The sequence below is a fragment of the Motacilla alba genome, chromosome 20, assembly GCF_015832195.1.
Source record: "Motacilla alba alba isolate MOTALB_02 chromosome 20, Motacilla_alba_V1.0_pri, whole genome shotgun sequence".
Taxonomy (NCBI): Eukaryota; Metazoa; Chordata; class Aves; order Passeriformes; family Motacillidae; genus Motacilla; species Motacilla alba.
In genome coordinates, this window is record NC_052035.1 from 3,513,362 (window position 1) to 3,581,777 (window position 68,416).

The following is a 68,416-nucleotide window of genomic DNA, read 5'->3' on the forward strand; positions in this document are numbered from 1 at the left end:
AGCGCTGCCGGGCCGAGCCCCCGGGGCTGCCCCGGAGCCTCCAGCGCTGCCGGGCCGAGCCCCCGGGGCTGCCCCGGAGCCTCCAGCGCTGCCGGGCCGAGCCCCCGGGGCTGCCCCGGTGCTGCCGCCCCGCTGCTCCGGGCAGGGGCTGCCGGGGAGCTCCTGCCTGCCCCGGGGGGCGCCTGGGGGACGCTGCCTGGGAAGGGGCCGAGCTGGGGCTCCCGCTGCGCCACGGGCTCGTTGCGGAGCGGCCTCGGCTGCTGCGGGAGCCCGCAGCCCTGCCCTGCCCCATCGCCGGGGCTCGGTGCCAGCACCCAGCGCTCCCAGAGCGGCCCCGCAGCCGCTGCGGGCACCGGCACCCGCGGGGCGCAGAGCCCCGGCCCCGCCAGCACTGCCGGCGCTGGCCCCTCCGGGCCTCACCCGAATGGGGCACAGGGGCCAGTGGCCGCTGCAGGCAGGGCAAGGATCCCCTTGCTTGGCTTTTGTCTCTTGAACAATCCGGGCACAAAGCTGGTGGGGAAGCAGAGGCCGGAGCCTTTGGGGGCTCCAGGCCTTTGACATCGGCCTCTGCAGCTGCAAAAGCTGCTCCCCAGATCCTGGCTCCAGCAGCTCCCAAGGCTGTCACGGCCTTCAGAGCATGAACGTGGATTTTGTATCTTTGTGGCCCTGATCCTGGCTTGGCCTAGGAGTCTCTGAGGCTCCATCAGGAAGGGTGGCCAAATGTTTCTTGCCTGCTTTAGTGGCATCGCTGCAGGGGCTGCTGCTGTCAGAGCCCCCTCTCTGCTGGTGACAGCTTTGCTCTTGGGGACCCTGCTCTGCAGCAGCCCAGGAACACGAACAGTGCCCAGTTCTGGGAGCAGCATCAATGGGACCCCCTGTGCACAGGGACCCCCAGCCCCGGGGTGGCCGTGCCAGCACCCCCAGGGCCTCCAGCCCCAGGAACCCAGAGCAAGTAGAAACCACAACTCTGCAAATGCTGCTCGTGCCCAAAGCAAATGCAAAGAGAGCTGTGACAAACAAGGACAATGTATTTACAGAAGAGCAGTAAAAACAATGAACTTATTTACATGATCAGAATCATTATAACAACAACAATCTATAGAACATATTTACAGAAGGGCCTAGAAATAACAATCTCCAAAATGTATTTACATAAGGCCCAATGAAATAACAACCTTCAAAACATATTTACAGAGGCCTCTATGAAATAACAATATTCATAACACATTAACAGGAAACTACCAAAGAACCTATAAAACATATGTACAAAATGAAGATTTCCACAGCCAGCATTTCTGTCAGTTCTGGAAGAGAGGGAAGCAGCACGGGGCCATTCCAGCCCAGCCCTGAGGGCTGTTCCCTGTGCCCCCAGGCTGGCACTCACTGGCACAGTGGGGCTCTGCTGCCAGCACTGAGCCCAGCTGGGCTGGGAGCCGGGCGCCAGGCGCTGGGACGGGGCCGGTGTGGCCCAAAGCAAGCACAGGGCAGGCCGGGGTGGTGTTTGTGCCACCACAATCCAGAGCCCCCTGGGCACCGTGTCCCTGAGCGGGGCCACCCAGCCCAGCCCCAGCCCGGCAGCAGGGGACCCACCCTGCCTGTGGGCAGGGCATGGCCAGCACCTGCCTGTGCTGCTGCTGGGGCTCCATCCTCATCCCAGGGTCATGGGCTCCTCCTCATCTTCCTCATCAACCTCCATGTCCTCCATTTCTTCTTCCATATCAACCTCCATCTCCTCAACAAACTCGTCAACATCCACCTCCATCATTTCTTCATTATGTACCACCATATCTACTTCCATCTCCTCTCCTTCATCTGTCAGGCTGCAGCAGGAAGCCAGACCTCGCAGTGGGGTCTCTGTTCCACACCGTCACCACTCTGCTCCAGCCTGCCCGGGCAGTCAGGGGGTGCCCCCCTCCCTGGAATGGCACTGTGTCTGCACTGGGACAGCAGTGCACATCCTGCTGGGATTGGTGCTTCAGTCCAGACAGCAGGGAAAATCCAGACAGAAGGAACAGCTCAGAACTGATGGGCATATCGGGGAGCAGGTGACAAGTGACCACTGGTAGCAGGTGAAGGGTGTGCTGTGCTCGTTTCCAGCTCCTGCCTGGCAGTGCCATCTGGAACACTCTGGGACCTGTGATATCACCAGAATTCCAGGGCTGCTCCGCACTGGTGGATAGGGATTGTAAAATGATCAAATCCTCGAATGATTACACTTAGAAGGACCCTAAAGATCATCTCATTCCAACCTGAGCAACTTCCCACCAGCCCACGCTGCTCAGGGCCCATGGAACCTGGCCTTGAATGTTCCCAGGGACGGGGCATCCACAGCCTCTCTGCACAGCCTGTGCCAGGGCCCAACACCCTCGCAGTAAACAATTTCCTCCCATCATCAAATCTAAACCTACTCTCTTTCAGTTTGATCCCATTCCCCTTGTCCTGTCACCACAGTTCCTGAGGAAGAGTCCCCTCCTGCTTCCCTGTAGCCCCTTCATGCACTGGAAGGGTGCTGGGAGGTCTCCACACAACCTTCTCTTCTCCAGCCTCAACAGCCCCAACTTTCTCAGCCTTCCCCATAGGGAAAGGTCCCCTCAGGAACTTTGTGGCCTCCTGGAGCTCCAACAGTTCCATGTCCTTCTCCCATGGGAGCCCCCAGAGCTGCAGCAGCCCCGCAGGCGGGCTGTGCTGAGGGGAGCAGAGAGGCAGGGGCCCCTCGCTGCCCTGCTGCCCACGGCTGGGGTGAGCCTGGCACACGGGGGGCTCTGGCTGCCAGGGCACAGGGCTGGCTCCTGTTGGCATGCAGATGTGAGGCTGGTGTCCGGCTCTTGCTCTCTTGGCTGCACGTGAGCATCACACCCCGTGGCCCCCACCAGCCATCCACGGCTTCAAATGTCCCTCGCACAGCTCACAAACCAATTCCAGCCCTGCTGCTTTTGTTGGAGCCTCGCAGTTCTGTCCTAAATGAGCTGTGAAAATGCTCAAGTCATTGTTATTTCAGTGGATACACAAATGTTTGCCTTGTGATGACAACAAATCCTGTTTCTTTTTACACTGTTGTGCTGGAGGTACCAACACAAGGTTGTCCCATTTCATTACACTTTATTCAGAGGGCAGACAAAGTTAGGACTGACAGTTCCTTTGCACATTAAAATAAAAAAGTAGAAAAGACCTGCTCGGGTTTGATTTATTTACATCTAACTTTTGCTTGTTCCTAGTAAAAAAATTAACCCTCTCAATTTCCCACACTGTCATTTCAAGCCCTGTTGCTGGGAAATGAACGTCCTGCAAGTACATGAAAGGGTTCTGAGACCTGCTCTCTCCCAGGCGTCCCCAGGTGAAGAGGCACAGGAGAGCCCCAGGCTTGGCTCTGTGCGACACGAGGGCAGAGAGCACAAACCCGCGGTCACAGAACAGAGAAACCTCAGCTTGCGCTGTGCCCCAGGGCACCCGGAACACCGCTGAGCACCTGGGAGCACCTCCCTGCCGCGGCACACGGCCGGGACATCCCCTGGGACACCGGGACAGCTGCATGGGAGCCACAGGGGCCGTCCGGGGCTGCGAACCCTCGGCCAGCCCTCGCCAGGGCAGCGCAGCAGAGGCACCTGGCTGAGGAACGGGGCAAGAAGCGGAGAACATCCCGCTATTCCAAATTCCTTTCACTTCCTCAGGCAGGTCTGCAGTTCCTGTCCTCCCCTGCCTGCCCAGGGTGAATTCAGCTGCCATGAGGGCAGCAGTGGCGGTGAAGGTGTTCGCACGGAATTACAGATCGCTGATGTTGGAAAGCGCCTCTACGAACACTGCGCCCGACATTTCCGTGGCTCTGGGCGCCCAGCAGCTCTGGCCCCGAGCAGCCCCCGCACGCAGCGGTCGGATTCCAGGAGCTGCAGCCCCAGACGCGGGCGAGCAGCCCCAGCGGCCTCGTCGCCCTCATGATGTCGCGACATGACGTCATACCCCCGTGACACATCCCGGCGCGTGCGCGCTGCGCGCTCCCGACACGGCTCCTCCTCCTCCCGCCCCCGGTGCGCGGCATCGCATACGAGAGGCGCTTCCCCCACGCTGATTGGTTCACTAAGCTGCCAATCTGCATGGGGGCGGAGCGAGGGACGCGGCCCGTCCAATCACGGCGCGGTCCGCAGCGCCCGCACCGAGCGGCCGGAGCGGGTCCGGGTCCGGGCGGCGGAACCGCGGGTCAGTGAGGGGCTGGGAGGGACAGCGGGCTCGCGGGTCCGGGGACCGCCATGTGCCGAGGGCTGCGGCTCAGGAAGGGGGGACCGGGAACCAGGAAGGAGCAGACCAGGGTCGGGGCGCACTGACGGTCTGGGGACCGGGGGCCGGCGAGGGGACGGGGAGCGGGGGTGAGAGCACAGGGACTGGGCACAGCCAGGGGTCAAGACACAGGGGCTGGGGACAGCCAGGGTCCGGGCCTCAGGGGCTGGGGACAGCAGGGGCTCCGGGCGCAGGGGCTGGGGACAGCCAGGGTCCGGGCCTCAGGGGCTGGGGACAGCAGGGGCTCAGGGCACAGGGGCTGGGACAGGGAGCGGGGCTCCGGGCACAGGGGCTGGGGACAGCAGGGGCTCCGGGCACAGGGGCTGGCTCCGGGCACAGGGGCTGGGGACAGCAGGGGCTCCGGGCACAGGGGCTGGCTCCGGGCACAGGGGCTGGGGACAGCAGGGGCTCCGGGCACAGGGGCTGGCTCAGGCCGCGGGGCTCCGGGCACAGGGGCTGGCTCCGGGCACAGGGGTGGCTCCGGGCACAGGGGTGGCTCCGGGCACAGGGGCTGGCTCGGGCCGCGGGGCTCCGGGCACCGGGGCTGGCTCGGGCCGCGGGGCTCGGGGCGCTGACGCTGTGCCGTGCCCGCAGCGCTGCCATGGCCGCGGCCTGGCGGGACGTGCTGCGGGACGCGGCGGCCGTGCGGGAGGCGGCGGCGGTGGCGGTGGACGCGGCGCTGCTGGCGGGGGTGCTGATGCGCACCGGGGAGCAGCCCAACGCCTCGGATGTGAGTGAGCAGCGCGGGGAGGAGCCGCTGCCGTGCCGGGGGTCCCTGAGCCCTTGGCAAGGAGCGGCTCCCCGAGGGACGGCCTTCGCTGGGGTGCGGCTCACAGCCCATCCCGATGATGAGCGCAGCTCCCCAAGGGACGGCCCTGCCGTACAGATTCCCTTTTCCGAGGAGAGGGATAGATCTGGGAAGGCTTGGGAAGCTGCCTGTTGTGGTGCTGGGAGTTAATCCTTTTCCCAGCCTCACACTGCCCATATGAACCTTTGAACCAGAGGAGAGTCTCACAGAGGGGCCTCTGCTTTTGGCATGTTCCCAGCTACAGTCAGCCTTTGTCCCATAACTGGGGAGAGGTGACAGGGGTGGAGGTGGCTGATGTGTGGGATTTGCCTCTGAGCAATCCCCGGTGGATGGCTGGGGTAGGAGGGCTCAGCCTGTTGGAGCAGAATGCCGTGAGGGTCTCAGAGGAAGAAGTGCCCCTGTGCAGGAGGGCTGGGGCACCATTGGGGAAGGGTCCCTGAGGAGCCTGGGGGCAAGCAGGCAGCTGGCAGGGGTACAAGGAGGGAGGTCTTCAGCACAGCACTGCTCCTTCATGTCAGGTCAGGGCTTTGAGTGATCTCAAAGGGTGAGAGGAAGAAGGAGCCTGGGAGGAGAGGCCAAACACACTGCCAGTGTCCCTTGTTTCATGTAAAAATCCAGATGAATTGGAAACTTCTCTGTGGTGTAATATGTGGACTTTGAGTGTGACCCCGTGCCTGAGATGTGGGATGAGCCAGGGCTCTGGAGCAGGGATCAAAGGAAGTAACTAACAGCCAGAACCCAGGACTGGCAAATTAACTTCTTCCCTGCCCCCGAGAAGTTCTGGAGACAGTGCTGTCCAGTTCAGGTGCAGACAGGGGCAGGCAGGCAGCCCGGCCCAGGCGCTGGAGCAGCAGTGCCCTGTGGCTGGTTCATAAAGCAGAACCCTCAGAAGTGAGGAATCAGCAGGGTTGAGGCCATGTGTCTGCCCTGCAGGGCTGGGGGTGCCTTCAGCCTTCAGACAAGCAGAGGAAGCACCTTCAGGTGCCCAGACCTGACTGCTGTGCTGCATCCCTGCCTGCAGGTGGTGAATTATGCCCCCTTCACGCTGCTCCCGTCCGCAGTGCCACGGGCCTTGTTTGAACAAGCCTACACTGTCCAGCAGGATTTTAACCTGCTGGTGGATGCTGTCAGTCAAAACAAAGAATTCCTGGAGCAAACTCTGGCCAGGTAACGTTTTTGTGTGTTGCATTTTAATGAAGTATTTGAAATGTAAAGCCTTTATCACCCTTGTGGCATCCCTACCTTTCTGAGGTCTTCTTGGGCCCCAGAAAATGGGACATCTGGCCAAGACCTAATTCCCTGCTATCATCTTCAACTTTGCCACTTTTTCAGACTTGTGAATTCATACTTGAGAGCTTTTTGGCCCCTTGGCCTTAAATGCAAATCACTGGAGTCTTGAGTCCTGGATTTAGGAGTCTCTTTTAGTCTTATTCTGCTTCTGCCTGTGTCTGTTCAGTAACCACCAGCTCTGCTGCAGCAGTGATGAAAAGGAGGTGTCTGTTCTGTTTCCACACCCTCCATCAGTCACCCCCATGCCCTCTTTCCCAGCCACAAGCTCTGGCTGCAGGACTGTCCAGCTCTGGCTCCTGGCTTCTGCTGAGTTTATCTGTGGCTGCTGCCCTGGGCTGGAGTGACTATCCCTGGCTTTGTCACTTGTAATTGTGGGGCTGATGCTTTCACAAATCCCTCTTCCCTTCTGGCTGCCTGTTTTGTGCTGCCTGTGCATGTGCTGCTGCCTCTGGCACTGGGACAGAGCAGAGGAGGCTGTTTTCCAGCATCCTTTTGTTCTGTTAAATCCTCACCCTTTGGAGCTGTTCCAGAGCTGGCTGCAGCCAGAGCTTGTGGGGACATGTTTGTACCTGTGGTTAAAGAGTGCAGCACCTGGGGCTTGTGTGTGCTCAGGTGCCTTCCTTGTGCCAGGGCAGCTCCCTGGATGTGCTGTTCAGGATTTGGAGCCCTGAGGAAAAGCCAGATCTGCTCTAGCAGGGCCACAGTGTGTGGGATTTGGAGCCTGACAGGACAGGGGGATTGGGTGAAGCTTCTCTGAACTGTGTGTGCAGGCCCAGAGAGACCTGTGGTTTCTGCCTGAACCTGCAGAATTTTGCTGCATTTCTTTGTGTTTGCTTGTCCCATCTCTGCCCTGCCAGTGAGTCACCTCTGCACAGGAGGGCCCTTTGTGGAGAGGCTGTGCTTGGCCAGCTGGGTTTGTGTTGTGGTTTGCACTCAGCATTCATGGGGAGGTGTTTCACGGTGCTACAGCACTTGGTTGAGCCCCAGTTCAAACCCAAGAGATCCCCAGGGGACACGGTAGTGCTCTTTGTGCTGGAGAATGCCCCTGCTAAGGGCTTTTTCTGCAGAAGAATTAGTTTTCTCGTTCCTCTGTGACAGCAGCAGGAGGCTGACGTGGTCTGTGTTTCTCTCTAGCACCATCAAGGTAGACGACTTCACAGCTCGGCTCTTCAGAATCTACACGCAGGTTTTGGAGGAAGGCCTGGCTCAGGTACCTGGGCAGGGGATGCCAGTGGTCTGTGCCCCTTGGCATTGTGGTGGGGATGCCTGGGCTCTGGCTGCAAGCTTTGGCACTGTGGACTCTGAGCTGTGCCAGGCTGGTCACTCCCTGCCCTGCAATGTCTTGTCACAGCTGGTGAGCTCAGGACCTTGCCCTGTTGAACAGCTGAGCTCTTTGGTTGGTGCTGCTGGAAACAGCCTGGCCTGGAGAGGGAGGATTTCATGGGGTTTGTCTTTGTCCTCTGGGAGCCTCGGAGTGTGCAGGGACATGTGTCCTGTTGGGACCTGCACTAGCCAGGCCACCCCTGCCAAAGCTCTTCACTCTCAGGAGTGCTGGGAGCTCCTCTGGAGCTCTGAGAGGGCTGTGGGCCCTGGGCAGGGGACAGAGCACCCAGGTGTGTGACCTGCAGTGGTTTGTATCAAACCGAGGGTGACAGGACAAGAGGGAATAGCTTCAAACTGAACTGACAATGTATAGGTTTAGATGAGGTATTAGGAAATTTACTGTGCAGGTGGTGAGGTGATGGCACAGGTTGCCCAGAGAAGCTGTGGCTGTCCCATTCCTGAAAATATTCAAGGCCAGGTTGGACAGGGCTTGGAGCAACTTGGTCTAGTGGAAGGTGTCCCTGCCAGCTGCAGGGGCTGGGATGAGGTGGTCTTTAAAGTCCCTTCCAGCCCAAATCGTTCTGGAATTCTCTGATCGGATCTGTCCTGGGAGGATTTTGAAGCAAGGCCATCAAAGGATTTGCAGTTAAATTAACAGGAGACCCCAGCTCCCCTCCCTGTGTTCCAGACTGTGTTTTTGGGCATCAACCGCTCGGATTACATGTTTGACTGCGGGCTGGATGGCACAGCAGCTCTGAGGCAGATAGAAATAAACACCATTGCTGCCAGCTTCGGGGGGCTCACCTCCCGCACGGCCGACGTCCACAGGTAAGGAGCACCTCCCGCTGCAGCAGCTGCCCTGCATGGCCCCTGTGCTCTCCAGGCTGCTCCCTCGGTCCTGCTGGGCATGGACGTGGCATTTACAGCATTTCTCTTCCACAGGTTGGTGTTGCAAGTGCTGGGAAAGAGTGAGGAGGCATCACAGCTGCTGCCCAACAACCCAGCGAGGGGGCTGGCCTTGGGAATTGCCAAAGCCTGGGAGCTCTACGGGTCCCAAAGGTGAGGAGCAGTGCAGGGAGCCCGAGTCACAGAGACGGGAAGCTGTCCAGTTCAGGTGGAGTGATCTCAAAGTGTCAGAAGAATAGGGAGCCTGGGAGGAGATGCCAAACACACTTCCAGTGTCCCTCGTTTCATGTAAAAATCCAGGAAAGCTGGTGATCCAGCTGGGAGCATGGGGAGTGTTTATGGGTTTAATGATGTCCTTGGTATCTCTTCCAGGGCTGTGGTGATGTTTCTGGTGGAGGAAGTCCAGAGGAATATTTTTGATCAGCGTTGTGTAGAAAATGAGCTTTGGAACAGGTAAAGTTTGAATTTTCCTGGGATGGGAAAGGAAGGAGGAGATAGTTCAGTTTCTGGATGGAAAGCTAAGCAAACAGCTAGCAGATCATAGAGAACATAGGATGGGCTCCTAATCAGGGAGTTTTTTGGGCTGTGGGGTTTCTGTGGCTCCATAGCACAAAGCCTGAGGCTATCTGTGAAGGAACCTACAGATCCTCCTTGCTGCAGCCATGAATTCCAGCCATGATCTGCAGCTCCGGTACCTGTGCCCACCTGGTGACTCTGGCACTCCTCTTGGCAGGAATATCCGAGTGGTGCGGAAGCGGTTCCGGGATGTGTTTGAGCAGGGCTCCCTGGATGCCAGCAGGAGGCTGTATATGTGAGTATGAGCCAAGGTGCGCGCTCCTGCCGGCTCTCGGGCACACGGGGCTGCCGGGGGGAGCTGCAGCCAAGGCTGGCTGGAAGAAGTGACTGAGGAAGCAGTTCTCTTCCATGCTCCAGGCTGCTGCTTCCTTTTGGAGCCGAGATGGCTTTGTGTTCACGGTGGTGAGATTTTGCAGACACACATCAGTGCCTTACAGCTGCGGTCATAATCTCCCTCCTTCAGGCTTCATTGCTCTGGGGGATCTTTACCTCCTCCACAAAGGTCTGCTCTGAGCAGCCCTGGCTGTTTGAGAGCCTTCCACAGAGCCATTTCCTGTTTACTGTTCACGTGCTGCTCCGCCAGTGGGAGCTGGGCTGGGTTGTTAGTGCAGGAGGAGGAAGCATTCCGTGTCCTTTGGGGATCTCTTGGGTTTGAACTCTCTGTGTCTTGCCCGCTCCCTGTGGAGACCAGGACGGGAGGATCACAGACTCCCAGCGGGTCCCAAGCGTGACGTTTGTCCTATTTCCAGGTAATGTGCTGGGAGCTGTATGAACCTAAGGGAAGGGACTCCTATGAGCTGGAATATGAACCTAAGAAAAGACGTGGTTTCATGACAGTGATTTTTCTGTAGTGAGGCTGATTTTTTGACATTTGAGGTCTGTGCTGTGTTTAATTAATGAATGTATAATCATGGCTGGATAGTTGAGGGGAAAATGTATCCCTTCTTCTTCCTCCTGAGCATCCTCCCCTGTCACTGCTGGATGCCTCCTGTCTGCCTGCCAGCAGCTCCCAGACCAAGTGCCTGGTTTTGAGGCCAAAGCTTGGGTGTGTGGTGCTGCAGCTGTGCTGCCAGCCCAGCCCTGGCAGGCTGGCTTGGTGCCTCTCAGGTTGTTGAGTTGGTGTCCTACCTTGAATTGCCACGGGACCTTGTTCCTTGCAGCTTCAAGAATCACAGAATCACAGAGCTCTTAAGGCTGGAAAAGACCTCTGAGATTGAGTCCAGCCTGTAACCCAGCACCACTGAACATGTCCCCAACTGCCACAACCTCACATCTTCAGGTCCCTCCACTGCCCTGAGCCACCTGTCCTAGTGCTTCCTTTTCAGTGAAGAGATTTTCCCTAATCTCCAGTCTGAACCTCCTGTGGTGCACCTTGAGGGCATTTCCTCTTGTCTTGTCCCTGTTTCCTGGGAGCAGAGCCCGACCCCCCGCCGCTGTCCCCTCCTGGCAGGAGTTGTGCAGAGCCACAAGGTCTCCCCTGAGCCTCCTTTTCTCCAGCTTGAGTCCCCCAGGCCAGCATGGGTTAAAAGCTGTTAAAAACGAGGTGCTTACCTCTCTGCAGAGCTGGGTGTCAGAATTATTGAGCCTTTGGGTGGAGCAGAGGCTGGGTGTCAGCTCCGTGTCTTGGGTCAGGGCAGAGGCTGGGTGTCAGCTCCCTGTGTCTTGGGTCAGAGCAGAGGCTGGGTGTCAGCTCCCTGTGTCTTGGGTCAGGGCAGAGGCTGGGTGTCAGCTCCCTGTGTCTTAGGTCAGGCCGAGCTGTGGTTCAGTGGAGAGGAGCTTGCAGTGTTCAGCTTGCTCTGGCAGAGCCAGGCAGGAGCAGGAAGGCCAGAGGCCAAGGAGAAGGGGCAGGGGGCTGTGATCCCCCCTGGGTGCTGGGATGGGGCAGGGCCTGGCCTGGCTCTGTGAGCACTTCTGGTTTCCATTCCAGGGACGGCCAGGAGGTCGCAGTGGTGTATTACAGAGAGGGCTACGTGCCCCAGATCTACGACGAGCAGGTCAGTACCCACCTCCCTGCCCCAGAAACCACCAGCTGAGCTCTGCCCAGGGAGCTCCAAATAATCCCAGGGACAGCTGCCCTGTCTGGGGTGGGGTCAGTCCTGCCTGGTGTGGCTGAGAGCATTGGGAAGCTGTCACTCCAGAGAGCAGGTGGGTGGCCCTGCAGTAAGAAAAATGGGTGGCTTTCTTCTCCAGGGGCTCATCCCTTAGTGCAGCACTGAGTTGTTTCTGTACATTAGGGGTTAACACAGGTATGAGCATCTGCTTAAAGGTTTCAGACTTGGTCTACAGATCACTCTGTGCTCTCCTAGCATGATCAGGCTGCGGGTAATAATAGCACAGAGCAGATCTTGCTGGTGTCTCGAGGTGGCAGCACTGGACAAGCTGGGGAAGGTGCACACAGTGGATTGATTGGACTGTGCCACCCAGAGGTGACGGGAAATTCATGTCTGCTTTTCTCTGGAGTGCTACTCCCACCCCCTGTCCCTGCCAGCAGGCAGGGAGGAGACAAACCATATGTCGATAACTGCGCAGAAAAGAGCAGAGCAAACCTTTTGTGTGTTGTTTTCCCTCACGGCGTGGTTGCTCCTCCGCTGCCTCAGAACTGGGAGGCGCGGCTGCTGCTGGAGAGGTCCCGGGCAGTGAAGTGCCCCGACATTGCCACGCAGCTGGCGGGCACGAAGAAGGTGCAGCAGGAGCTCAGCCGGCCGGGGACGCTGGAGAAGCTGCTGCCCGGCCACCCCGAGGCCATCGCTCGGATAAGAGCCACCTTTGCAGGACTCTACTCCCTGGATGAGGTGAGTGGGAGCAGGGCTGGAGCAGGGATGGACATGCACACCTGTGCTCTTAGCAAAGCTCTCTCTTCTTCCCAAGCCGTGGCCCTTGGGGAATTTGTTGGTGCCTCTGCTCAGAGGGATCTGCTGAGGAGCCCCGGCTGCTCCGGGATGTTTTGTTGTTCACAGAATCGTTTAGGTTGGAAAAGCCCTCCAAGATCAGAGTCCAACCTTTGACTAAACACCACATTATCAACTAGACCGTGGCACTGAGTGCCACGTGCCATCATTCCTTGAACACCTCCAGGGGTGGTGACTCCATCCAGCTCATTCCCGTGTGAAACCACCCTGTCCATGAAGAAATGATTCCTGGTGTCCACCTGTTTCCATCCTTTCCTGCCAGGGTGAAGAGGGTGACAGGATAGCTGCCACAGCCATCGCTAACCCCGACCGCTTCGTGCTGAAGCCTCAGCGTGAAGGTGGAGGTATGGGCTGGGCTCTGGAGGTGTGAGCTGGGCTGGGCCCCTGGGGGTTTCCATTGTGATTTGTGCTGTATTTGGGACACGCGGGAGCTCTCTGCCAGCTCCTGGTCTGAGGGATAAAGGGTGGCTTGTGGCTACTCATAGGCATGGGGACTAGTCCTGCCACTAAGGCAGTTCTGCTCCTGGAGGAGCTCCCAAGGCCATGGTGCTAGGTGTGGAGAGCCCAGGCAGCGCCTGGGGAGACAAAGGCTGGGTTATTTGTACTGCTGGGGCCACAGAGCTGGGGCCAGGGGCTTCTGCTGTCCTGGAAGGGCTTGATGTGCTGGTTTTGTTTGCCAGGGAACAACCTCTATGGTGAAGAGCTCAGGGAGGTTCTGGAGAAGATCAAAGACAGCCCTGAGAGAACCTCCTACATCTTGATGGATAAGATCAAACCTCAGCCAGCACTGAATTACCTGCTGAGGGCTCACAGTCCCCTCCGAGTGTCCGAGTGCATCTCCGAGCTCGGGATCTTTGGTGTCTATGTCAGGTGAGCAGTGTGCTTGTCCAGGGCAGTTCCCTGCTCCTGACGTGGAGCAGGAGCATTTTGCCCTCTGTGCTGCTCAAGCACAGTCACAGGACAGACGTCTGGGGACATGCAGGGGACAGATATGGCCACTCAGTCTGTGCCCCTGGGAGCAGCTCTGAGCACATGTGCACACACTGAGCTGCTGCTCTGAACCTGCTGCCAAACGAGCTGTTGGAAAACCACAGGGCTGCTGTGGCAGTTACTGGTGCAATGGGACCTCGGGCTCGATGTGTCTCATCCCTGATTTCTGGGAGCGCCTCTTGGGTTCTGGATGCAGCCCCATGTGTGGCTTTGGTGAAGCCCTGGTGATCTCTGAAACACCTGAAGGCCTAATGCCTGTTCAACTCTAAAAAGAGCTGCTTTTGTTTAAAACCCTGGCACTGCCCGTTGCAGAATGGCCAGTGCAGCCACCACTGCAGGGCGCCCACGTTAGCCCTGGGGCTGACAGGGAAGGTGGATCCTGCTGCCCCCAGGGAGCTCTGTGCTCTGCAGGGGCTCAGCGTCCCTCTCTTTGCAGGCAGGGCCGGGAGCTGGTGCTGAACCAGGCTGCCGGGCACCTGCTGCGCACCAAGGCCATCGAGCACGCGGACGGCGGCGTGGCAGCGGGGGTGGCCGTGCTGGACACGCCCTACCTGGTGTGAGGAGCCACAGCCCCACCCTCCTCTCTCTGCTGCCTCAAGAGCTGATCTGCCCCGGGGATTTCTCCTTAGGGTGCTTGCCAAGTTCGACTGCCTCCCTCCCAGGCTGTGAGGAGGGACTGTGCCATGCAGCTGCTCAGAGGTCCTGGGTGCCAGCCCCAGCTTCTTCTGGTGATTCCCCCTCCAGGAAGGATTCCCTTGCTCTGCCTGCTCAGGGGGCCCTGCCCTGGGCCCAGCCCAGCTGTGACTCCCAGAAATGCAGGGTTCTGAATGTTCCCTTGGGGCCTGGCCTGGGGGCAGGGGGATGCAGAGCAAGGGTCAAGGTGCCACTACAGGCCTTTGTGCTGCTCCCACTTCTGAGCTCCTTATGCTGCGTGATTTCTGGAGACATACACAGCCTAAGGAATGAGAGGAGAAAGGTGGATGGGCAAATATCAGCCTTTATCTTCCTCCAGTGCCTCAGTGCTCTCCAACTTAAAGAGGAGAGCCCAGCTTCATTCACCATGGCCCCTCCAGCCCTCCTTCCCATGCTGCTGCTGTCCTGATTTCTGTTTTCCTCTGTACCTGAGGATCCTCAGGGTTCCTGCACCAGGCACAGCTGCCCTGGGTAATTTGTCCGAGGGCCTCTTGCTTTTGCTTTGCCCAACTCCTGTTTCATGGGACTGGGTGCCTCTGTGCCACACAGGGCAGGCAGCAGTGCAGGCTCCAGGGCAGGCTCCCGCTGCCTCCTGCAGCCCTGTCCAACAGATCTCCACAGGCTGGTGGAAGAATCCCTCAGAGATGGAGGCAGCTCCCAAGGCAGCAGAGAATTGGAGCCTTGTGTGTGTTGATAAATCCCAAAGCACACTGGGTTTGGGCCAGTGCATCCCACTGCAAATCAAACCCTGAGCATCTTCCCAGCAGGGAGCCCCAGGCTTGGGAATGCTCCTGCCGAGCCTGGGAGCTCTGTAGTGAGGAAGCCAAGGAAGTGCTGGGCAGCACAGCCCCAGCTCCCAGCACCTTACTGTGGGACCAGCACCAGCAGAGGGGGAGATACGGCTCCCTCCAGGTTTTATGGATCAGTGGGAACAGCACAGCAGTGGAGGAGTGTGGGCTCTCCTGCTCAAGGTCTTCTGCCTCTTCCTCCAGCCCCTTTTCCTCCTCAGCCCTAAAAGCTGCACCTTTCTGGCAGCGAAGAGCCCAGGCAGCCTCAGCCCAGCCCTGTCAGTCACACAGAACCAGCTCAGAGGCAGAATTGCTGCAGAATGGATGTGCTGAGTGGCAGAACCAGCACAAAGGCAGAATTCCTGCAGAGAGGATGTGCTGAGTGACAGAAGCAGCACAAAGGCAGAATTCCTGCAGACTGGGTGTGCTGAGTGACAGCCCTGCTGGCTCTGCTGCTGCGGCATCAATCACCAATCGGTCACCTGGGAAACTGCTCCATTCTCCAGGTGTGACTGAAACTGGGCTTCCTGGGTGTTTTGTTGGGGGACTGATTACCCCAAGCCAGAGATTAAAAGGAATGTGCAATCTGACCGCTGTTTGTGCCAGGTTTGTCCGAGCCCAGGGGCACACCTGGCCAGGTGTGCCATGGCTGTGCCTGGAAGGGGAGCAGGCCTGGGGTGGAGGGGAGGCAGCCCTGAGCTGTGCTGACTGCCCTGAGCCTCCTCACCCACCTCCCTGGGACCAGTGCTGCATGAGGGGGTCGGTGACATGTGGGTGTCACACTGTCTTATGCTTTCCACGAGCCTTGAAGCAGCACTGGCTGGAGACCAGGGAGAAACTGAGGCACAGGCTGCAGCCCTGGAGCCAGCACAGTCAGCCACAGTAAATCCCAGTCCATGGAAAAACACCACACTGGCAGGAACCTGCCCCTCTTCATCCCAAAAGCCAATCCTGGTTTCTGGCAAGGCCACTCCAACTGCACTGAGCACCCTGGCCTGCACGCACAAGCACCTACCACCCACACACACTCCAAGCCTGCTTCCATTTTGTTTTCTTGAATTTTATTCCATTTTGCATTAAATTCTCGCTGTTTTCCAGCCAAAATTACATAGCTGACAAAGAGTAACAGGAGGAACGATGATGCAGGAGTCCTTGTCACCAAGGTGGCACAATCCAGTGGTACAGAGCTGTGGGGGCACGTGGGACACAGGCAGGCACCGAGGTTACAGGTGACACAGGTGCTGTGCCAGTGAGAGCAGCAGGTAACAAGTGAGATTTGGGACTTGGCCAACAGCCCAGCGGAGCACCCCAACACCTGCCCTGAGCAGCCTGACCCAGAGGCAGCTGCTCCTCCTTTCCAGCCCCAAGTCAGCTCAGATTGCCGGGAATCCCTGGCCACTGGCACTTCCCAAAACAGCTGTTGCAGCAAGTTTTAAAGCCCAGTTCTCCTTTGGTTTAAGTGCAAAATCAAACAGTTCACATGCAGGTTTCATAGAGACATTGCAAAGGAGGTATGAGCCCCAGCTGAGCCCTGGCTGGAGCTAAAGGTCCTTCACTGGAGGAAGGATGGCTTTGGCAGGACCCTGGTGGTGGTCAAGGCTCTTGGGGAAAAGGTTTGTGGGCCTCTAGCTCTCATCATCCTTAAGCCATGTCAGATTTAAGCAAACACTGACTTTAAACATCTCCCACCATTTTTTTTCTGATGAGGAAATGAGTAGGACTCCCACAGCCCTGCCTGCCTTGGTCTCTGCTGTAGCAGCGCTCATGGAGCCATGGGAAAGGTGCCCCTGCCTTTGGAAATGGCTCCATTTCCTCTCCATCCTTTGGTGTAACAATTCCCAATCCTCCCTCAGGACACAAAAGGAGCATCCAGCTGCTCCAGCTCTGCTTCAGCTCTGAGCTGGTGGCAGCAGGGCTGGAGGAACCGGGGCTCCATGGAACATGTCACACCAAGGCTTTTCCCTTCCTGGCTCCTTGCGGTGTCCATGGCCAGTGAAGGACCCTGGCCTGGGGACAGTGCACCAGCTGGCACAACACAGTGAGGAAGCAGCAGATCTCGGTATCAGATTGCCCAAAAAAACCTGTTTAAAGCCCAGGGCTCCCTGGAGCCTGCCCCACTCCCCTGGAGGCTCCAGGAAGCTGTGCTAGCAGCAGGCCAGTGGGTGCAGGACGAGCAGAGCTGTGCAGTGATGCTGTGGCTGCTGCAGTGCTCCTGCAGCCTGCAGCACTCCAAGCACACAAGGAAGCTCAGCTGCTCTGTGGGCAGTGGTGGATGCCCCTCCCAGGCCTGCCTGCATTGAGTAACTCCAGCATCGCTTCCCCTCCAACCCCCACAGCTCCTTCCCACTGTGCACAAGTTGCCAGGGCCCCTCCAGACATAAAGTAAATTAACACCCTCTCCCCCACCCCCCAAATTAAATTAAAATCAAGAACGAGGTGCTGAAAAGGGAGGAGGATGAGTCCCTCTGTGCACCAGGCTGACCCTCAGATGTGTGGCATCCATCTGGAACACGACAGACGCCTCATCCAGGGCACGGACACGGCCTCTCCAGAGCCAGACTCTCCTCGTTCCTACCATTGGTACATTCAATTCAACAGGTGAAGGTTTCCTTCCCGGGCAGGCAGCGGCTGTTGGAGGGCCCTGCTCATCAGGTGCCATTGCCACTGTTCTGCTCAGCAGGGACAGGTCCTGCCGCTACATAGTAGTGTCACATCTGCTGTTGAAAAGCTGTGTGATGATGCCCGGGTCTGCCAAGGTGGAGATGTCCCCCAGATCTTGGTCATTTTTGGCAATCTTCCTCAATATCCGTCTGGTGATCTTTCCTGTAATGACAGCCAAGAAATGGAAGTAGGAGTCAGAATCCCAGAATGGTCTGGTTTGGAAGGGACCTTAAAGATCATCTCTTTCCAACCGCCTGCTATGGGCAGGAACAGCTTCCACTATTCCAGGTTCCACTATCCACAAGCCCCATCCAACCTGGCCTTGGGACACTTGCAGGGATCCAGGGACAGCTCCAGCTTCTCTGGGCACCCTGTGCCAGGGCCCCAGCACCCTCACAGGGAACAATTCCCTCCTTATGTCTATTTAATCTACACCTGCCTTCCACCAGTTTAAAACCATCACCCCTTGTCCTTCATTATCTGTCCATATAAAAAGTCCCTCTTCCCAGGAGTCAGGATCTCTTCAGCATCAGGAGTGGGAAGGACCCTGAGCTTGCACCTCCCCTCATCTGAGCAGCCCTGGACAAGCAGAGCAGGGCTGATCAACTTCCACAGGCAGGAACTGTCCAGTCCTCCCCAGCACCACCCTGGAACTCACCTGAGCGGGTTTTGGGCAGGCTGGGGGCATACTGGATGTAATCAGGTGTTGCTATGGGCCCAATTTTTTCTCTGACTGGAAAAAAAAAAAAAAAAAAAAAAAAAGGTTTTTATTGCAGGGATGAGAAGAAGCCACACATCCTTTCCATGACAGAAGAACAGAAGGTTAAGACACAGAACTCTGCTCTTGGGACACCTGGCAGGGCAGTGCCTGGGGCTGCTGCACCTCAGCCTCCACATGGTGGAAGGGGACAAGAAGACCTGCAAAGCCAACAGGGCCAGAAGCACAGCTTCCCAGCAGTGAGATACTAATTTTTTCACTCCCTCCATCTTCTAGAGACCTCCCTAACAGCTACAACCAACACCATGACCATTTTGACAGAGCAAGGATTGATTCAAATTCACTCTTGGGTTCCTCCAGAGAAGAAGCTGCCATGGGTCTGTTTGTTGTATTCAATACTGCAGTTTGCAGTGAAACAGCTCCTTGAGAGCAGAGCACAAACACCCGGAGCACCACCCTAAAGAAACCCCATGATCCGCTCAGGATGTCCCAGTCTGCCAGGGAGAGCCCTGCTGCAAACAAAAGCCTGCTGAGCACCCCAGTCCCTCACAGGGCTGCCAGCAAGGCAGAGATGGCATCACATGAGCAGCCAAAGGCTGGGAGAACTAATTTTAGTCTTTGTCAGCCTGCTCTGTAATCAAGAGGCACCTTGTGGCACTTGTCCATGCTGCATTCCCCAGACCACAGGCAAGCACCCAAGCCCTTAACCCCTCCAGCACCTGTCCTCCCCCTGCCTGCTCCCCAATATTTGGCTGTAGCTGTTTTTTTGGCTGTACCTTGTTTTTTGAGCTCATCTGTGAGGTTCTTGGTGAACTCGTGGCCCTCCCTCAGGGTCACAAAGCAGTAGAGGCACTCGCCCTTCAGGGGGTGGGGGTGGCTGACCACGGCAGCCTCGGCCACCGCCGGGTGCTCCACCAGAGCTGACTCCACCTCTGCCGTGCTCAGCAAGTGGCCTGCAAACCAGGGGGAGACAAAGGTTTACAGACCTGCAGGAAGAGGCCTGAGGCTGTAAAAGGCCCTAAACTACACATTTGAGAGCATCAGTTTGATGTGCTTGGGAAGGGACAACAGTTGGAGAGTGAAACTCCTTCCTGCAGTGCTCTGGAAGCTGCCAGGTGTCACCCACCTCCAGGAGCCACCTCCCTTGGCTGTTCCCCCTCCCACCTTTAGGCTTCTTTCTGGAACAGATCATGAACAGCTCACAGAGATGCCTTTCCAAGGCACAGGCTGAGGAGGAGCTGGATTTGGCAAAAGGAGACCTGCCCACACACTCAGCTGGAAGGTGCAGAGGAAGAGGATGGATCCGCAGAGTCCAGGCTCCAGCCCCATGCTGGGGGGAGGGGCAGTGACACTGCACGTCTTGGGGCAGGGGCACTACCCAGTCCTACACACCTCTGCTCCTGTACCTGTGCTCTGACCTTCCACCCCAGCACTGCTGTCACAGAAAGCCACAGGAAAGTGGTCAACTCCCAAAATGATCAGTTGGTGGAGAATCAGGCACTGCTGGTCAGCTGAAAGGATCTAATTTGATCCAGGGACAAGTAAAGCAGCACCTCAGAGCCAGCAGGACATACCTGGAGGATACAGGCTCCAGGAAAGGAGGGAACTATTAAATAGAGTACATGGAAAATGATGGGCTGAGAAGCAGCTGAATCTCAAAGATTTGGTTGAGAGAGGTGGAAGAATCTTCAGAGCTCTGAGCAGCCTGATCCAGCTTTGAGGTGAGCCCTCCATGGAGCAGCAGGTTGGATTAGCAACCCCATGGTACTGCCCAAACTCTGTGAATTCCCTATGGCCCAAATCCTTCATCAGAGGTGCCCTGGCTGGTTACAGAAGGTTCCTTCCCTCCAAGGCTTGGTCTCCAGGGAAAATGGTGCAGGAAGTCACCAAGTCACGGGCCTGTGTGTCCCTGAAATAACCCTGACCCAGAAACTGGATCCACCTTGAGGACAAGTTGCTGAGCAGAATCACAGGTGCAGAACCATCCCCATAAAGCAGGTGGCTTTTGAAATGGATGTACAAAGCAAGGTGTCACAAAGCACATTGGTCCCCACTGAAGACAAAACTCTTTCTTACCAGAAACATTCAACATGTCATCAATTCGCCCTGTGATCCAGTAATAACCATCTTTATCTCTTCTGCAACCTAAAAATAGCCAGAAATGAGTGTGAGACAGCAGTGCCAGCCCTCAGAGCCACTGATAAGGGATTCTGAGGGCAGGACAGGGCAAGATTTCCACTGCTGTCCCCAGGCCCCTGTGACCACAGCAGCCTGGCCCCCTTACCATCGCCTGTCACGTAGTACCCAGGGAACTTCTTGAAGTAAACGGTTTCAAACTGCTGGTGCTTTCCGTAGAGCGTGCGCATGATCCCTGGCCAGGGCTGCTTAAACACCTGGGGGTGAGACACACAGAGCTGGGGCACTGAGAGCCGAAGCAACAACCCAGGTTTGCACCACAGGGAGACAGATGTCAGAGAAGGCCACGAGCAGCACTCAGACACTTGCTGCCAGTGCTGATCCCCTGGGAAGTCTCAGCAGCTTTGGGCAGGGGGAAGGAGCTTGGCTGAGCAGTTGTTCCCATCCTCCTGCCTTGCCCCCATGTGCAAGTGTGTTTAGTGATCAGCTGTAAAAGCTCCCATAAAGTTATGGCCTTGGAGGCAGTTCTCACCACCCAAGGGTGTGTGGACCAGAGTCAGTGGAGGTAGAATCACAGATTTTTTAAGGTTGGGAAAGTCCAACCATCACCCACATTCACCACTAAACCATGTCCTCAAGTGCCACCTCCACACATTTTTTGAACACTTCCAGGGATGGTGACTCTACCCCTTCCCTAGGCCAAAAGATGTGGGTATTCTACCAGGAATGTCCCAGAGCTCACAGGGAATGGACAAAGGGAGGCTGGGGAAGATCAGCCCTTCCTTACCAGGTAACCTTCTGCCTCTCCTTCCAGCTCTTCCCCCGACTCGCTCAGGATGGCAGGGACCACACCAAAAAAGGGGAATGTCTGCCATGAGGACCAGGGAGAAAGGAGAGATGGAGGTGAATCCCTGCATTAGACCCCCATAAACCAGAGGGAGTGGGAGGCAGGGCAAGGGCAGCTTTGGAGAGCTGTGGTACGTGGAGCCCATGAGCGTGGCTGCATGGGGCCTGGGATTTTGGGTGGTGGTCACCTCCCCAAGTGCACCACGGTCCCCCCAGCCCCTGGCAGGCTGCAACCACCCAGCCATGGCACAGACAGGGCCCTGCTGAGGCTCCTGGGGAGGAGAACACAAGTACTCACAGCAGAGCCTGGCTTCATGGGGGTGGCAGCAGGAAGGGGTGTCAGCATGTGGCCTCCCTGCAAAGAGAGGCAAAAACCAGTGAGTTTGGGCCATGCCAGCCCATCCCACAGCTGTACCATCAGCTCTGGGAACAGCACATCCCAGTCAGGGCTACTCAGGGCAGGTCTGGGGATGGGCCCTGGGAAGGATATGGCAGTGGATGGGGAATTTGGGCACAGATTTGGAGCTGGGGCAGGAGAGCAGTGTCCAGAGCAGAGTTAGGAAGAGACCCTTTGGAGAGGAAGGTTTCTCCTTTCGGAGCCTGCTTGAGTTGCAGGATAGGAAGAGAAGGAGCACATTAGAGTTTCCTGGGCAGGCCAAACCAGTAGACCCCACAGACCCCAAACCCCACTATGGGAGACCTGCAAAGATGCCCTGCAGGGAGCACAAGGGACAGACAGGTGCCGGGACGCCCAGCCAGGACTCACCGTCTCTGTCTGCCAGAAGGTGTCCACAATGGGGCACCTCTCCTCTCCCACCACACGGTAGTACCACAGCCAGGCCTCGGGGTTGATGGGCTCCCCCACGGTCCCCAGGACCTTCAGGGACTTCCTGCTGTGCCTGCAGAGAGGAGGGGGCTGGCAGGGCTCAGCAGGCTATGGAGCTGTGACCCTGCTGCACAGCAGAGCCTGTAGGAACCCCTGGGCTACCCAAAATGGGCCTTCTAGGTACAGGTCAGAGATTTCTCAGCACTCTTCCACAGGGGAAGAGAGGAGATCTGGGTCATTCTGGCATCTCCCAGTCAACCCTGCTGTGCAAAGCCAACGTGCCCCTTCCACTGGGACTGGCACTCACTTTTTGACGGGCTCCTCGCCGTACTTCATCAGCAGCCGGATGGCCGTGGGTGCTGTGTAGAACTTGGTCACCTTGTACTTGTCAATGATGCTCCACATTCTGCCAACATCTGGGTAGGTGGGGACGCCTTCAAACTGAGCAGGAGACAGAGCAGTGACACAGCTGTTCCTCGCTGCTCCCCACCTGCAGCACCTGCCCGAGCAGGAGGAGCCAAACAGCAGCTGGACCCCAGCATGTCCTTATAGGGGTACCACACAGTGAAACCTGCCCGGGCCAAGGACCCACTCACTGGGCAGATGCCATCCCCCTTCATCCTAGCAGATGTCCCCTGACACCCCCTTGTGGCACAGGCACTTGGGTGGCCACCACAGTGACACAGTCCCACCAGCCCAACTGACCCTGCCCACGTGGCAAAGGGCAGGAGGTCAAACACCGAGACAGAATCACAACCCAAAGTACCAAGAACTCCCAAAAAGCCTCCCCCAACATAACAGTGATTTTCCTGCTTGCATTTCCCTGGGGATTCTTGGGCACGGGTCTCTGGCTCCCTGTTCTGTTACACTGCCAAGAGAGATACAGGCACAGGAGTTAAACAAGTTGTCAAATCAGCATCAGCAGGGAAAACATCACTCCCTGACTGAGTTTTTCCATTAAGTCAGAGCACCCCCGGCTCCACTGGTACACAAGGCTTGAACTTTTATGGCAAAGAGACGGGAGCATTTGAAAAAATTTTGTAGTTTGAAAAAGCCACACACAAACTACTCCCCTGAGAAGTCATCATGCCCTCCCTGGAGAGCACCACCCTTCCTCACAGAGCCCTGCACGCCATCACAGAGCTGCAGGGATGCAGCTCAGCACCACCATCTCCCTTTTCCTGGAGCGAAAGCACCCACTGGCACACAGCACTCACCAACACGCTGGTGGCCCCGTTGGCCAGGGGGCCGTAGGTGAGGTAGGAATGGCCCGTTATCCATCCGATGTCCGCCGTGCACCAGTACACGTCCTCAGGTTGGTAATCAAACACGTATTTAAAGGAGGTGGCAGCAAAAATCATGTACCCACCAATGGTGTGCAGCACACCCTGCGAGGAGAAGGCACGGGAACGTCAGGGTGAGCTCCCACCATCACCCTCACCCTGCCAGCCCCAGCTGAGCATCGCTGAGCTCCAACAGCAGCTGAGCAGGAATGACCAGCACGGCCCCTTTCTAGGACTCTGTGGCTCCTCTTCCTGCTGGGGCCTCCCAGCTCCCCCCTCACCAGTTCCCTCAGCTGAGGGGTCCCCAGGCCCAGCCTGTCCTGTGCAGGGAGCTGGGAGCACACCTTGGGTTTTCCAGTGGAGCCGCTTGTGTAGAGGATGAAGAGCTCGTCCTCGGCGTCGCACCACTCGGGCTCACACTCTGTGCTGGCACCACACATCAGCTCATGCCACCACGTGTCCATGGCTGGGTTCCAAGGGGTCTGAGGAAAGCACGAGATTGGGAACAGGCTTGTCCAAAAACAACAGAGGGGGGATGAGGAGCACAGCCCAAACCTCGCCCCCCTCACGGGCCATTGAGGGGGATGTTCACAGCACAGCCTGCTGCAAACCATGCACCAGAGCTGCAGCTCCCACTCCCAAAGCTCCTTTTCACAGCCCACAGCCACAAGGAAAACCTTCAAACACGGTCTGGCTGCAAGACCATGCCTGAAGCAGTGTCCAGACCACAGGTAAAGGTGACGAATCCGCGTGGGTGGCAGCAGCAGCCAGGAGAGGCTGGCAGCAGCTGCTCTGGGCTGTTCCCACAGCCAGGCTCCTCCTGCCCTGTGGGGCTGCCCCGAGCTGCAGTCCTACAGCCAAGCAGCAAGCACAGCCACCTGTCCCACAGCCACCTGTCCCACACAGCTTGTGGGGACCCTGATGGCAGCATGGCCTGAGTCGAACAGCAGCACTGTGGGCTCAAACTGCTTGGCCCTGCAGGCCCCCAAAAATATCTGTTCTCTGGGTTTTTAGGTAATAACTACCCAGCTAAGAAGTGACTGCACCAATGCAGAGCCATCCAGCTCTGGCTGACTGAAGATACCAGAATTGTGACAGAGCCACCAAGCCTGTGGCTGATGGCCAGAGGTCACCCTGAGGGTTGTTCTGCCTGCCCACCTCTCCAGGGTGGGCAGGACAAGACTTAACTTCCCCTGAACTTCCCCTGAACTTCTCATCTTTCCTCAGAGATGCCTGGGGCATGCTGGGCAGGGAACATGCCCAGCCCCAGCTCAGACCTTCGCTTCTCACATCTCTGTGAGGGCAGGACCTGACCCAGAGCACTGCACATTTCCTCCTAACAAAGCCAGGCTCGCCTCAGCTCCCTCAGCTGGGGTGCACTGAGAGCAGCCACATGATGACTCTCTGCAGCCCTAAAGACATTCATGAGACATCTGGAGGCACTGGGATCCCACAGCTCCCACACACGTGGGGGGGGGTCACCAGCTGCTTGACACTTTGGCACAACTGAGCCCACTTGGAAAGCTTTCACAGACCCTCAGGGCTCCAAGCAGTTTCCACAATTCTCTTCCACCAGCAAGGCACCAGGTAAACAAGCCCAAGACTATCCAGCAGTTTTCTCTTGCATCCCTCCTCGAAGGATCCCTGATTTAGCACCCAGCCTCCAGTGCCCCAGGGAGGAGGTCAGACCATGGCACTGTGTGCCTGCCTGCCTGCTCTGGGGGTCCAGAGGCAGAGTCCACATGCTGGGTCTGGAGATCCAGGCTTGCTGCCTGTGGCCAGGAAGCTGCAGGTGCCCCCCGCCAGCCTCCCCACAAAGGGAAGAGCATTGTGAGAGCTGCTTCTGAAAGGCAGAAAGCCAACGCCTGGCGTGGATGCTGATACTGCATCCCATGGCTCTGCACTTCCAGGGGTCACCCTTGTGGGTCTGTTTCTGGAAGCACTGGTGGCACTGCACTCACCCCCAGGCCGTGGGCAGCTCTGCCAAGCTGGGGGGGTCTGTCACTGACATGCAGCTGCTGGCACCACTGTTAGGAGGGCACGTGTGGCTGGGCAGCCAGAGCAGTTAAGGGAGGTGGGGAGCTGCACGGGAAGCAGAAGGGAGGTGCCAAAAAGAGGAAGGCGGTGCTGTGTGTAAATACCTTGGGATGGAGTCTCTGTGAGCTTTCAGTCTTTTTTTCCTGTTAAAAATCCACAAAGAGGGTGTGAAATCTGGGAAGGGGAGGATCCACATCGGGCTTTGCAGGCAGGGAGCTGGAAGCCCACAGGCCTGGACGCTGGAAATCACCCTGGAAGGCTGGAAAATGCTCAGATCCAGGGCCAGGCCAGGAAATGTCCTCTGAGCAAAAGCCTGCCCATTTCCATCACCTTCCTAGGGTACCAGGTGCCCCCAGGGCAGGTCCCCAAGGCCACTCCCTACACGTGGCTGGCTGGGAACAGAGACACAGAGCCAGCACACAGCCCATAGACCATCCAATAGCCTCACACAAGCCAATGGCACAGTAAAAATGCAACCACGAGGGAAAGAATCCTTAATAAAGGAGTATAAGAGAGCCAAAGGGTAAGAGACACCCTCCAGCCTCCCCGCACGACATTCTGCACAAAAACCTCACCTCACCTACTGGAACCAGCACAGGGACAGGTTGCTCTGCAATCACCCTGCCAGGGAAACTCATACAGGAAGGCTGGTCTGCTCCAGTTTTCCCATTCATTGCATCTACCCTGCTCTCACAAGGACAGAGCAGGCCAAGGAACATGGCCAGGCTGTCAAACAAAGAGCAACACCCCAATAAAATGAACACAGCTGAACGAGGGACAATAACTCAAAGGTAGAGAATCTGCTGGACTTCTTGTTTCAGGGATGTGCACAGACTACTCCTCCTGAAAGCAGAGTCTAAAGCTCAAATACTCCCCAAACACAACCTATTTCTGAGCCAGCGGCAGCCTGGGGACAACTCAGTGCAAATAATCACCCAACACAGAGAGACAGAAGACAACGCGGCAAGATCTGGAGTTGTGGGGTAGCTGAAAGTAACCTTTGGAGCAGGTAAGGGCTGGGCACAGCAGGGCTGCTCAGCAGCCTCAGGAGCTCAGCAGGCAGCCACAGCTCCACGACACCTTCTCCTCCTTCCACCCCCATTTCATCACATGCCTCTGGCCCACATCCTTTCATCTCTAGTTGCAAATGAGAGCCCCAGCCTGAGAGCTGAGAGAGTCCCTGTGGCAGTTGCACAGACTCTGCACTGCTCTCAGCAGAGGACTGCTGCCCTGAGCTCATGCCACGAGCACACATGTCCTGGGTTTCCCCTCCTGCTGCCACTGTCACAGCTACAGTGCAGCACAGCATCAGTCTCTGCACACAAGGGGAAAGAGACAAAGGGTTAGGAAGGAAAAACCTTGTGCTAGGCAGAGGAAAATGGCCATCTTGTCCCTACTGGCTTTGGAAGATGTACCCAGGGGTCCTGTGGGCTGGCAGCTTGTGAGGGTGTTACAGGAAGCAGCAGGGAAAGGATCTTGGTAAGGAAAAGGAACCGTTTTTCAGACCACTCACACAGCAACGTAAGCAAGGAGGGGTGAAAACAGGAACAGGAGTGTTCAGGGAATCACTGAGATGGTTTTGCACCGATCAATTTGCTGGTCTCTGGCCCGTGGTAATAAAACCCCCCTCTCATGCCACCAGGAACACACCTGCACTTCCTGGCACAGCCTTTTCAGAGGAGGAGACTTGCTGCAGGTCCCGTCCACTGCTATCTCTTCCCTGCCCAGGTGCTTCACCACGATGCACTTTTTCAAAGAGGATCCCCTGTAAAAGGCAGGAGCTGTCACACTGGGCTGCTCAGGGGCTGAGCCAGTCCCTCCAGGGATTCACAGGCAGCACTGGAGGCAGGGCAGGGGCCTGGAGCTCCTTTTGTTGAGCTGGAGCATTTGCTGCCACGCAAACTCCAGGTACGCCGTGAATTCCCAATGACACCAGCCACAGGAACAGCTCAGAGAGCAGGAACAGTCTGTGCACAGCTTACTGGGGATTTATCAGATGTGATTCCTGGGACAAAGTGGGGGTCCCACAAGTTTCTCTCCCAGGACACTGCTGCGGAGATTCCTTACAAATCCCAAATTTGCCTGCCTGTGACCAGGAACAAGCCCTCCTACCAGGAGATGTTAGCGGCTGCTCCAACCCCTAGGCATGACTGAGTTTCTCAGAGGAGGAAAAGCTTCCAAAGTTTGATTATACATCAAGGAAAGGTGTAGGTGTTTGCCCCCTTATGAGGGAAAAGACAGCCTACAGAACACTGACAGAATGATCTTATTTCCCTTCAACCCTGTTCAGGGGTATCAACACAGTCTCCACCAGTTAATTCCCAGCTTCAGGATCACTTCTGTCCTCCCAGGTACCTATTTTTACAGACATAAAGACTTATGTTTTCTTAAAGAGTTTGAATTTCTAACGTGCAGACTATCTGCCCTGAATTTCCATGTTTGATCTAACACACAAACCCACGTTCAGTCTCACACAAGCTACACAGATGCTGTGCCTGTAAGCTTGGCAAAGTCATTTCAGCAGGATTATTTCCCTTTCTGTAACATCTGATGACTGTTTGTGTCAGGCCTGCTGCAGAGTCTGCCCACCTATGACAGCTCCCACTTGTGCAGGAGCAGATTCTGGCAGCAGTGCCCTTTTCCAGAAGGGAATCCAAACTTACTTGTCTATACATTTCCGGATGGCTTCGTCTGCAATTTGCTTCAAGTTGACCAGTTTGTCCCCTCGATAAAAGGCATCTGCAAAACAGTGAGGGAAACATCACAAGGGTTTCCCAGCCAAGGCAGCCTGGGACAGCTGGAGCAACAAGCAGTTTCAGGAAGGCAGAGCAGACTCATGCACTGGAGTGAGAGGAAGCAGACAAACAGCTGATGGGAAAGCTCTCCTAATGCACCCTTTTAGCCCAGAGAAACACATGCCAAAAGACATGGTGGAATTCCTTCCCTGGGAGAGGTCCCAGTTTGACCTGGCAAATCTCTAGGGAATGTTCTGTGGAAAATAATACAATGCATCCAGAACACAGACTGCAGTTTAGTGGGTCCTTTTCATGCCATGGGAATTAATAAAAACACTGTTTCTTGCACTTCTGGAAAAAACAGCTGGGAAAATGCAGTGGGCTTACATGCAACTACTGCCACACTCTTGATCCTTTGCTTTACAAGGCTGGGAGCTGCAGCAGAAATGTCCTTAAAACCGGGAAGGGTGGGAATTCTTACATTAGGCCTCCCTCATGATACGTCTTGCAAACATCTGGCTGATTTTCAGAAGAAAGATGGATGAGAAGTGTTTGGAAACATTCTATTAGCAGCTGGTGACATCAAGCTTTACAGGACAAACTGAGGGGCTGCTCGGAGGCTTCACCACGTGTTTGGAGTGGGAAGCAGCATTTGGGCACAGCTACAGCACTGCACCCCCTTTGGGAGTCTCAGCTGAGGCACTGGCTGCCACTTCCAGGCTTTCAAAATAAAGACCTTTCAGCCAGACAACAGGAAGAGAGCTGCTCAGATGTGTGTTTTACCTGCTGTGATGAGGAGAGAGCAACCGCAGTCGAGGATCCGCTCGCAAAGGGAGTCTGCAGAGAAACCTGCAAACTGCCAGAGAGCACACAGCAGTCAGCAAGGACACACAGAAACCCAGCCCACACCCCACAGCTGCTGTGCTGCTCACCCAAGGCAAATGATTCACCACCAGGCACTGATGGAGAGAGCTAAAGGAGCTCATTGCCCAGTTAATGCAGGCTAACAGCAGCATCTTAATGGAGCTTCCATCCATCTCACGGTCAGCACTCATCTTTCCAGCTCCTCTCCCAAAACCAAGAGCTGCTCCCCTCAGAGCTCAGCACCAAGAGCAGCACAAAGAGCTTGTTCCTACCACAACAGAGTGCAGAGCTCCAATCCTGGCACAGGCGAGCATGGCTACGACCAGCTCCATGATCATTGGCAGGTAGATGGAAACCCGGTCTCCTTTCTTCACCCCTACAGAGGGAAAGTGAACATGGCCTTTGTCAAAATGAACACATTACATGGCAAAAGAACAGGATACAGAAATAAATCAATTATTTTAATTCCGCATTTATATGCACACAATAAAGCTTGAGCTGCAATTAGAGCTGAAACAGCCATGGGGTTTGCCTTTCATGCAGTATGGCTCTTGAGAGATGATGACTAACAATCTCTGTTCTCATCTGCCTCCCTGAAGGAAGCAGGAAAGTAACCGGAGCCCACTGCTTGTTGGAAAACCCCAGAGCATCACTAAGCACTGATTTCTTCCTTGTGCAGCTGATATGACCAGCACTGATCAGTTTTCACAGACAGAGCCAGGAATGAATCTGTGCATTGCAGAACAAATTGATGAGAATTACTCAACAGACTGGCAACCACACAAGCAGTGACCCCAATCTCCAAACCCTTGGCCAAATGCCTCCCCAATATCCAGTGCCCTTGCTGCCCCAGCTGTGTACCTTGGCTGCGGAGGACGTTGGCAAACTGGCAGACTTTGTGCAGCAGCTCACGGTAGGTGATCTTCGTGGAATCCCCCGGTTCGTTCCCTTCCCTGGAAAAGCAAGATAATCTTTGTTACTGTGCAGCAGTACAAGGTAAGAGTGACACTGAAAACTGCTCTGGCCAACAAATATGTCCTCACTTGCCCTTCCAAGCATAGAGTAACCAAACTCCAGAAATCCAGTTCTGGACTAAAAATCTCTAATAGTAGGAAAATTAAGTCCGAAGTGCCCAGCCCTGAGTAGATCACTACTGAAAGCAATTGAATGTGTGAAATGGAAATACCAGCACTTTCAGAGAGGCAAGAAGAATCCAAAGCTCAACAAAGAAGCAAAGCTAAGAGTGCACAGGCTCAGGAGCACTCTGGGATTTATGGCATGGCTCCCTCTCTCCTGGGTGCTCATGCCTGCAGATACCTCGGACTGAAACACGGCCCAGCGTGCAGCAACAGCCAGCCCCCAAATACCTGACATCTGATGGGCTGCGATGGGATGCCAAGGCCTGTCTTGTTTTCCAAGGTCATATATAAATACACCCATGTATGTTTGTTCAGTGTCATGCCTGCTCTGCCTTATTCTCCCTGTGCCCCTCTGTGAACCAACTCCAAGCTCCTGCAGCCCAGGCTCTGATGGGATGGAGAGCCAAGAGACAGGAATGTCACAACCCTAGGGAAATGACTTGCTACTGAAGTAAAAACCAGCTAATTTTAATGTGACTCAACACTTCAGCCATGCAAATCAGGTGGCACTCCCAAAGTATCAGGAGATTCATGAAGAATTTGACATGACTTCACAGGGAAGAAACAGCAGTCTCCTACACTCTGGAAGGACACAGACACTTTTGCAGGTCTCTCCAAGGCAGTCAGCACAGAAACTCCAGTGATCCATAGATGAATAGGGGTATCACATCACTCTCAGCTGCCAGTGCTTCTGGAAAAGTGTCCCCTTAGTGTGTGCAGCCAAATGAAAAGCACCACTGGTGCTGGGGAGAGGCCAGGAAGCACCTCCATGCCATGTGCTCCCTCAGGATTGCAGCCAGGCTCTGCCCAGCTCTGAAACAGAAACTTGACCTCTTCAACACATCAAACAGAGCACTCCAAAACTAAGTATGGAATTCTAGCAAAAACCAACCATTTCTCCCAGCAACACAAACAGCAGGAAGGCTTCTGGGATGTAGAAAGGTATAAAGCAACACCCTGATTTCCCAAGTAATGCTGTAAATCATGCTATTCTGTGCCAGCACAACAGTGACCACATGCTCTAATGGCAGACATGGCCCTGGTGGAGAAACCACAAGAGCTGGGAGAGCCTCACTGGTACAAGCTCTGCTCCTGCCCCATGCAGAGCAGGGGTTCCAAAACTGGTGGCTCCACCTGGACCATCATTTGTGCATCTGCTGCTTACGCAACTGCCTTATCCCTCTTGATATCCAGTAACGTTCCTGGCTTCCACAGTGCTCTGCAGCAACTGGGACCATGGATACCTGCACTGACACAGGACAGGGAATCTTCCCACCACTGGCTGCTGGAAGGGTGATTCCCTGCTTGATGTTTTATGCAAGTTTGGCCCCTTCTAAGAGACACAAGAATACAAAGCTAAAGCAAAGTGTGGGCATGTGAATCAGTGTCCAAAGCAGGCAGCTCAGCCTTGACATCCCAGCATTTTCCTCTCCTTTTCCCATCACAGCCAGAAGCACCACTTTGAACTAAATGACATGTGAAACTATTAGTCAAGGTCCTTTACAGCAGGACTCTCAGCTAGGAAAGGGAAACCAGGAAATCAGTTTCCCTTTTCACTCTGTTACTTCAGGTCAAAGATGCAAGAGCTGATTCCAGAGCTGGGCTGAGCAGCTGTAACTCATCTGGCTCACAGGAACAGCATCTGCTTCTGCTGTGTCTGGCTGCACACTGAGAGCCTTCCCTCACCGTCCAGGTTTTCCTTTGTGCACCTACATCAAGGCTGGTGCTGTGCAAACCTGCTTGTGTCCAGACATACAGGGTCACTGTGTGTGCAGCTCTCCCCTCAGCCATGAGCCTTGCTATGGAACACCTCTTAAAGGCAATTATAATGCTTCCAAATGCAAGCTGGAGCATCCCAGCCCACTAATGCCTCACCTGGAGGTCACTGGGGTCTGCTGGGCACCACAGGCCAGCCCCCAGCTCAACAAACAGGCCAGGGAGGAAGGATGTCCCTTTGTCCATGCTCTGGCCCAGCAAAGGATCTAATTACAACCTTTACTAAGAGAGGAACACATTAAGAGGAAAGACTAGCACAGGCTGCCCAGGGCCCTGTGTGCTATTTGGGGGCTGAGCAGCCAAGGGGAGAGGCAGCCAGGGCAGCCAAGCTGTGGCTTCTCAGGGGAGCAGCCCTGCACACGGTGCCCATGAGGGACACAGAGCTGCCCTGAGCCACCCGGCACGAGGCACCGCTCAGCATTCCTGCTCTCCCTGCACAAGAGAGGCTCATCTCAAACACGCCAGGTCCTCCTCCTTGGCAGGATTTTGGAGGGACATTCAGGCCAAGGAATGTACCCAGGCTCGTCCTGAAGGCCGGAACTAAGGCCTCTTGCATAAGGCACTGCAGGAAAAGCACAGAGCAGAGTCAAAGAGAAGTTAAAACCTTTGCAAGGATTTTCAGGGGGTTTTCAAAGTCCTTTCCATCCATTTGCGTGACTGCAAAACAGCTCTCCTACCACCAGCAGGGCAAACCTCAGGCTTCAGATTTTAAGAAGACCTTTTGTTCAATGGGAAACAAATCACGTCCTTGTTTCTACAGGATGAGATGCCTCCTTTCAATGCATCTGCAGCCAAGGCCTCGAGCAGTCTCCCAAGAGCAGGCAATTGCTTTACATATCCATGCCTCTGAAAATAGTCTGGAGTGCCCACAGCTGTACTCAGTGGTCTACAGCAGCACTCAGACTGCTCAGGACTCTGTTCTGGCACAAAAGCCCAGTGAATGATGGATTTTAGACAGGGCATTTAAAGGAATGCCCACTTGCATGCTATTGAGTACTCTCTGAGTCAAAACCGAGCCTGTAGACTCATGGCATCCAAGTTCTGCCAGCAGCACCTTCCCAACAATGCCCTTCTGACACAAGCAAGAGCTGTCAGCCCCGAGTGTCTCACATGGGCTCCCTCGTCCAAATTCAACTGAAAAATAAATAAAATTGCAAAAATAAACCTCACTCTTCTGAAAACAGTGCGGCAGAACTCACCTCTGCAGTTCCAACCCCACCAAATCCAACACTCCCCAAATACATATTTTTTAAAGATCTATTGGTGAAAGTAGGTGGCAGCAGCGCTGCTGTGATTGTTCATGTGCAATGTGTGCTCTAACAGCAAGGCTTCTTCTGAAAGGAAAATCCAGTTCTCAGCTCCCCAAACATCCCAGCTACATCATTAGATTAAATACATGGTGAAGCACAGTGAGTCTGACTTTCTTTTCATCTTCAAACCAAGTCCTACATTTAGCAACTGTAATCCAAAATTTTACAGTGTCATCTGGCTCATGGCAAGAATGCGTTTGAGATTTTTAGCACTTGAGAAGCCTGTGTTTTACATATTGCATGTTGTGTGAATGCTCAGCTGGAGAAAGGCAAGTTTGGCCATATGGAATACATAAGGAAGAAATTCTTCCCTGTGAGGGTGGGCAGGCCCTGGCACAGGGTGCCCAGAGAAGCTGGGGCTGTCCCTGGATCCCTGGCAGTGCCCAAGGCCAGGCTGGACGGGGCTTGGAGCAGCCTGGGATGGTGGAAGGTGTCCCTGCCCCTGCCAGGGAGTAGAACTAGATGACCTCTAAGGTCATCCCATCCCTTCCAACCCAACCCATTCTGATTCTAAGACCTCCACTGAACCAGCCACTCACCCAGTAAATGCAAATTCTTCAACTAAACATACAGATGCACAACTGGAGGCCCTCTGAGGTAGATCTTCTCCTAGAAACTGTGATTTGTTAAAGAAGTTAGGTTTCCTGCAAAGAGGAGAGTTTTGTATCTGCCTGCAGCCAATCCTTGCCAGGGCCAGACACCCCAAGGGCATTGGGGACCACCACTGCAGTGTGCAGGATGGCAGTACCCAGCCCTGCTCAAAACAGATCCCTGTCAACATATGAAAGGCAGCCCAGGCTCTGCAGAGCTCTTACCCTCCTGCTCCCTTCTGCCAGCAGTTAAAACAAGGAGCTCCCCACTCCAGAGCAGACACTGTGATGCACACAAAGCCCCATGGCACAGACCCTGCCAGCATCTGAGCAAGGAACAACTGCATGGAGAAGTCACACGGGCAGGGGAGGAAGAAAACACCAGGTGGGAAAGCTGAACACTTGTCACCTCTGTGGCACTGCCACCCTTACAGGGGGCTCACAGCCTGCCTGCTCAGCTGGGAGTTTGACCTTAGAGGTGCAGACCCACAGAGCTGTTTTACCTGATGCCCAGGTAGTAAATCAAAGTTAAACTTCCCTGTTAGAGCCACCATGCAGGTGAGCAAGTGATGTACTGCTGCACACACACAGTGTAGTAGGGAAGGTGCTCTGAGAGGAGCAGGCAATGGGGTTTGTAGGAGCAGGCAAGCATTCCTGCAGAGCCCCACTAGCTCAAGCACTGACCCTGTGGAGCAGTCAGGATGCAGAGCAGCAGTGTGGGAGAGGGACACTATGCCCAGATACTCTCCTGGATATTTGCACCAAAGCAGGCTAAGAAGTTACTGTGCTCTGCCAAGCACCACAGCTGACTACTGGACTTTGCAAAGCATGGTCTCCTTCACCCACCCATCACCTAACCAAGTGAGCTGAGCCTGTCTCAGCTGCAGGGTGACAAACACACAGGAGGCACAAGAACTCAATGGCCATGGGGACACACTTCCCAGAGCAAACAGACCCAAACAGACCAAGCAAAGCTGACCTGGAAATGAATCACCAACACTTTGGTTCTTCTCTTTCACCACATTTCTAAAGAAAAGTTATTTGCATTACTTGTTTGAGTAACAGATGACTACCAACTCCCTGGGCAAAGCTGCCCCAGCACTGGCACACAGCAGCAGGAAGCACAGGTTGCATCAGTGGCAATTACAATTTTCAAAGAATTGAGGATGATAATTGTGGTTTGCAAGGGCTACAACACCACAGAGAAGGTGAGGTACAGGAGAAAAGGAGGAAATTAAGCCAAGCAAGGGAAGTGTTATAAGTTTTCAAGATCTGCCAGACCATCTGCAGATCCACACAGTCAGAAACAGAAAATCACCAACCAAACCAACCTAAGGACAAAGCCAAAGCCTTTCTGAGCCCTGGAAACACTCCCACTGAGGACCAAAGGGGCTGCAGATCATTTAAGTTTCTCCTTTAAGCTCCTGTGAACACATCACTCACCCCCTTTTTGCAAACGACAATGGCTTTAAACTGAAAGAGAATAGGTTCAGATTGGATATTAGGAAGAAATTCTTCCCTGTGAGGGTGGGCAGGCCCTGGCACAGGGTGCCCAGAGCAGCTGGGGCTGCCCCTAGATCCCTGGCAGTGTCCAAGCCCAGGATGGACTGGGCTTGGAGCAGCCTGGGACAGTGGAAGGTGTCCCTGCCCATGGCAGGGGGGTGGAACAAGATGAGCTTTAAGGTCCCTTCCAACCCAAACCATTCTGTGATTGAGTAAAAGCAGCAATCCAAAGTTACCAAGCACAGGTGGGGGGCACCTGAAAGGTGAATTTTCAGAGCACAATAAACCATCTCAAAGCTACCAGGTCTCATTTTCTGACTGGCAGAGAAGTGATGGCAGCCCACAGAGCAATTTTTCTTAATATAGGTTCTGCATTTTACCAACTGGAAAGCACCCTTAAGGAAACATTGATTCCCAGTTTGAAAAAGGTGTTGTAAGAGGGAAAGAAGCCTTTATCAGATGATGCCATGTCTCAGAACCAATTTGCACAGTGGGGAACCACAGAGAGACTCAATGATCTCAAAGGTCTTTTTCAATGTAGTTAATTGCGTGATTCTGTGACTCCAGCAGAGCAGAGATGGGGACTGTGGGAATGTCTGCCCTAGAACATCTCTGTTGCCATCTAAACTAAGACATGCCCAGAGCCCAAAATCCCTTCTAAACATGGAACCAAATGCAGCATGAGAGATCTCCAGCTCCTGCTTCACCAGCAGCCTATCCCCAGAGTAGGGTACAAGGCCAAGGAAGGAATTTTCCTGCTGTGGTGACAGCTCTTCACGTGCAAGGTCACCAGGGGCGGCCAGGAGGGCTCTTGGGCTCCCTGATCTGTTCCACATCCAGAATTAGAGCAGCAAAAATGCCAGGCAGAGCTGGGCCAGCCAGGCTCCTGCCATGTGGGGAATGTGCTCACGTGTGAGCCGCATGGGCAGCGAGAGTCCCCGGCGTGCTCGGCCACCGTGGTGGCAGCTGCTCACACACCTCCTGCCTCGGCTGTTCTTAGGACAGCCCCAAAAACTGCAGCCTGAAAAGGGTCTGCCTGGACATATCTTGGTTTCTCAGGAACAACAGCAGCCAAAACTGAAAAAAATAGGCTTTCTCCCTACACTGCAGCCTTGCTTATGCCATTTGAGAGAGGAATGGCACTTGAGTAAAGACAGACTTTTAAATTTGATTTTGAGAAAATAGATTACATTGAAACATGAAGTTTGGGGAGAGCAGCTGTGCAAGATAATCAGAAAAAGATACCCTTTCATCACAAAAAAATTCTGGTATTTGCATGGATTGTTCAATATGGAAATGCTCTTAACTGCACAAACAGATGGGTCTGCAGCAGGTCTGCAAAAAACCTCCATGAGAACATTTCATAATAACGGGGCAGACTGCCCAGCCCTGCCCATGCTTAACGTCACCATCTCCCATCAACGCAGAATTCCCAAAGGAGTTCTGGGAAGCCTGAGGTTTCTTGAGCAGCAGGTTTACCAGAAAGCTCAACCCCACCATCACCACGCTTAAATCCTCTTGCATCACAACAGGGATCAAGAAAGAAGAAGTTGCGTAATGACAGAGCTCAGCTTGGGAGGGGCTGGTGAAAAGGTTTTCCCAGTGTGTTCAGAAATATTTGGCAGCACTGAGAGAACATCGTTGAGAAAACCTGGGAACAGAAGGCCCGGAGAAAAGAAGAATCTTATCAGTTTAATAGCATCACTTCCTAAATCCACACAGTTGACTCTGACAACTGCGTTAAAATCATCCATCAGTTTATCCCTTCGGTGTCCCCCATACACTTAGGTAGGGCCTAACAAAGCTCTGCTCTCAAATCCATTTCTGATCCAAACCATCCCAACTTAAAGTTGATCATGTATCTAGCATGAATGGGCTCCTATTGCTGTTAAGAAACCCAAACCAGCTGTGTCAAAGCAGGAGCCCTGTGCTCTGCAGGGAACAATGCTCTGTGCTCAGCCCCAAGCCCATCCCTTCAGCCCAACTGACTCCAAAACAGGCATTATGTATTTCACAGAACAGCTAAAATGGAGCTTATTTCCACAGGGATACTGGGTCAGCATTTGCTCTTTGATCAAGGAATCAATCCTTCACTCACCTTTAAAAACAGCTATATGGACACGCAGCCTACAAAGCAAACACCTAACACCCTGCATAGTTGTTACTGTCCCATAGGAAAACCACATCCATCTTTCTGTCCTTCCTTCTCATTAAATACACTCCCAGCTGCTCTTTGTATCTACAGCCTTTCAGAAGCTGAACAAATACCAGATGCATCTAAAGAAATAATATTTATCTTGTGCAGCCCAACCACTGTTCACTCTGCCATACCCTGAGTGATCTTACACCACAGAGCCCAGCTGGAGGTGGACACTGCTCCAAAACCACTCTTTGTTTATCAACCTGCCAAAATTCCCTCCAGTTAGCCCACTCACCCCAGGCTATGCCCTAAAATCTACTTCAAGTCCCTTTCTTTAGGCAGTGGGATGCTCAGACATCTCTAAATTAACACCTCCCAGTGCTGCTGGTTCACCAGCTGACATGGGCAAGTGAACTCGGTGCCATGGGATTTGTACACTCTGTGCCCACACCTGAGAGCCAGAACATCCCAGGGGAACAGTTTTGGGGAAGACAGGATCAACAGCAGCCAGGAAATCCCTCTTGAAGGGAAATGTACTCTCACTCTGACTCATTTGACAAGATAAGTAATTTTACAAATCATACAGACCACATGTAAATACCCTGGTGACGGTGTCAGCAGCCACTCTGCGCTGATGGGCTCAGTGAGGAGAATTTGCTCTCTGTGGCTTCATGATTTTCCTACTTTCTTGATACTGAGTAACCACCAAGTCAAGAGGAAAAGCCTTAACTCTTACTTTCTGAAATACTTTAAAACACAAGAAAACAACCACTGAAGAAAAAGAGAAAAACAACAGCTTTTTGCCTATTTTATTTAGGGGAGAGGCTTTTTCAAGCAAATTTTAATTACTTTCTTAAAAACAAAATAATCATATAGCGTTGCAACAGAGGTCATGTGCAAGACTGACCCAGCACGTCAGAGTTTGGCTGCCCTCAGCCAGCACTTGCAACCCTATCAGCCAAAACCCTGAATGCTGCAGAAGGATGTGCGAGTTTGACATGAGAGGAGACATTTTAGATGCTTACCATCAGTTGGGGTTTCAAAGGAGCATGGACTATTTTTACCAGTCCAGTGGGAGTAGGGCTTATATTCAGTACAAAACAGCTGATTGCTTGTTTAAACAATTTACAGTTGGGCTGTTGAACAGCCCCTGGATGAAGCTTCTGTAAGTAAAATAATCAACAAGCTGCCTGCCGCTGGGAAATGCCCCATTTTGGGAAACAGATGCACCCCTGGTGGGAACAGTCTGCCAAACTTTGAAGAGCTTCTAGAAACACAGAAAACCAGGCAAGGCAATTTCAATGGAGGTTCAAACAATATCCATGAAGGGCATGGTAGGAAATTAGGCTTTTAATCAGATTTTTGGTGGACATTTGAATTTTATGCATCATAAACCTCCAGAGGTGGAGGCCAGGTGTCACCTGCTGGAATGTCGTTTAGAGAATATCTCTTAGAAAATGGTCAGTGGCAACAGGAATGGAGAATATGCTTCACTATCACCGAATGAATCATAAAATGAATGGTCTCAGTTGGAAGAGACCTTAAAGACAATCTGGTTCCATAGGTATGGACACCTTCCACTAGACCAGGCTGCTACAAGTCCTGCTCAACCTGGCCTTGACCCCAGAATGGGACAGCCACAGTTTCTCTGGGCACTATCAGGTAGGCAGGAGTGCCAAAGCAAACAGGAAGGCCCTCAACTTCCTTGAGGGATTCCCCTGAAGAAGGGAGGTGACATCTCTGAAAATGTATTAATGGCAGACTGCCAGGGCTCACAATTTCCTACCACACCTCATTTCGACATTTCCAAGTGATGTGCAGAAATGCAAACAGAGAACTGAAACCCTGCTCCAAAAGGGGGAGGTGAGAGCTCTTGTGAAAGCACTGCCCATCGACACTTCAGCCCAGGAGCTCTGGGCACAGAGTCCCCCAGGCCCAGCAAGTGCAGCAACCCACCAAAAAATGCCATGCTTTGAACGAGCACCCACTCACACCTCTTTTGGCAAAGCCTGAGCATTTTGTCCCTTACTTGGAGCAACTCTCACCCACGTGTAGCCGGAGTCCTTGTCCACTGCTGCTCCATTCAGGGTGCCAAGGGAGAACACACAAGCCATTCACACAGCTAAAATAATCAGGTTTTCTAGTCCAATGAGCAAACTGAAGGCTCTGATCTTCCGTGTCCTGAATCCATACAGAAGTTCACCGTCCTCTCTGTCCATGAACTCCATTTATCCACTGCAAGTTTCAAATCTCCGGCCAATATTTGCAACATGCCATCACTGCACAACCACAGTGCCCCTCCCTAAAGCAACCAAGTATTCTTAAAATATATCCAGCTGCCTGTACTACCTGCCAGGAGAACAAGACAAAAGTTTCACAGACATGAGGAAATCCAGGTGCCATTGTCTGTGCACACCCACCCCTCATACTGCCCTAGGTAGTTATTGTAACAACCGCACCCCCAGAACCATGCAGAAAGGCAGCATTACACAGGGTACAAACCAACATTTCCAGGTTGGGCTCTAGATTCAGCACGAGTTATTAAATCCTTCATGCTGAATCTAGAGAGCTGTCAGAGCAATGAGGAGGATGAGGAAAAAGTACTAAATAAGAACATAAAAACTGTCACTGGTGTCATTTACACAGCAGCATTGCACTTGTGCTCACAGCAGCTCAGCCAAGAGCCTCTCAGACTAAACTAAAGCACCATGTGGGGTCAGAACCATGGTTTATGATTGGCCTCCAGGTGCAAGAACAGCAGGAGATGCTGTTTCTGGAGCACATCAGCCTGACCACCACCAGCAATTCTGTTTCAACACTGTCCTTGGCAGTCCTGCTGCTGACTCTGAAGAGTGTCCACTGAAAGGAAGGAAGCAAAGGGCAAGGCTAAACCAGTTCCATAGAAACACTGTTCTTCCAGGGATAGCTGAATGCCTTTCTTAACATTTTGTGGGAAAATTCCTGAAGGTGATCTGAAAAGAGCCATCTCTGCACGTTCAGTGCCACCCCCCTCGTGCTCCAGCAGTCTGCCAGCAGCTCCACCACCTCTCCCAATGACCCTGTTCCACTGCACCCCCAGGGATACAAGTCATACTGACTGGTTCCCAGGACCCTCTCCATTGCCCTCTCTGGGCAAAGGGGGACTGGCAACCTCCCAGCCCTTGGCACTGCAGCCTTTTGTAAATACCACCAGTATACCCTGGCCAGCAGCTCTGCAATTCCACATTGAAGTTCCTGCCCCTATCTGGGGCACATGCCATCTAATCCTGGGCACTTACGGACATCCCACTTGTTTATCTGGTCCAATACTTCCTGGATAATCCCTTGTATTTATATGGATGGATGCTGTATCCCTGCCAGTAGCAGCTACCAAAGGTTTCTGAGCAAAAGGCTGGAAAGAAACAGATCCAACAGAACTCAAATGAAAGCTGCTCCCCTGATTCAAGGCAGCTGAGTTACTCTCCCAGGCAGGAGAGGTTAAACAAGCCCTGTCCTCACTGCTTTGCTATGGAGCAACCACCTAAGTGGTACCTGAGTGCCTTCTCTCCTAACAGATTTGATTTAACAGAGAAGAAAAATCCCACTCTGTCTCCAGGAGCAGGATTATGTGTTATTTGAGCTCAGTAAAAACTACTTCCAGAGAAAATCTTCAATAATGTGGAATGCCCTCCCATGGAGGCACACATCCAGGAGTGTTTCTGAATGGGCAAAACCACAGGAGACCACAGGCACTGGATAATCAAGTGGTCACCAACCTTTAATATCTGTCCCTTTCCTTCCTTGCACTGCAGAGCAGAACAGCACGAGGCTGAGAGCGCTTGCCAGCTCCCTGCTCCTGCCCTGCCTGGCATCCTGGGATGGAAGAGGCTCTGCAGAGCAGGAATGGGGCTTGAGACCTCCAAAACATCAAACTTATCACCCTTCCCAGCATCTCCCTGCAAACCAGCAAGTGTACCTGACAGGGATGAGTCAAGTTCTGCTTTCAAGTCAGTCCTTGCAATGGAAAAACAACTTCCAGTGACTCTGAGCATGCCAAGTGCCTGAGCACCACAGTGCTCAATCTGCTGACTCACAGCATCCAGGAAAGCACACCCCACACGTGCCTGAAGGAGACAGTTTGCTGTTCTCAGATACTCATTTCATCCCTTTGGCACAACCACTCACCTGGGAACTACCTTGGAGATTTCACTAGTAATGAAGAGAATGGAGGCTGCAGCACATGAGTACAACAGAAACACCTGGGACAGAAGAACCTCAAGATGTGACAGGGGAAAATGGGTCTCAGTACACACACACACAGAGCCCTTGGTAACAAGGCCATGATCCCTGTGTTTTGCTGCCCCTCAGGCCAAACTGACAACCTCAAACCCTTACGCAGGCATCACCATGCTGCCCTGGAGCAGAATCATCTTTGTATCTCATCTGCACCCTACAGCAGGGAATTCAGAGCAGTTACATGAAATCAAACCCATCATGACCTTGCTCCAAACAGCCCACAGCCAAAGTTAGAGACTCCATCCACCCATGGAGAAAAGTCAGGGAGCTACACCTGGGGAGAAGCTGAGTTCCTCCTGTCCCAGCCTGTACTTCATATGAGTGTCCAAACACAGTGGCTGCTTGCACTAACACACAGCACTGACCACAGACCTGGGAGAGGAAAAGTTTCCAAGGAGCCAGGAAAGCACATGACTTGGACATGCCTGAAGTACTACACTACTCCCTGCTTTAACATCCCATGTTTCTATTGATGCTCCCCCCACTCCTGCACTACCCACGTAGCTCAGTCACAGGGATATTCCCTTTTGGAGGGATGAGAAATGCTGTCTGAAACTCCCAGTTTTGTCACCCTCTCCCACACTGGCAGATTTCAAAGCCCACCAGAAAAGAGCTACACTTTCTGTGATGGAATCTACAAATATCATTGCTCTGGAAGAAGGTGCAAGATTTACAGCTTCATAAAATACTAACACATTCAATGCAATTTATTACCTATTTTAGGTGCACATAATGTGCCTGATTTCCAGAAGCAGAGCATTGTGCTGTTCAGCAATGCTTCTCAAATAATTAATATCTGACAAAACCAACAATCTATCTCTCCCCATACACAACAGGGAGATGACACAGATTGCTGGAGAGGCACCTCAGAAAGGACTGAGGGGGGCCACCCCTTTTCCCATGGAGAATCCCCATGAGGAAAGGAGCTGTGCTGAGCCTGGCTAGTGCTGTGGGCATGAACCAAACCATGCACACACTGCAAATGGGAATCAGCAAAAGGAACTTTCCCAGGGGTGAATTTTGTTCTGTAACCAAATTGTGATTTAGGGACATGCTCTCATCACCACAAGAGCACTGAAAGAGGCTGCAGTACTGGAAGGATAACAAGTCATCCAGGAAGTTACCAAAGAATTGAATGGTCAGTTTGACACAGGATGATCCAAAATCCTGGAGCCAGTGGGAGCAGCAGAGCCAACTGCATCATGTAGAAGCCCTTGAAAGGCTGGATGTTAACAGCCAGCATCCTCTGCCACAGCATCTGTGCATATGACAGATGTGTGAGGCTGGTTTGTATCTTTTATTTATTTTTTCAAACATGCTCTCATAGTTGTTTGGTTTTTTCTTATAGAAAGTTTTATTGGAAGAAACCTCAAGGCCACAAGGCCCTAAATCCATGATTACATTTTAAAGTCAAATCATACAAAGAAACCCAAACCAAACAAACCACACCACATAATTTAATATTTGCATGTCCTGTTTTCTGTAGGCCCAGAAGAGGAACCATAGGCACTTTTTATTTTGTTAAACAAAGTTCCAATAAGCTCTGGCAGCCTTTTATTGCTTTTATTATCTTTATTGCTCCTTTCTCAATGTGTAATGTCATGTGTCAACATAAAAAAGCAGAAGATGAATACATTCTCCCAGAGATGGCAGAAGGCAGGAGCACTGGCCAAGCCCCATCTCCTTGGCTAGAGGGACTCTAAAAACAAAGCTCTACCTCCTGCCCCTGTCCCACCAGGCACTACCAGCACTGCAGCTGGGATAACTGGTTTGAGAAACAGAGGCACAGGTTACACATAAAAACAGGCCTCATCCAAATACTTTCACACCCCAGGGTCTAATTAGAGAGTTTTGCAATAGGAGGTGGGGTTTTTTTAATTCCCTCATGGTTATATTTTTACCTCCACAGGCTGAAGTTTATATGAGATTATTAACAGACACTTCAGCACAGAACTGAGGGCTCTCCAAGTGACTTAGGCATGTCTACAGCAGGGTAAAGGAATATTGTGCTCCTGCCCTAATCAACCACCCCTCACAAAGCTCCCAGGACTGCTGCAAGTCCCCTTAATGTCCCAGTAGCTGGTCCACAAGAGTCACCACAGGTGACCACAAGTGACCTGCACAGCAACCACTGCTACTGACCTCAGCCTTTACACACCATTATGAAAGAGATTTCACTTTTGAGAGCAGCACTTTATCAGAAGCATTTCCTGGAGCTTCTGTTCCCCTTTTTAGGCCACATCAGCAATACTAAGCAGAGAAAGAGGAATCAGAAGCAGAGAAACCAGAAATATTTGTAACATTCACAAGCAGCCCGAGATATCCTAGTAAAGCAGGCCACAGGGAAAAATCCATGTTTTCTACCACCTCATTTGGCCATTTGGAACTACCCAGTCCTAACAGCACCGTGAGGATGACACCATTGACAGCAAACACCACCTATGTACAAGTTCTGCAGCATTAGGCAATCCCCTGTACTGCTCTTTGTGCTGAAAACGCAATTCCATGTGGCTTGGGATTAGACCCTCTGAGTGGAGCCAATTTGGGCAGTCCTGGACTGCTGGTGGCGCAGGAACCTTTAGTGCAGCTTGGCCCTAACAAACCCAGATGAGCTGCTCACTCCTTCCCATCCAAGCAGGACTGGAGACAGCCACAGCCAGCAGCTCTGAGTTTTGTAAGGACGTGTCGCCTCTCAGAGACACTCAGTAGTGCCTCCAAACATAATTCAACTTTTCCCTCATCTCCTCCTCTCTGAAAGCAAAGACCACAGACCTGTGTCTTTTTGGAGCTCTCAGAGCTGGGCAGTCAACCAAACCTTGGTGTAAGTTCAGCACCTTTGCCATCTAGCAGGCTACAGACTTTCTCAGATGCAATCTAGTGGCACAGGTGTTTGAAAATAAAAAAAAAAAAAAACTCCTCACCTTTCAGAGGCTTTAATTTCCTTTTTGACCTTTCATACACTGTGACAAGTGTCAAGTGTTTTAGGGAGTCAGGCTCATTGCAGTGTTACAACACAAAATGTGAGAGGACGAGATGAGAGAAATTAATTGTTGCTGTTTTGAAGAAAACCACGTGCCTAGAGAGGAGTAATTTTATGAGTTGCAACCCTCAGCCCCGCTTTCCCAAGTCCTCAGTGCCACAGGTTTGTCACAGTGTGCCTCTTCCATCGCTCCCACTGGCATTCCTAGCTGACAGCTCCACACTACAGTGCCTGGTCACCTGTGACAGAGCCACGCCAGGAGAGTTTGTCCCAAAACAGTCAGGGGAAACTCTCTGCTTAGGAGGAAGAGAGACTTTTATTTTTTAGCACTGTGAAAACCACGACTGACAGCCACCCACCATTTTCATATCCACCCCAAGCTTTTCTCAGCATCACAAATACCCCCACAAAGGCTGCCAGAATAACCAACAAGAAAAACGTTCACCAAGCCCAAATTAAAACTGAGAGCAGCTGCCTCACTGCCACACAAAGATTCATGTGCACAAAGAACCAAGTCCCTCAACAAAACCCAGCACAGGGCCAGCACTGGCTGCCAAATAGCTTTGTTTGCTTTATACCTTTACCTGCAGCAGTTCACAAAGGAGTTTTCATTCAGAAGCTGCAGTCATTTTACATCAGTCACCTATAGAATCTATTTAACTAGCAGGGAAGTAAAAACTTTCCAGCATTTCACCTGTGCCTTATCAATATGATTATCTACTAGGCAGTGTGTGTAAGTCTTTCACTGAAACAAAAGGGCTATGGACAGAAACTGCAGAAACTCTATGAAGCCAATTTTACAGCCACGGCCAGAGCCACACTGGCATAACCATGTTCCTTTCAGCAGCGGGGTGGGTCCCCAGTCAACTTTACACCAGGTGACTCAGGGGGACCTTCAGCTGCACAATAAATCACTTAGACTATCTGATATTTTTATTGCAATGACAGTAAGATTTCTCCATCTGCTCTGCTCTGCTCAAGGGACTTACCATATCCCAATGAGTTACTGCATGCCTACCAAGGGGTACATCTAATGTGCTTCTGCTCTGTCACATACAGTCACAGCCAGGTTACATGAACACAAGCTCAAGGGAAACAGCAAAACGCACAGGAGAGCCAGGCATAGCTCTGTCTGAGGACACAGCTGTGCTGTCAGCTAGCTCAGCAGGAGTGCGTTACTTCTGGAGCTTGGACAACACGAGTGAAACCTACTTTGCATCAATATATGAAAATTAAGTTTTACATGGATTTTAACACTAGTAAGTACTCTGGTAAAAACAAACAAAAAACCAGAAACATACTTCAGATAAGGCTGGAAGTAACTTTTCTCCCCAAAGGCAGAGAAGCCGGTTCGTCTGAAAGCACCTCACATTCAAGTGCAAGGCATCCACATATAAACTCAGGTATTAGGAGAACCTTTCTGCCAGAGGAGTGGAAACTCGCCAGCCCACAAAACATAAACACGGGAGATAATGGGGTATATTAGCTTTTAGCTGTTGGATGTTGGCTGTTGCTCATCCCATGCCTCTATCCACATCTACCTCCTTCACGAGGCAGTTGTGGCACCTGCCTCACTCCAGTCTGACCGCTCGGAGCTCTCAGCAGGTACAGCTGCAGAGGCAGAGCTGGGAGTCAGGCGCTCCCCATTGCCATGCCGGGCACTTCACTGCATCCCGGGAAGGGCAGAGAAGCTCCCTGGGAAGGGCAGAGAAGCTTCCCGGCACAGCTCTTCCCAAGGACACGGCAAGCAAACACGTGCTGAACCCGTCTAAGGATTAGCCCCTCTCGGGTTTTAAGTCTTCATTCACCTCAGTAGAAACTGACACTGTTTGTAGACTTTAGGGTGCTATTTACACATCCTCTCCTCCACAATAAAAACAGAAACTTACCAGTAAAAAGCAACTTTGTCCCCAAGCTTCTTCTCGTTGACATTTCTGTCCAGGAGGTTGTAGCAGATGTTGGTGGTCGCTCCTTTCATCCACTCGATGAAGATCTTCCCCTTGGTCACATCGAAGTTGTACTTCAGGAAGGGTCCCGTGTGCTGACGCTTCCAGTAGAACTCTTTAGCGATGTCCCCCCCAAAATTCTGCAAAGGCAACGGGCATCGGAGCCCGTGAGCGGGAAACAGGGATGAGGGAACGGGGATGAGGCGGGTAACATCTGTGGGGACACGAGGAGCACCCCCGGGCACCCCACCCGCGGGGGTTCGCGGAGGGCTCCCGGCGCTCCCCACAGCCCCGCGGGCAGCCCCCGGAGGGCCCGGGGAGCCGCCGCCCCGCCGCGCCGGCCCCGCTCACCGTGCGGCTCCTCCACGGAGCGCTGGTACAGGCGCTGGTAGTGGGGCAGCGAGGGGACGTGGGCCGCGGGCAGCAGCTCGGGCCGCGGCCGGTAGAGCCGGGCCTGCTCCCCCGGCTGCACCATGGCGAGGCACCGGGGCTGTGCGCGGGCGGGGGCCGCCCAGCCCCGCTCCGCCGCCGCGCCGAGCCGGGGGCGGGCACGGCGGGCACGGCCCGCCCTCACGGCGGAGCGGGGCGGCGGCCATGTTCCACAGCCTGTTCCGGGTGTCGCCGTGTCTCTGGCGCCCCGGTGTCAGTGGTGTCACCCTCCCAGCAGTGTCCCTGTGTCCGTGGTGTCCCCTCGTTTGCCTTGTTCTTTCTGTTAGCGCTGTCTCCCTGTCAGCCGTGTCCTTGTTTCAGTGCTGTCCCGTGTCAGTGGTGACGGCCTGTCAGCCGTGTCCCCTGTGTTAGTGGTGTCCCCTGTGTCAGTGGTGACCCCCTGTCAGCCAAGTCACCCTGCAGCTATGTACCCTACCCACCGTGTACCCTGTCACCTGTGTGTCCCTCTCCAGTGGTGTTCCACTGTCCGTCATGGCCCTTCTGTCAGTGGTGTCCCCCTGCCGGCCACGTCCCCACGACCAGCGGTGGCCCCTGTCAGCAGTGTCCCCTGCCAGTGGTGTCCCCCTGACAGCCACGTCCCCATGATCTGTGGTGACTCCTGTCAGCAGTGTCCCCTGCCATTGGTGTCCCCCTGACAGCCACGTCCCGCTGTCAGCGGTGTCCCCTGTCAGCCCATGGGCCCCTGTCCCGCACTATCAGCCCTGTCCCCCCATGCCAGCAGTGTCCCCATTGAACAGCCCTGCCCTGTCAGCCACCTGTCCCTCATCAGCAAGAGCTCTGTCCCCTCTGTGCCAGTCCCTGCCACTTTTCCAGGCAGAGGGAGCAGCCCAGGGCACCATCCATGAGCTCCTCCTTCACCAGCCCCAGCGCAGGCCAGCGGGTATGGCCACACTCTGTGCCTTGTCCCCATGCAGAAAACAACTTTCCTGTAGATCCATGGCCCTCCACTTCTCCACCGAGCTGTGTGCGCACAGCGAGCTGAGGCAGTTCACTGAGCCCCTTCCTCCTGCAAAAACATTGTACTGATCTTCTGAGGTAGTGAGAAATTAAGCATTTTTTTCACTGTTTTTCACCAAGAAGACAGTCAAATGCTGGAACGGGTGCCCAAAGTAGGAGCAGGGTCACAGTCCTTAGACACAGACAAAATTCAACAAGATAAGCCCCTGAGCAGCCATGCCTATTGGAGCAGGAGGCTGGAGCTGGGGTCTCCTAAGCACCAATGTGATCCCAAGAGTCTGGTCTCAGAACAGGAGTTGCCTGTGGTTGTACCTCCTGCAGCAGACACCTTGTCATCCCAATCCTTAACATTCCCTGCACTGAGCCCAACTGCCCCAACAGCATTGCCTGCTCCTATGACATTGCCTGCCAAGAAGATATTTCTTAGGAAGGCTGCCAAAACCGCAAATTCCTTTTCTCCACTGGGGAACTCACCCCTTGGAGCAATGCAGTGCCGTGCCCTGGCAGCCACCTGCCCTGGGAATTTTGTGCTGGTTTGGGCCAGGGCCAAGGAGCACTCAAAAGATTAAAGTGCATAAACTTAAAGTTGGCATAGTGTCAGTGAGCAGGTACAGCCTACTCTGGTATCCTTAGGTTTTCCGTGGTTTTGTGCACTCCCTGGGAGTGTTGCCCTGCTCTAGACTGGAGGAGACACAAATTTGTGGACTGGTGAGCATTGTCTGCCACTCCAAGCAATGTTCTCATCAGCAAAGAGGCCAGAAACAGTTCTGTACACAAAAGCAGCAGCGCTGGTGTGTATTTTTCATTAGGATGTTCCCTAGTTTTGAAGGGCACAGCTGTTCTGCAGCTCCCTGCTCTGGTGTCAGTTTGCTGCCTGCCCACACTGCTTCAGGGCAAAGGTTCTTCTGTGACCCCATGTAGGAGGACACAGCTGGTTTACTCCTAGGTGAAACCTGGGAGTATTTCAGGTGATACCTCCCTCTGTGGACTGTGTCCTATGGGCAGTATCACTCCACAGATATTCTCTACACACCTCCAATATGAGCTCAGCAGGATTTACATCCCAAATCTGTCATCCACCCTCACACCATGCTGTAGCCCATGCAACAAAGCTTCCTCAGCCATGTAATATAAAATCCCTGTCCTGGAAAGCTACATTGTGGCCTCATATTATTAATTTCATTGTTTTTAACCACAAAAAAAAAAAAATCACAAGAAGATCAGTGTGCAGGGTCTCAATCTCTACTGCATGGATGAAGGTAAAGTATCCAACACAAGTCCAATGCCCAATTTTAGCCCATTCCCTTTTGGACTTTCAGCCTGGGATCAGCAGTTTCTGAGCCCAGGCTTTCTCTGTGGGTAGACCAGTAAGGATACAGCTGAGTCCTGCAAGAAGTTTCCCTTGACCAGCCAGCAGTATCATTACCTCCAAGTTCCTGATTAAAAAAGGTGGAATTTTTTAATAAAAAGTCATTTTGGCTCTGCAGCCTGGGCCCTTGGACAGGGGTATTTTTGAAGTTCCTCAGGAGCTATGAGAATTGGACTCCAGCACTCCCCTTGGATCCATGGTCTGGGAACGGCTCCATGAATTTCTGGCTACACTTGGCACATCATTTAACCCCAGCTGGAAACCACTCTGATCCTCTCCTGAGAAGTGGGACAAACCCTGCACCTCTAATGTCCTCCCCAAGCCACCTTAAGCTGATAATTTTCTGTTATGAGTTGCCAGCCTTCAGTTCCAGCAGCCTGTGTCCCAGGGGTTTTGCATTCACCAGCAGCTCTCTGACAAACCCTCTGTCCCCCTAAGTTCCAGGAAGGGGGCTGTCATTCACCCCACTGCTGGGAAAGGGCTTTGTTCCTCTCTTTGTCACAGGACAGTGTCCCAGAGCCAGTGAAGAGGTGGTTTGCAGATCTGGGAGGTGCCCTCTGCTTCCCTTCTCATTGGCCTTTTGCTTTCAGTGATTTGGCCAGCTGAAATCCCTCACCAGCCTCAGTGACAGCATGATTTCTGTCCAGCAGCTGTTGCCTCTGTGTGTAGGACATTCTGAGCCATGAGGCTGGGGCAACACCATGTCCCACGAGCCCCACAGCTGTCCTTCATCCAACATTGTCCAGTTTGGGCTGCTGCAGCCAGGGAATTCTGTTCTTGTGCTGCAGCTGTCCCCAGCTGTGGCCCAGGAAGCTGCCTGACGAGGAGAGGGTGCATCTCCTCTCAGAAAGCACCTGCAAAGCAGAAAATTCCAAATAGCCTCCTATTGTTTTCCCCAGCTCTCTCATGTTCCAGTAAGTGTCCAAGCAGCTGTGTACAGGGTCGTGAACCACAGAGGTGGTACCATCAGTCAGACCCTCATGGCACAAACACAGCTCTCCTCACCTTTTCATTTCAGTGTCTCACGGCTGGAAAACCACAGAATCATGGAATGCTTTGGGTTGGAAGGGAACTTAAAGCTCATCTTGTTCCAAACCCCTGCCATGGGCAGTGACACCTTCCATTAGGCCAGGTTTTTCCAGGCCCCATCCAACCTGGCTTTGAACACTTTGTGGATATGCCCAGGCTTCCCTTGGTGATTTTACGGGATCCAGGAAAGGGGCTCCTGCTGTGTGACCATGCTTTGCTGCTCCAGTTCCTCCACCCCGGGGCAGTTTGCATCCAGCTGGGCTCCTGCCCTGGGAGCTGGTTTGTGCTGGAGCTGGATGCTGCAGGGTTTGCTCTGAGCTTGGCTCCCAGCTCTCCGAACTCACCAGGCAGTCCTGGAAAATCAGCTGCATTTTAGACTCTTTATTGCCTCTTCCTGTAAAGGAACAAAAGTACTTAAAGTGTATATGTTAATGAAATTACTTTAATGTATATTTATGTAATTACTTTAATGTATACTTATATGTATATAATGTATGTTAATGAATATACTTTTAATGTATATTAAGGCCTCTTGAAGAGACTCAGAGGGTCAAAAAATATACTGGCCAGGATATGTGGTACCTTGCTCACACTCTGTCTTGGATACTCTGGAACTTGGGATACTCTGGAAACAGCCTCTCTAGTGCAGCACCCACAGCAGCTCAGCAGTTCTGGTGGGACCCTTCACTGCATCTTCCCTGACATGAAAGATCTCAGTCCTGGAGATGCTGGGGGTGGAGGAAAGAAACTGGAAAGTGTGGACTGATTTGTACACCTCAGATCTCCTGATCCTGGTGGGGTGAGCAGCAGGCAGCCTCACATGGGAAACTTGTGCTAATGTGGGCAAAGTACTGCTCCAGGTGAGCAGGTGACTTACCTGGGGGTCCAAGTGGGGTCACAGGGCATTGCCTTCTGGCCTTATTGCCAATAAATGTGGAAATCACATCCCCATTCATGCAAATCACTGAGAGGATCAGGCAGGAAGGATGCAGCCCACAGCAGTGGAGGAAGGAAGCCAGGAAGGCACGGAGGAGTCTGAGCTACACCAAGGCACTGGTGTGATGGCTGAGGCTCAAGGGCTTGTCTGGAGGAAGACAGCAAGCCACCTCCTCTCCCACTGCCTGTCCACTCCTCCCAGAGCATCTCCTGGGCAGGGCAGCCTGGACCAGGGCCTGGTGAGGCAGATTCAGCCGCTTGATGTAACATCTGTCAGTGACGCTAATCAGAGAAGGCATCTTTTTATCATGGATCTTATTCTTGGTGAACTTATCACAGCACAAACAAGTTTGTGCCTTGCATGGCCATGCCAGAGACACCGGGAGCCTTTATCAGAATATCCCGAAGTGGGAAGGGAAAGATTTCTTTAACCAGAGGCAAGGGCAGAGTACTGAGAGGCAGAACAAAAGACCAGAGGATCTGGAAGGAATCACAAGTGACACCAGCAAAAACTCCTGGGACCTGCAGAGCAGGGGTGAGATGGAGTGGGAAGCGGAGGAGATGGAGCGAGAGGATGTGACCAGGCTGTGGATCTTCCTGCTGAGGCTTTCTTGGCTAATTTTGTGCATATGGCCAGACTGGGCAGCCCTTCATTTGCTGAATGAATCAGCACTCAGCAGCAGCAGGGTTAAACACCGGGTTGTTCTGTCTCCCCACTGAGGACACTCCCCCTCGTCGCTGGCTGCAGAGGAAATTTTAATCAGCACCGTGATAAGAGCCCTTCAGTCCTGCTGGGAGTTATCAGCTCCTTTGTTTGTAAATGTAACTGCTCAATACCAATACACTTGGCTCTGGGTTCCGGGCACTTCCCTGCTCCACAGCCCTTTGGCTCAGGCTACTCCCTCTCTCCAGCCACCCCTCAGTCAGGGGGTTAAAACAGCCCAGGTTGTGCTGAAAACACGGATCAACCCTGAGCTGTTTCCTTTCTACCCCTGCTGTCACAGGGAGACAGAGTTCTGAATTTGAGGCGGTTTTAAGCTTCAAGGAGTAGCTGATGAATATCAGAGCCTGGTAATTTAGAGTACAGACCTATGCAGAGTACAGACAATATATTCATAATCATTCTATATGGAGATGAGCTAGTAATGCAATCAGGCTTATAAATCAAACCCAGGAGACACGTTAGTGCTGTTTGTCTGAGCTTTTTGAGCGATCTATCCACAGGAAAATGTCTGTCTGACTCTTAGATGGGGCCAATTAACTTATAAAGATGCTCTCTCCTCTCACAGTGGCTCATTTGTTTACTTGGGCTCTGCCAGCTGGTGCTATTTTCATTCTGGAGAGGGGGCCTGGTCGGTAAGAGATTTGTTGGAAGCCTGGGCTGCAGAGGAAGGGAAACTGCCTCAGGAGAGAGGCACCTTCATCAGCAGCACAGCGAGGAGACTGGGGTTTAATAAACAGCTTCCCTGTGTGAGCTGTCCCCAGGCTTCAGAGCGTGTCCTTTCACTCCCATAAACGTGGCTGCCTTCTTTTGTCCCTGTTTTATTGAGCACGGAGGGATAGCTGGAGCTCTAGTCATGGCCAGGGTCAGGCTGTGTGGACACAGGAGCACATCCCACATTCTGGCAGATTGGGAATCAGCACCAGTGGGGCTGGGAGGGTGATGCCAACATCCAACTTTGCTTCCTTCTGGCTTGGCAACATCCTGCCCCACGCTGTGTGCTGGGAGCAGGATGGGATCTGCTTTGACTGAGCAGGATTTAAGGTGTGCTGGCAGCCAGGCAGAGCTGGGAGCAAAGGGACACGGCTGGAGCAGGGCCAGCGCGGAGCTGAGGTCGGTGCTGACACCAGAGGGTGGTGTGGTCTCATGCTGGAAAGCCACCACTGGAGACACATCCCTGCTCCGGCAGGGTTGTTATCAAAGTGCTTCTTTGTGCACACTGTAAGTTAAATAATATATTGTCAAATGCATTGTGTGCCACTAACCCAAAGAAACCATATTCCTGCTTCTATGCAGATACCAGTTATAGAAATGATTAGAAATGTGTATCTGTAGAAGAAAAAAAAAAAAAAGAGAAAATTCCTTTAATTTACTTATGTAGTGAGAAAAAGGCTTGTTTGTAAGGAGAGGACTTGGAGACAAGCTCACGTTTATTTTTTCATAGAGGTTTTTAATGTTTATTTTTTAACAGACTTGGTTTAAATTTTTGTTTTCTACAATAATTCAATGTAAAAATCCCAGTACAATATACAACAGTTTGAACATCTGGAATAAGAAATCCAGCTTGGGGAGACACGTAAGTTCAGCTAGTTCCTAACACAGGTAGCAAGTCCCCTCTACCCTCCCCCAGATTTCCCAGCCAGGAAGGCATTTGGGCAGGAATGCTTTACAAATGTCACGCCCACCCTGTAAAGACACAGGGTGCTGTGTCCCTGCAGTGGGACATCCCCTAGGAAAGGGCATCCTCCCCTCCATGGGATGGCTGGGAGCCTCCAGCATGGCAAGGCAGTCTTCAGGGAAGCGAGGCTGGCTGGCCCTTGTGCGTGAGTGATGTGGGATGCTCTGAGAAGGCCCTGCATGCAGGTCCCGCAGGGTTTGGAGCTCCCTTGGCATGGAGAGGAGACCTGTCCTCCCCTTGGCAGCACTGCCAGCAGCCCGGGGCCCTACTGCAGCTGTAAGGCTGTTGGAAGGGGATGGCCCTGCAGGGCCCAGGCCAAGGGGCAGAAAACAAGGATGATGAAAGATCCCTCACTCTTGGGTCTGAGGGGACATCTCAGGGATTACTCACTGGTCTGGGAGCTGGCAGCTTTTTCAGGAAGCCTCTTTGGGTTGATCCATGGTACTCAAGCAGCCTGGGAATAGTCCTGCTTGAACAGCCTGGAGTGGTCCTGCTCAAGTGACACAGGGTGGTCCTGCTTGGGGCAACATGGGAAGGTTCCGCTCCAGCTACATTGGATGATCCTGCCCCAGCAGTCTGGAGAGGTCCTGCTTGAGCAGTTTGGGATGCTGCTGATCAAGCAGGGTGGGATGATCCTGCTCAATCAGCATAGGATGGTCCTGCTGGAACAGCATGGAATGGTCCTGCTCAGGCATTATGGGATGGCCCTGCTTGAGCATGGTGGGATGGTTCTTGTGGAACATGGGATGGTCCTGCTGGAACAGCATGGAATGATCCTGCTCAGGCAGTATGGGATGGCCCTGCTTGAGCATGGTGGGATGGTCCTTGTGGAACATGGGATGGTCCTGCTGGAGCAGTGTGTGTGGTGGGTCTCCTTGAGCACCATGGAGCAGCTGCAAGTGGCAGGGATGGTTCTTCATGTCCTGCAGCATCCCAAGCAATGCATTCAAAGCCATTCCTGGCCTTTCTCACCCCTCTTGGAAATCCTTCACTGCTGGAAGTGATCCTAGGGGAATCTAGTCAAGCTGCATGTTCCACATCAGTTATTGCTAATGTTAGATCAGGACATTGGTGACTTTATCTGGCTGAGTTACTGAAACCTTCCAAAGGCAGAGGTCATCCCCTTTTTCCCCATGACCAGTTCCAGCTGCACTAGCCCTAGGGAGAAGTGTTTTCTGATGTCAGGAAGGTCCCTTCCTGTGTGCATCAGGGGTGGCTGAGCTGATAGTGGCTTTCCTGGGTTGGTAAGGGATGGGATATAAGGCAGGAGAAGCAGGAAGAGAAGCAGAAGATTGTAGCTGGAGTCAGATGTGCTGGGAGTAAAAGAGCGCAGGGAGGAATGGGAGAGGTCAGGCTGGGAGAAGATTGGAAGTCAGGACAGAGGTAGGAGATAAAGGAGAATGTAAGGCCAGTTAGAGAGGGAGCTGTGAGGTAAGGAAGGCTGGCTGGAGGTCAGGGAGGCGTGGAGAAGGAAATCTGTGAGGTTGGTGGGACACTTAGAGGATAAAGAGGGATAGGAAGGTGGGGAAAAGTGGAGGAGCACAAGGAGAAACACGGACACATGGTGGGAGGCAAATGACAAAGGATGGTGAGATAGCCAGAGGTCGAGTGTGAGAGGGACAGGGAAGAGGTGCAGGATAAAGTATGGGGAACAATGGGAAGTGAAGGGTCACAGGAAGAACTGAGGTGGAGGAAGAATTATGAGATGGAGGATGAAGGAGATGGAAGATGGTGGAAAGGACAATGAATATGAAAAGTGAGGTTGGGGAGGATGAGGAGACTGAACAGATGGTAGGAAGTGGAGGGTGAGGAAGGACAGGCAAATAGTGAGTGGTGTGGGGCATTGGGAAGGACGGAGGACAGTGGGAAGTGGAGGATGAAGAAGGTGGACAAAATCAAAAAGGAAAACATGGAGAGATTAAATGGCAGGTGGTGGAAGAAAAGATGGAGGGGAGATGAAGAAGGGGAGGGATGAGGAAACACTGGGAGATGGACATGGATGACAGGAGGAACGAGAGACAGTAAGGGGATAGAAGAAGACAAAGACTGGAGGGCAATGGAGGAAGATGAATGAGGAAATGGGAAATGGATAAGCACCAAGAAGGACTGGAAATGTGGAGGTGGGGAAGGTAAAATTGGGTGACATTAGCAGCTGAAAGAATGGCAAAATGGTGGGAGGTGAGGGTGGATTTTGGGATGGGGAAGTGAAGGACATTGAGAGAGGAGATAGGAAGAGAGAAGAGGATGAAGACAGACGTGGAGAAGATGAGGAATGGGGGAGGTTGGGGTGAAGGTGGGAACTAATGGAGAATAAGCAGGGATAACCTGATGGTAAGATGTAGACGACAGTGGTGGGAGCTGAAGAAGACACTGCGATGTTGACATGAATATGAAAGGAAAAGCTGGAGACAAAGCAAGGCAAGGATGGATGGGGCGGGGTGGTGAAGAAGGAAAAAACATGAGGACAAGGTGGTGGTGAATTAAGGTAAGGAACAGGATGTGGTGAATGAAGGAGCAGGTTAGAGGGATGGGATGAAAGTGTGGCAGAAGACTGGAGGGTGGGATATGGAAGGCAGTAGCGGAGCACAGAAAGGAAGGGTGGGAGGTGGTGGGTGACAGAGGAGAACGAGGAAGGATAGGATGCAGTGTAGGATGCAGGAGCACAAGAGGGGAGGAGAGGAGATGGTGGGTAATGGAAGAGCACAGCATGGCAGGGAGGGATGGGACACAGCTGATGACAGCACACTGGAAGGAGTGGGGAAGGAGGGATAGGATGTGAAGGGAGTGGGGAGAACAGGGAGGGATTGGAGGTGATGAGCGGCAGGGGAGAACAAGAAAGGATAGGACACGAAGGAGGATGCAGGACAGGAAGGAGGGACAGGACATGTGGCTGATGGATGACCACAGAAAAGAAGGATAGGACCTGGTGGGTGATGGAGGAGGGTGGCAGGGAAGGATGGGACAAAGTAGATGACTGCAAGGAAGGAGGGATGGGTGAACAACGGAGGAGCAGTGGAAAAAAAAGTTGGGACATAAAAGAAGACACACAGAAGGGATAGTGGGTGATAGAACATGGGAAGGAGGAATGGGATGGAGTAGCACAGGAAGGAGGGCTGGGTTGGGTTAGGGTTGATGAAAGAGCACAATAAAGAGGGATGGAACAAGAGCAGAGATGAAAGAGATGAGACATGAAGGATGATGGAAGAGCAAAAGAAGGAGGGTGGTTTTTGGTGGGTGATGGAGGACCTCAGGGTGGGACAGTTAAATGGAGTGAACCTTAGGCGGGGCTGGGACCAGCAGGTGATCAGGGAATCACAGAATCATTAAGGTTGGAAACGATCTCTGAGATCATTGAGTCCAACCGAGGGGCACAAGGGCAGGGAGCCGTGGGCAGCAGAGGAAGGGGGCTGTGGGTGTGTGTGCAGGCTGGGGTGAGCTGCTGGGCAGGCTGGCATGGCACATGGCAGCTGTGACAAACACCAGCATCACAAGGACAATGCAGAGCTGAGGGGAGCCTGGTGTGGGGTGACAGTGCTGGCAGTGAGGACCCACGGGGGTTGACAAGAAGCCCTGGTGGTGTGGCACAGTTGGGGTCAGCACATGGGGATGGTGTCAGGGACAGACAGGTGGGTGAGGAGAGCATGGGACACCATGTGTGGGCTGGGCAGCAGGCAGGATGGCAGGAACAGAGGCACAGGATCACATCACCCCACACCTCCCTCTGCAGCAGCACTGGTCCAGACAGGACAGGCAGCATGGTCCCCCCACCACAGCACGGGAAGGCAGCACCAAGGGTGGGGGTGAGGGGTTGCAGGGCCTTTATTCATCACACAACAAGCAGGCATGACACAGGGGTGCAGGATGGGGTGGGCAGAGAGCCTGTCATCGGGGCAAGTGCCCTTCATGCGACCTTGGCGTGGGCTGGTGAGAGGAAGCAGGAGGACAGGGCAGGGGCCAACGTGGCTTTACCCAAAGCACCTCAGATTTCACCCCAGGCCAGGCACTGGCATGTGGACAGGGGCAATCCATGGAGGGGCTGGAGTAGAATCAGCCACCTCCACACTTTAGGCAAATTTTCCCAACAGATTCCTTGCCAGCCTCATTTCAGCCCCTCCAGGAAATGCCCAGCACCTCTATTTACAGAGTAAGACAGAACTGACCAATATTACAAATAATTAAAAGGCAGTTTTAAAAATGAGAAACCACATTCCAAAAAGTAGAGAGTCTTTTAAAAAAACCAAACCAAACCAAAACCCCAATTATCCATGAAAATGCTAAAAACCACCCCGAAATTATCTATGTACAGCAGGAGATTGCTCGTGGCAATGCTGGACCCAACTCCTCCGTGGCAGGCAGGGACACAGCTGGCCCTGGCTGCTGGTGAGAGTGGACAGCACCTGCCCTGAGACCCCCAGCCAAGTGATGAGGGTCCCCCGGGGGCTGGCCGGGTGCCGCAGGAGCAAAAGGCCATCGGTAGTGGGCCTGCTGGGCCCTGGCTGATGCTGGTGTGTCCGGGGACACCGGCAGTGAGCGGCTGTCGCGGAGATGCTGACGGAGGCTGCGACGTGGCAGTGATGCAGCAGCTGCTGTGGGCAGCGAGTGGCCGGACAGGAGAGGGCAGCAGCCTCGGCAGCACCAGCAGTTCTTAAGAGAAACTGCGAGATGACAATGTGCAGAGGCCCTGGAAGCAGTGTACAGAGCTCCCGAGCGATGCACAGAGCCCTTGGAGTGGTGTACAGAGCTCCTGCAGCAATGCACAGAGCCCTTGGAACAGCATACAGAGCCCCTGGTGCACTGTACAGAGCCCCAGAGCAATGCAGAGCCCTGGGAGCAGTGGATGGAGCCCCTGGAGCAATGCAGAGCCCTTGGAGCTATGCACAGAGTCCCCGGAACAAGGCACACAGCCCCAGAGCAATGCGTTGAGCCCCAGGCACCTGCAGCCAGCTCCATCTGGGTGAATCCCTGCCTGGCCCCTGGCAGGCGGCTGGAAAATAGGTCAGGCAGCTGCCTCAGAAATCTCTGTTCTCTCCTGGAGCTGCACAGGGGCACCAAGGCTGCTCTGTGTGGGACTGGGTCACAGTCCCCCAGCCCCAGGAGCTGTGCAGTGCTGTGGGGGCTGTGGCTGCTGCTCCCTCCCTCCCTGGGTAAGGCTTTTTCTGGTGGTGACAGAGGGATGCGCGGCGCAGACCACGGGCCACGCTGCAGTCTCCCAAACCACAATCTCTTAATCCAATTGGTGCCTCTCCAAAGTAGCTCATTTCGGTATTTTTAAAATGCACTTGGTTTTACATTGCAGGCTGTCCGGAGTTGGGCAGAGCCAGAAGTGGAGGGAAAAAAAAAAAAAAAGAGAAAAGAAAAAACAAAAAGAGAAATATGTATATTCAGCACTTGGAGAAGAAATTACTACAAGTGGCCCCAAGCAGGGAGGTGGGTGCAAGGCAGGGGCACCACGGCCCCTTGGGAGCAGGGGATGTGCACACACACACAGAGGCAAAGGCCACCTCTCCCCACGCTGTGCACCCAGCGATCCCAACCTGCAGCTGGAGGAGCCTGGGGACCACCCGGACCCCTCCCTGCAGCCAAGGGCCTCAGCAGCACCCCCAGAGCAGGAAGGTGGCCGAGGAGGGCCCCCAGCCAGCCCAGCCCGGGTGACCACAGGGAGCCTCCCGCCTCCTTCCTGCCGGGGAAGCACACGCTGCCCGCGGCTGATGCAACCGCGCGGCAATCGGGCTATGGGCCCGGGATGCCGGCAGGATGCTGGAGCCCAGGCAGGGCGGGCAGCAGCCAGAGCCAGCACCCTCCGGCCGCGGGGCGGGTGCAGCATCACCCCTCGGCCGGTGCTTCCCTGCAGCAGCCCAGGCCTCCCTGTGGACACCAGCAGCCTCCCCTGGCTGCTCTCCCTTTCTCAGCCCTCGGCATAGCAGGGTCTCCGCTGACATTCCCGGCACGGCGGCACCGGCCAGGACCCCCGGTGCCGGCAGCGGGTCTCCGCGCAGGCAGGAGGTGATGCAGCCACCCTGCCAGGGTGTCCCCACACCCCGGGGCTACCGGCAGCCTCCGGCTCCACATCTGCTTCGTAAGCGTCCCCGGGGCCGAGGGGACGTTTAGGAGACAGATGAGCCCGCGCCGCCTCTGAGAGGGGCCCCCGCGGGCTCAGCGCGAGCGCTCTTCCGGCACGACAGTGGATGGCAGGCACGCTGCGTCCCCCGGCCCCCCGTCCTCACTCACTCGAGGCCCCCGGCTTCTCCTCCGCCCTGGGGGGGTCCGCGGGGTGCAGTTTGCACTTGGAGGGGGAGTGGCGGACCGCGGAGCGGGACGGCCGGGCAAAGCAGGAGGTGAGGGACTGGGAGCTGCAGTCACACGCCGTGTCCTGCAAAGATAGACAGGGCACAGCGGAGTTAGAGGGGTCAGGCACCCTGTCCCCCGCCACGGCGGGACACCCCGGGGGGCTCCGTGCCTCGTTACCTCGCTGGCTATAGCCGAGATGAGGTCGGGGTCCCGCAGGGCTGCGTCCTTATTGCCCTGGCCTAGGGACGAGGGCTTGGGGTCCTCACAGCTGCCCTGCTTGAGGACCTTCTTGTTCAAGACACGGGAGATGTTTTCGTGGTGGGTGGCGGGGCTGGGGTGCTCTGCTCTCTTGCTCTCCTCCCCAGTGGCCTCCTTCTTCTCCTGGGGGGCAGTGGGGCTCTGAGCCCGCCCGCAGACGTTCCTGAAGAACTCCTGCACGAGGCCATACTTGGGTGCTTCGGGCTTGGCCCGGCTGCTCTCAGGGCAGCCCGGCTTCCAGATGGACTCGGTGCTGCCCGCATGCTCCACCACACTGAACAGGCTGGACAGGCCATCGTTGATGTTGCTGAGGACGGGGCTGTCGCGGGTGGTGGTGGAGCGGGCCCAGGCAGAGCCATTCTGCTTGCTCTGGTGCAAGTTCCACAGGCTCCTGTCCTTGGAGGCGTCCAGCTTGGAGGAAGACCTCCTCTGGAGCTTTGGAGAGCCGTATTTTGGGGAGCAGCATGGCCGCTCGATCCTGGAGTGGACCTTATCCAGGGAGGAGGAGATCTGCTTGCTGCGCACGGACACAAGGGAGGAGCTGCGCGGGGACCAGCTCTTGCTATGCATGCCGGCGCCGCGGGGCAGGTCGGTCTGGAGGCCCACGCTCACCGTCTGGATGGTCTGTGTGCCCACGTGGGCCAGCCCCACTGTCTGGCTGGAGGTGCTTTTCACCTTCCTCTCGAGCGAGCTGGAGCGGATGGCCTGGCGCACGCAGTTGGTGATCTCCTTCATGTCGTCGCTCATGTTGCCGGAGATCTCCAGGTCGTGCAGCGAGGGGGGAAAGCGCGGCACCGGCGGCACCGCGCTCTCCCCCGCGCCACCGTCCAGCAGCTCCTGCTGCTGCTTGGAGAAGTTGCACAGCCACTGGCTGTAGGTGCCCTCAGCGCTGGCTGACTCCTCCAGCTCCTTCGGCTTGGCCATGGTGAACAAGAATCCGGGCTCGATCATGATCTTGCCCTCCTTGTTGTGCACCAGAGGCGCCTCCAGCCGCCGCACCACCGGCGGGCTGTAGTAGATGCGGATCCCTGTCTTGTCAGGTGCCGTGTAGCTCCTCTGGATTTGTTTCTGAGCTGGGTCGTGCCCAGAGAGGCTGCTTGCCCGTGAGTAGTCCCAGGAGGAGATGCCCAGCTTCTCCTTGGCCAGGCTGTCAGGGGCAGGTTGTTCGATATTCACATATGTACAGTTTGAGGGAGGAAGGCTGGCGCTGTCCCGGATCCCATTGGGCAGCATCTGGGTGGTTGAGGATGCCTTTTTGCATCGGGCATGGTCACCCAGCCCTGGCACAGTCTTTCCAGAGAGGTAGGGAGAACAGTCGAGCAAGCTTTCAAACTCTGACATGGAGGAAACAGACTTGGTCCTGTGGGAGGACAGAGGACAGGGATCAAAAGGGGGCAGGGAAGGGGACTGGGGGACAGCTGAGGCACTCTGCTCCCACCACAATGAGACCTTCCTGGGCACCCACTTCTGCTCCTCACAGGGAGCCCTTCACTTCCAGGGCTACCCTGGAACAGGGCTGCACCTCCCCTGTGACTCTCAGGGATGTCAAGCCCAGGGGGCCCCTCTATGTTCCAGGGACTATGGAGGCACCAGCACACTCACCTTTTGAGGTTGGTTCCCTTGGCTTCTGCTTCAGAGATTGTCTCCTTGTCTGTGATTTTCTCATTGAGAGCCTAGGAGGGCACAGGAGAAAGCTCCAGGGTCAGCAAGCACAGGACCAGAGCACAGAGATGGGCTGGAGCTCATGGGCTGCATCCCTCTCCCTTCCAGCACCACCAGCTTCCCCACACACTGAGGCACAGCAGTCCCAGTACTGCAGGGGGCTTGCTGCAACCACATCTACTTAAAATCAGCTTTTTATAACCCCACAGAAGCTCTTGGGGTTCGGCCATGCCTTTCACGCTCTCATTCTCCTGGTGCTGTCCCTTGCAGCCTCATTTGCTGTTTAAGGAGGTGTTAATTGGGGCTCACACATCCTCCCATCTAACCCTTAGCACAGACCTGGGCCTAAGAGCATCCTGACAGCACTCCACCTTCTCTTACCCACCTCTTTCCAGTTGCCGCCGTGCTTCTCCATTTCAGAGTGCTTCAATGCCCATGGATTGGATCCTTTCTGCAACTGGAGAATGTATTGGTCACTCAACAGGTGCAACATGAGCCTCTCTGGGCAAGCAAAAGCATGAAACATTCTCGGGGCAAGCAGCAGAGGCTGGAGGACACGTGCAGGATGGGGGACACCATACCTGGTTGAGTTTGTTCTGCAGGTCCTTCGCTTGCTGCTCTGCCTGCTGCTGCTCCTCCTTGAAGCGAGCCAGCAGCTCCACCTTCTCCTGGTTCCAGTTCTTCTCGCTGATCTGCAGCTGCTTGGTGAGGTCCATGACAGCACTGTAGGACTCGGCCAGGAGATGCTGGTGCTCCTCACGCTCCCTCTTCAGTGCCACCTTCCAGTCTGGCAGCGCACGCTCTGTGATCCCTTTGCCTGCCTTTGACTCCAGCTGTGGGGACACAGTGGTGGCTGTGAGGGACCCAGGGCTCCAGTGTGGCACTGGACATCTCCAGCAAACGGGCAGGGCTGCGGGCATCTCGCTCGCCAGTGCCAGTCCCGTGCTGCCAAGCTGGGCAATAAGCATGTCCCCGAGGACGTCACACACACAACATGGCTTGCCCATGGCACAGCCAAGCCGTGGCCAGCCCTGGCTTGCAGCCACATCATGCCAGCTGGCCAGCAGATGGTCACCCAGCAGGACACAGGCTGAATGTCCTGCCTGCCTGGCTGTGCTCCTGCCTGCAGGACATGGCTCCTGGAGAGGGGCACCATCACCTGCAGTGCTGCCTGAGCGGCCCCCAAGGATGCAGCACCACTGGGGTGGTGCCACCATGGCTGCTCTGCTCGCTTTTGAGGAGGAGATATGGGATTTAGGGACTCGTGCTCTGCCAGGAGAAATCCTGCCTGGAAAGTGCTGGCACCTGTGCTGGGGAGCAGAGCTAACGTACAGCCGTGGCTGCTGCCAGCACAGTGTGAGTGGAAACCTCTCAGCACTGGGAGGGCAGGGCTGAGGGACTGGTGGGACTCATCCTACAGGCAGGAGCTTCCCCCAGTGCCCAGGCTGCCCTCCCTCCACCTCCTGCCTTCCCTGCAGCCTTGCATCCCTTTTGCAGCAACCGCAGGGATCCTGCGCTGTGACTCGGGGTGGGGGAGAGGTGGGCTCTGATGCTGCTCTCAGCTGCCTGTCCTCAGGGGGGATGCTGAGCCCCTGTCCCCATCCCACCCTCCCCAGACAGAGGAATAAAGAGCATCCTCTGCTGCTCCACAGTCAGATTTCCATGCCAGCCCTGTTGCCATGGAAACTCTCCTGCCTGAGTGGCTGCTAATTAAGATTCCCACAGTGCCACCCTGCTCCCAGCCCAGGGCTTGGCACAGGGCACAGGCAGGCCCCCAGCCCCCCAGCAGGCACGGGGGAGCTTTGCCAGCCTAGAGGGTGCCCAGGGCTCCCACCTGGGCAATGTGGCACTTGAGCTCAGCACGCTCCATCTCCCAGGCAGCCTTGGCCTTGGTGAACTGCTGCTGCAGCTCGCTGGCACCGCGCCGCTCCTCGCGCAGCTCCGTGCACAGCTCCTTCAGGGTCACCTTCATGTCTGCCAGAGTCTTGATGCACTCGTTGGGCTGCAGGAGAACAGGAGTGAACACAGGCAGCAGGAGGGGACCCAGCAGGGTGGGACTCTGTGGGAGCTGCCCTCTCTCCATCCCAGCCCTACAGGCTGCTGCCAAGGTGAGGGACAGGGGAAGCCACCGGGGCAGGGGCCCATCCTCAGGGGTGATGTGCCGGGGAGGAGCATCCCCACCCAGGCACGCACCCGAGGGGAGCCACCAGCCCATGCCACACAGCCACAGCGGGGGCTGATCCTACCCTGATCCACCCCCTGGGCTCGTGGGGACCCTGCTCACCGTGTTGGGGGTCCAGGTGTCCCCGGCACACATCTTGTTGTCTGCCTGTTGCTGCGGGGCTAGCTCCTCCTCTTCCAGAAGTAGGTACAGCTCCTTCATGCTGTTCACCTGTGGGTGACACCGTGGCTGGGGTGATATGGGGACCCACAGCTCCTGGCCAGGGATGGGGGACACCCAAACAGCCCTGGGCAGGGCAAACAGGCATGAGGGACACACCCAACAGTGTGGTCTCCCCTCCATGGCAGCCAACTGTACCTCCAAAAAGTCCTCGCCCTCACTGTGCACCACCTTGCCCTGGCGCCAGCGCTTGAGGAACCACTTGAGCTTCATGAAGAGCAGGAGGAAGCTCTGCCTGAACTGCTGTGACTCTTGCACCAGCAGGTTCTTTTCCTGGCTCCAGAACTTCTGCTCCAGCCGCCTCTGCAGGTTCAGGCTCTGCAGCTCAAACTCCCGTCGCAGCAGTGCTTTCTGGTGGTCTTCCTTCAGCTGTGGAGAGACGAGTGGCTCCAGGACAGGCACTGGTGGCAACCATGTGATGCCTTCCCGCCACGGTGTGGGCTGAGCCTGGTGCCAGCCCCATATCCCCATCTGGGGGAGCTGCACCAGTCTGGGAGCATGCTGGGGACAGCGGGGCCATGGGGGAACCCCTGCATGGCTCCATGTGCAAGGAGGAGTGTGCTCAGCCTTGAAAATGGGACATGCTGTGTGTGCTCCCAGGTGACACCCAGGCCCCCACGTGGGTCACAGGGCTGGGGCTGGAGGTGGCACTGCCATGGGTTGAGGACAGCTGTCTCCCAAGGGTAGAGACTGTTACCAACTCACCTGGCAGATCTTCTGTGAGAAGTTGTCCACCTCATCCTTCCTCAGCTGCCTTTCCTGGGAGAGCTGCTCCTGCAGCCCCCGCAGGCTCTCGTTGGCCTCTGACAGCACCAGCTGCAGCTCCTTCACCTGTAACAGCCCCAGAAGGGGATGGCAAAGCTGGCCTGCACTTCGCCGGGTCCCTCCCTGACCACGCTCTGCAGCTTCCATGTCCCCAGCTCTCAAAAGCCTGTCCCACAGCCCTGTCCCCAAGCCCGCTGGCCAAGGGGACATGGCTCCCAGCCTGTGTCATACCTCGGTGGCGTAGGAGTCGTTCTCCTCAGCCCGGCAGGGTTTGTAGCTCCGGGGATGGGCGGGGTCCGTGTCCTTGGTGTGGGGGATGCGGAAAGGGTCGGCGTCCCTAAAATCAGGCTGCTGCATGCGTGGGCAAGTTAATGAGAACAAACCAAAAGAGCGGGAAGGAAAAAAAACCAGAAAACAAAACAATGGGTCTCCGAAACAGTAAAGAACTACAAGACAACAAAAAGGATGAGGAGGAGAAGGAGCTTCATCACCATGGCGGGAGACAATGCGGAAACCAAAAGGAAACACAGGATGAGGAGACACGTGGCCTGGATTGTTTGGGGAAAGGGGAAAAAAGAGAGAAAGAGGGAAAAAATGTGCAAACACCAGTTACGGTGCCATGCAGTGACTGGGGGAGACTGGGACCTCGGGCTGGGGGGACCACATGCAGAACAATAGGACTCTGAACAAGCGAGTGTGCTCCAGAAAGGGGCTTGTGCCTGCAGCCCCAACCACCACTGACACCCCCGGCCCCTGGCACGAGCTGGGACCCTGAGAACAGTGGGACAGGAGCTGCTCTGCACTGCTCCAAAGGTGTTCTCCCCTGGATGCAGATTTGCCCTGAAGCCTTTGCTCTCCAAATTACCCTGTCAGGGTACTTCTGGGGATGGAGGATTCCCGCAAGTGGGGTCCCTGCAATTTGGGCTGCTTTCGGAGGCTGCAGGCTACTCTCCTCCCACCCAGCTCATCCCCAACAAGCAAAGAGCTCTTGAAACACAATGCTGGGCTAAGCCAGGGAGAGCAGCCAAAACATCAGCCGCTGCTAAGGTGGGATTGCATCTGAGAGCCCCCAGACATGGGCAGGGCAGCCTTGGCACAACCAGCCTGTGCCAGGATGCCCACTGCCTCCTGCCCTGGGCACACTCTGTTGGAGCAGAGTCCTACCTTGTCCCCGGTGCTGCTGGCATGCAGTGAGGTGTTAGTTTGGATTTTGCTCTGGAGAGGCAGGAGGGAGGTTACAGTGGGGATCAGGGTTTGCTCCGTTAAAGCAGGAGGAAACGTGGTGGCAAATCAAGCAGCAGCTGCTGTGAGGGATGTGGGAAGAAGCCGTACCTGGAAGTCAGAGGCATGCTCTTTGGTGACATCATGGCTGCTGGGGCTGGAGAAGGGGAACGAGTCCGTGTGCTCCTTGAATCCACCGGTGAGGTGGTCCACCTTCCTCACGAAGCAGCCCAGGTCCTGCTGGAGCACGCCCAGCCGCATCAGCAGCACGTTCATCAGCTTGGCATCGCTGGGGCTGTCACCACCGCTGCCCACTGCCTCACCCAGCAGCACCCCCGCACACTCGTTGTCCAAGCAAGCCTTCAGCCCCGAGGTGAACCCGTTGGCATCCGAAATCAAGACATCGATCGCTTTACTGACCAGCGTCGCCTGGTCCCGGATGCCCAGCAAGGTCTCCAGGTCCTTGGGCTTGAGCAGTTTGGCAGGGCCATCGGGCACCTTCCCAGTGCCCAGCCCCCTGTCCTGCCCGTCGGCCTCGCTGCTGCCCATGCTGTCCCTCCAGCCGGCGGTGGGGACGCACTGTGCCGAGTCGCCGGCCTCGGCGTCGGTCTCCAGCATGGGCCGGGTGGTCTGGCAGGAGGCCAGGTCGCAGCGCTGGAGGTTGGAGAGCAGCACCCTGTTCTCATACTGCAGCTTCTTCACCTTGCCACTGAGCTCGCTGATCTGCACCTTGGCCGTGGCCAGCTCCTCCTGCGAGGGCTCGCTGACCACCGAGCAGCTGTCCTCCGACAGCGTCACGTCCAGCTCATGGTCCGACTTGTACTTGGTCAGCTCGTTCAGGAGCAGCTTGTTCTGGTCCTCCAGCTCCAGCAGCGAGCGCCTCAGCAGCTCGGCCTCCTCCTCCACAAACTGCAGGTGCCGGCGCAGCTCGGCCACTGTGTCCCCCGCGTCCCCGCAGCTGGAGACGCCCACCAGGAACCGCGTGTCCTGCCCCGGCAGCTCCCTGTCCCCCTGGCCCTTCATGTCATCCATCTCCGCCCGCAGCCCACGGTTTTCCACCTCCAGCTCCACTATCCTCCGGCTGAGGATGTTGGCTTCCTCCTCCACCAGCTTGAGGTGGACCTTCAACTCGGCCTCCCGGGAATGGGGAGAGTCAGCCAGCTCCTCCACGGAGAGGGAGCTGTCGAGGTCCCCGTACAGGGACCTGTACTTCAGCAGCTCCTCCTTCATGCCGTCGTTCTCCTTGGCCAGCTTGGTCAGCTTCTTGCACATCAGGGCTGACTCCTCCTTGGCAAAATGCAGCTGGCACTTCAGGTCTGCGCTGTCCTCCTGGGGACCCAGAGCGGGTAGGTATTAGAAAGATGCTCCCAGGGGCCATGGTGATTCCCAGAGAGCCCTGGGGACATGCCACCCTCCCACACCAGTCATCCCAGGGAAGCTGCTGGCTCTGCTCCTGGAGGAGGAAAAGCTTTGAGATCCATCCTGGAGACTCTCAGTGTAAACCTGGAGATGGGACAAGATGCCCTGGATGAGACCTTGGGGTCTTGCCCCAAGAAGGACATTGAGCCACCACCAGGGATGTGGGGACGAAGTCCAGCCTGATCCACAACAGGGCAGAGAGGAAGGGAAAGATCTCAAGACTCCACAGGGTTTTTAAGGTTTCCTCCCCAAAACTGGCACTGATATGCCCTTGTCTGGGCTCTGCTCCTCTCGCTCAGCCCCCCGTTCTCATCACAGGGCAGAGAGGCAGCTGAAAACCTCTCAAATTCCCAACCCTCAGCCTTGCTGCCACCACCTTTCCAGGTCACTGAAAACGCAGGCAAAGCCTCAGCACCAGCTCACCAGTCCCTTCCCTAGCCCCTCTGCTTCTCAGGACCGTTTCTCCATGTGTTCTTTTTTTATTTAGCAGTTAGGATCTTGGCTGTCTGCCCAGACAGACCATTTCTCTGCTCTGGGAGCTTTTTGGATGGAGGACCAGGATTTCCTGACGTCCAGCTCGCAGCTTCCCGTGCCCCGGGGTCACTTGAGTGCTCCGAGCTGCGGCGTGGTCACTGCCAGGAGGGGACCTGCTGGGCTGTGACCCTCACCTCACTGCACCCACTGCCGCTGGGCAGTGCTGGAGGTGGCCAAGCCCTTTGGCTGGGTGGCTGCTGGCCCTGGTAGCCCTCTGCCTGGCTGAACTCACCCCCTTTCCCCTTTCCTTGGCTGGAAAAAACAAGCTGTCCCCTTCTTTGGGTGCTCTGGACCCCCACCCCCCCCAGCAACGCTCACGCTCACCCCAAACCCCCCAGCAGTATTTACTCTGCTGACTTCCTGGACTGCTCATAACAGGGCCAAGGGAGATGGAAAGGGGGTTCCCATGAG

The 68,416-nt window shown here is 54.6% G+C and overlaps 3 protein-coding genes across 7 annotated transcripts in view; 1 reads left to right on the plus strand and 2 right to left on the minus strand.

Moving 5' to 3' along the window:
- The first annotated feature begins 4,090 nt into the window (after positions 1–4,090).
- On the plus strand, positions 4,091–15,142 carry GSS (glutathione synthetase). Of its 2 annotated transcripts, none has more exons than XM_038158825.1 (13): positions 4,091–4,191; positions 4,864–4,999; positions 6,099–6,244; positions 7,502–7,577; positions 8,379–8,518; positions 8,633–8,749; positions 8,969–9,049; positions 9,330–9,407; positions 11,100–11,166; positions 11,770–11,964; positions 12,344–12,425; positions 12,762–12,951; positions 13,508–15,142. In XM_038158825.1, the coding sequence occupies exons 2-13, from the start codon at positions 4,871–4,873 to the stop codon at positions 13,629–13,631; spliced, it is 1,425 nt and encodes a 474-aa protein (XP_038014753.1). In that variant the 5' UTR covers positions 4,091–4,191; positions 4,864–4,870; the 3' UTR covers positions 13,632–15,142. The 2 variants fall into 2 exon arrangements, with proteins under 2 accessions (XP_038014753.1, XP_038014754.1); XM_038158826.1 differs by lacking the exon at positions 4,091–4,191 and adding an exon at positions 4,277–4,301.
- Positions 15,143–15,591: 449 nt separating this feature from the next.
- Positions 15,592–46,858, minus strand: ACSS2 (acyl-CoA synthetase short chain family member 2). Of its 3 annotated transcripts, XM_038158824.1 has the most exons (19): positions 46,669–46,858; positions 46,261–46,457; positions 29,520–29,611; positions 28,931–29,034; positions 28,578–28,650; positions 27,723–27,798; positions 26,710–26,824; positions 25,164–25,202; positions 23,367–23,504; positions 22,957–23,127; positions 22,047–22,180; positions 21,680–21,812; positions 21,212–21,268; positions 20,855–20,935; positions 20,216–20,324; positions 20,008–20,076; positions 18,708–18,884; positions 17,872–17,946; positions 15,592–17,375 (listed from the first exon to the last, which is right to left on the minus strand). In XM_038158824.1, exons 2-19 carry the CDS (start codon positions 46,347–46,349, stop codon positions 17,248–17,250), a joined length of 1,860 nt encoding a protein of 619 aa, XP_038014752.1. In that variant the 5' UTR covers positions 46,350–46,457; positions 46,669–46,858; the 3' UTR covers positions 15,592–17,247. The 3 variants fall into 3 exon arrangements, with proteins under 3 accessions (XP_038014752.1, XP_038014751.1, XP_038014750.1); XM_038158823.1 differs by lacking the exons at positions 46,261–46,457; positions 46,669–46,858 and adding an exon at positions 29,845–29,961; XM_038158822.1 differs by lacking the exons at positions 25,164–25,202; positions 46,669–46,858.
- An 11,757-nt stretch (positions 46,859–58,615) lies between these two features.
- Positions 58,616–68,416, minus strand: part of SOGA1 (suppressor of glucose, autophagy associated 1) — a 24,484-nt gene continuing 14,683 nt past the window's right edge. The window contains exons 5-16 of one of the 2 annotated variants that reach the window (XM_038159017.1): positions 66,164–67,381; positions 65,063–65,179; positions 64,772–64,897; positions 64,205–64,435; positions 63,950–64,057; positions 63,500–63,667; positions 62,247–62,498; positions 62,051–62,122; positions 61,606–61,676; positions 59,923–61,363; positions 59,686–59,827; positions 58,616–58,754 (exon numbers count right to left, since the gene is read on the minus strand). In XM_038159017.1, the coding sequence (XP_038014945.1) occupies positions 58,726–58,754; positions 59,686–59,827; positions 59,923–61,363; positions 61,606–61,676; positions 62,051–62,122; positions 62,247–62,498; positions 63,500–63,667; positions 63,950–64,057; positions 64,205–64,435; positions 64,772–64,897; positions 65,063–65,179; positions 66,164–67,381 (3,975 nt within the window). In that variant the 3' untranslated portion in view covers positions 58,616–58,725. Of the gene's footprint in view, positions 58,755–59,685; positions 59,828–59,922; positions 61,364–61,605; positions 61,677–62,050; positions 62,123–62,246; positions 62,499–63,499; positions 63,668–63,949; positions 64,058–64,204; positions 64,436–64,771; positions 64,898–65,062; positions 65,183–66,163; positions 67,382–68,416 lie in introns of both variants that reach the window. The other variant, XM_038159016.1, reaches the window with a different exon arrangement.

What these genes read in the sequence shown, in the direction of transcription:
- GSS (XM_038158825.1), top strand. Translation starts at nt 4,871, where the DNA reads ATGGCCGCGGCCTGGCGGGACGTGCTGCGGGACGCGGCGGCCGTGCGG. An exon ending in CTGGAGCAAACTCTGGCCAG is followed by an intron (nt 6,245 to 7,501) that starts GTAACGTTTTTG and finishes GTTTCTCTCTAG; the next exon opens with CACCATCAAGGTAGACGACT. An exon ending in GAAAATGAGCTTTGGAACAG is followed by an intron (nt 9,050 to 9,329) that starts GTAAAGTTTGAA and finishes TCCTCTTGGCAG; the next exon opens with GAATATCCGAGTGGTGCGGA.
- ACSS2 (XM_038158824.1), bottom strand. Translation starts at nt 46,349, where the DNA reads ATGAAAGGAGCGACCACCAACATCTGCTACAACCTCCTGGACAGAAAT. An exon ending in GACAAAGTTGCTTTTTACTG is followed by an intron (nt 29,612 to 46,260) that starts GTAAGTTTCTGT and finishes TTGCTTTTCCAG; the next exon opens with GGAAGGGAACGAACCGGGGG. An exon ending in GGCTGTGCCAGGAAGTGCAG is followed by an intron (nt 25,203 to 26,709) that starts GTGTGTTCCTGG and finishes GATTTTTAACAG; the next exon opens with GAAAAAAAGACTGAAAGCTC.